We start from the raw sequence: 72,089 nt of genomic DNA, 5'->3' as shown, positions 1-72,089 counted from the left end.
TAGAGGGAAATATCAAAACCAGAACCCTGCGTTATCATGTTACATCATGATTTTCAGTTAAAAGTGATTCAGCCTTCTTGAGTCTGTATATCTATTTACTCACTGTCTGACCATCTCATCAGTTAGTATCAGACTGCCAGTGCTTACTCATGGGGCCGGCTGGCACATGGATTTCTTCATGCAGTGGAGCGAGCACCAGAGACACACCATATAATGCCCTTGAGTATGGAAGGAGAGATTAGAACTTTTATTTATATTTATGTTTATTAAAACAAGGAAATAGAGCTTACTTAATATTTAATAAATGGTTAAGTATAGGACATACATAACATATGTATATTACAGTTTTGAAAAAAATCCTAATATATAAAACCCAGGGTCTGTAACAACCGATGGACGGATCGACCGAACACCAGAAGTCAGTCCTGCAGTCAGTGCTGGGTTGTGGTGGCGACCCAGCACTGACTGCCGAGGGGGCTGCGGATCAGGCCCTGAAAGAGAGGCAGGGTCTGATCCACAGCCTCCGTGGCAGCTGTTGATCAGCCATTGCCTGCTTCTTTCTCTCCGGGCTTCACCAGCAGCCACACTGTTTCTCTCCTGGCCTCCAGGGGGCTGCTGATAAGCCCTGCCTCTCTGATCAGACCCAGAGATAGGCCGGAGACGCTGACTGGCCTAGAAACCGACCAATCAGAACCAAATCTGGGTGAACTAAGTGGAGCCAATGGCTGCCTACGAGGCAGAGCTTTTGATGATGACTTGCATAGAAACTGACCAATCAGAACCAAATTGGCCTGCAGGGGAGAGCAGTTGGGGGTGATATCAGGCCACAGGGGAGGACAGTTGGGGGCAATCAGACTGGCAGGAGAGGGCAGTTGGGGGTGAGATCAGGCCAGAAGGGAGGGGCAGTTGGAGGCAATCAGGCAGGCAGGCAGAGAGGTTAGGGGCAATCAGGCAGGCAGGCAGAGGGGTTAGGGGCAATCAGGCAGGCAGGCAGAGGGGTTAGGGGCAATTAGGCAGGCAGGCAGAGGCAGTTAGGGGCAATCAGGCAGGGAGGCAGAGGCAATTAGGGGCAATCAGGCAGGCAGGCAGAGGCAGTTAGGGGCAATCAGGCAGGCAGGCAGAGGCAGTTAGGGGCAATCAGGCAGGCAGGCAGAGGCAGTTAGGGGCAATCAGGCAGGCAGGCAGGTGAGTGGTTAGGAGCCAGCAGTCCCAGATTGTGAGAGGGATGTCCCCGATTGGAGAGGGTGCAGGCTGAGCTAAGGAACCCCCCCCCCCCCCCCCCGCCCCGGGGCACAAATTTTGTGCATTTGGCCATTAGTTTTCATATAATACAAATGATAGATAACATTTATTGATGACTTGCAATGTGCCAGTGTTAGCTCTTTGATCCCTCACAACAGCCCATCCATACCAAAGCCCTTCAAGGAGTCAAAGGGCACTGTTAATAACTATACCATGGCAGCAGGTATAAATGTGGACCAGCCAAGAGAACGAACATAGAGAGCATACTACCCTTGGTAGCAATGTCCAAGCCCAAGAAATGATTAATGAAGTTCATGTGCACAGATCAATGGAGTCCCAGTCCTAGACTGGGCTCTCAACTGTACTGTCACACTGCATGATGAAAACTCAAATAAATCACTAAATGATTTTAGTGATAAGGAGCTACGATAAAAGTCATATGGAGGGATAGGATGTAATAGACACATCTCCTGCCCTCCCCCCCCGCAACTAAGCCCAGATATGAACCCCGGGATAGGGCACAAAGCAACATCAGGAAAACTCTGAAAAGAGGGTAAGTGGAGGAAGACAACCAGGTGTGGTGCTTCCCAACTTCCACCCCAAAACGGTAGGCACCCAAGTGAAACCGGATTCTTCCAACAACCTGCTGGTGAATCACCATCAGGTGTCCATGAGAGCCCCACCAAAAATCAGCGGCCACAGGCTCTCCTTTCTACAGGGCCTGAGAAGCCCTTTTCCTGCCAAGACACACCTGAGCAGGAGTGAAACCAGAGGAGGAACCCACCACAATAGGGGTTGGTTGGGAGCCCTGTACCCCAAAGGGTCTGAGCTCTCCTGCCTGTCCAGACACACCTGGGAAGCCTAGGGCACAGATACAAGGATCTCCCCACACTCCCCTCCCACCGATAGACACCTGGCTGCCAGCCTGAGGAAGCCCCTTCTGGTCTTCAGGAGGAACCAGTGGAAGCACCAAGGAACCAGAAAAACCAACCAGACCAAACAACATTGCAAAGATTCTGAATAGCAAACTGCCATTGGAACCACAGTCCACAAAAATAGTGCAAGACTCACATGCTTAATCTAAATAAGGTGACTATCTGCTAAAACATGAATTTAAATAGGGCCCAGAAGCCCCAGGCATCATAGAAAAAAAATGTCCAGGATACAAATGAATATCACCTGTTATACAAATAACTAGGAAAATCACAATTTGAGTGAAAAGGGACAATTAACTGATGCCAACAATTATATGAATATAATGTTGGAATTATCTGACAAGGATTTTAAAGTAGTAGTCCTAAGACTGCTCCAATAATAAATTACACATTTTCTTAAATAAATTAAATCACAGAAAATAAATTAAAAAAAGAAGCAAATGGAAACTATAGATATGAAAAACAAAATAATAGATATGAAAATTGGCTTCACAAGCTTAAAAGTAGAGCAGAGGTGAAGAAGATTGAATCAGAGAACTTTAGGGCAGTACAGTACAATAGATATTCACCCAATAAAACACTAGAGGGAAAAAATGACTTTGAAAAAATTAACAGAGTCCCAGGTCCCTGGGAAACAAAAGACTACATCATTGGAGACCTAAAAGGAAAAGAGATGGCAGGGGTGAGTGGCTTAAAGTGTATTTAAAGAAATAATAGCTGTAAGCTTTACAAATCTATCAAAAATAAACCTACAGATTCAAAAACTGAACAAACCTCAAATAATGTTTTCTAAGTGACGAAAGACAAAAAATGTGAGCAATGAATTCTAAACCCAGCAAAACTATCCTTCAGGAATAGAGGTGAAATGAAAACATTTTTAAATGAAGGAAAATGAAATAACTTGTTATTAGTAGGCTTACCCCTAAAGATTGGCTTAAAAATTACTTCAAATAGAAATGAAATAATAGAAGAAAAATAGAGTAAGAAGGAAGTATCAGGAAGGAAGAAGGAACAACAAAAAGAATAGACATGGTTACATTCAATAAACTATTCTTTTCCTTGTATTATGAATTATATTTGCTAATTGAAACAAAAATCATAACACCTTCTGATTCATAAGAAAATTATACTTAAAAGCAAGGAAGGTAAAAAGACTAAATGGAAGTAAGGTTTCAACACTTTACTGAAAATGGTAACATACAGATACCAGTCAACTGTTTTAAGTGACATATGTATATGTTAATACCCAGAGCAACCACTACCAAAACTATACGAAGAGACACACTAAAATACTAAAGACAAAACAAGTTGAAATCCTAAAATATATTCAAGTAACCCAGAAAAAAAAGAAGAAAGAAACAGAGGACAAATAACAAAAGGACACTTTTAAGCACTAACATAGTAATAATCACCTTTAATGTAAATTGTCTAAATATATTAATCAAAACAAAGAGATTAGCATAGTGGATAAATAAATATTCCAACTATATGCTGCCAACAAAGGCAGATTGAAGGCAAAAGTATGAAAATAGATTTATCAAAAATATTATTTTAAAATACATTAGTAGTTCTATCAATAACTGATAGACTTCAAAGCAAAGAAAATGACTAGCGACAAAGATATATATTGGGGAAAAATAATGATCCTAATTGTGTATGCAGCAAACAACAGAGCCTCAAAATATATGAAACAACTGATACAACTGAAAGGAGAAATCCACAAATCCACAAATACAGTCAGTGGTTTCAACATCCCACTCTCAGCAACTGATAGTACCTCTGGGCAGAAATTCAACAAGAATATACAGGATCTGAAAAATAAATTCCATCAAGGAGATCTAATTGACTATATTTAAACATACTATGTAACAACAGTAGCAAACAAATGTTGTCAGTGTACATAGAACATTCCCCAAGATAGCCCATGTTTAGGGAAATTAAAGAACACCAACAAATTTAGAAGAATTTAAATCACATAGAGTGTTCTCTTACCACAAGAGAATAAAACTAGAAATCTATAACGAAGTACAACAGGAAAATTTTCAAACAAACTTCTAAATAATCCATGGGTAAAAATAAAAATAAAATGAAATAAAAAGTCTCAAAAGAAATTATTTTTGAAAACATAGAACACAATAAAAACAAAAATGCAACATGTCAAAATAGTAGGACACAGTTAAAGTAGTGATGAGAGGGAAAGTTATAGCACTAAATGCCTACATTAGTGTATTCTTAATTAAAGACAAGGAAAGGTCTAAGTTCTTATCTCAAGGAACTAAGGAATGAAGAGCAAAATAATCTAAAATAACCAAGAAAAGAAATAATATAAAAGCAAAAATCAATGAAATGAAAATAAAAAAATAATAAAGTGAACAAAACACACAACTAGCTCAATGAAGAAACTTATAAAATTGACACACCCATAGCAAAAATGACAAAAAGAGAGAGAAGACGTAAATCACAAACAGGATTATTATCACAGATTCTACAGTCATTAAAAGATAAGGAAACTCCATAAACAAATCTATATTCATAATTGCAACAACTTAGAAGAAATAGGCCGATTGATTGAAAACTAAAAACTACCAAAACTCATCAAAGACAAAATAGACAATCTGAATAGTTCTATAATCATTAAAAGCTGCCAAGAAAAGCAATTTCCAGAACAGATGGTTTCACAAGACAGAAGAATTCTACCAAATATTTAAAGAAAAAGCTAATGTAAAGAAAAGGAACACTTCCCAACATAATTTATGATGCCAGTTTATCCTGAAATTAAAACTAGACAGAGACAGTGAACTTAGCTGTAAAAATCCTTAATAACAATGTCACAAGTTAAATCCAATAGATTTTTTAAATGATAGAAAGTGACCATCACATAGAATTATTCTAGGCATTCAGGGCTAGTTCAGTATTTGAAAATCAATCAACATACTCCACCATAACAACAAGCATCTGACCAAAAAAAGGACTATGCTCATTCATAACAAAAATAGAAGGAAATTAGAAATAAAGGGAATAACCTCAACTTTATAAAAAGCATCTGTCATCCACAAAAACCCCTACAATTAACATCATACTTAATGGTGAAAGACTGAATGCTTTCTCCCTAAGATCAGGGAAAAGGCAAGGCTCTCCCACTCTTATTCAACACTAGAGGCCTGGTGCATGAATTTGTGCACAGGTGGGGTCCCTCGGCCTGACTGGCAGTTGGAGCAGATTGGGGGCTGCCTCACCCAGGGCCAATTGGAGCCGATCAGGGTGGCCAGGGGGAGGGACTGTGGGAAGATGGCTGGCTGCGGGAGGTTGGCTGTGGGAGCACACTGACCACCAGGGGGCAACTCCTGCATTGAGTGTCTGCCCCCTGGTGGTCAGTGCGCATCATAGTGACCGGTCAACCGGTCGTTTGGTCATTTGGTTGTTCAGTTGCTTAGGCTTTTACATATAGAGATAGTGTAAGAAGTTCTAGCAACTACAATAGCAAGAAGAACAAAAAAAGACAGATTGGAAAGGAAGAGATAAAATGTATTTGTAAATGGCATGATTGTCTACATAGAAATTCCAAAGTATTTACAAAAAAATTCCTAGAAGAAAAAAGTTAATTATATACTAAAAAATGAACACTTAAAACTGAAATTAAAAAATTAGCATTTATAATCACACCAAAGAAAATGAAATATTTAGACATACACTTTAAGTATGTACAGGAACTATGTGTTACATATTGAAAAATATTAATGAAAGAAAAAAAAGAAGACATAAATAAGTGAAGAGACATACCATATTCATGGACTGGAAAATTCAATATAGTAAAGATGTCAAATTTCTCCAAGTGGGTCGATAGGTTTAATGCAATTCCTACCCAAATCTAACAAAGTTTTTTGTAGACAAGTTTATTCTAAAAAATTTTATAGAAAGGCACAGGCAGAAATAAAATAATATTAAAAATAAAAAATAAAGTGAGAGGAAGTACTCTATCCAGTAACAAGTTTTTGTTTTTTTTTTAACTGTAGATGTTTTTGTTATTTTTAAATTTATTTTTTATTGAATTTCTGGGGGTGGCATTGGTTAGTAAAATTATATAAGTTTCAGATATACAATTCCACACTACATCATCTGTATATTATAATGTGTGTTTACTACCCCAAGTCAAGTCTCCTTCCATCCCCATTTATCACCCCTTTACCCTCTCCTACCTCCACCCACCCCCCTTCCCTCTGGCAATCACCATATAGATGTCTGTGTCCATTAGTCATTCTTTATTTTTCTTTGCTTAATCCCTTCACTCTTCTCACCCAGCCCCCAAACCTTCTCCTCTGACAGCTGTCAGTCTATTCTCTGTATCCATGAGTCTGTCTCTACTTTGTTAGTTTATTTAGTTCACTAGATTCCACAATTAAGTGAAATCATTTGGTATTTGCCTTTCTCTAATTGGCTTATTTCATTTAGCATAATACTCTCCAGGTCCATCCATGCTGTCACAAAACGTAAGATTTCCTTCTTTTTCACAGCGTAGTAGTAGTCCATTGTGTAAATGTACCACAGCTGTTTTATCTACTCATCTACTGATGGGCACTTGGGCTGCTTTCAAATCTTGGATATCCTATCTAATAAAAGGCTAATATGCAAATATAACGGCAAAAAAACGAACAACCGAACAACCGGTCGCTATGACGTGCACTGACCACCAGGGGGCATGTGCAGAACATGATGGGCATTGGCTATGGCAGGATGGTGGAGCAGGTGAGCGGGGGCACCAGATCAAGGCAGGGTGCCAGTTGCTGTCATTGGGGCGAGTCTCTGGTGGTTACTGAAAATTCTTTGCTCCTGCACACCATGGTTCCACCCGGTGCTTGCACACACTGCCAGCGCCAGAGCCTCCACTCGCACCTGCTGCCGGTGCCCGACGCTGGTCCTAATTTCTCTATTTTAATCCTGTTTGAGTTCATCAGCAGGTGCGAGCAGGGCTGGCACCGTCAATGCGTGGGAGTGGCTGCAGGAGTGGAGCTGCCAGCAGACAGGGGACCGGAGGCCACGGAGGGAGGGGCCAGGCAGGAGCACGGAGGATGGGCCAAGACCTGTCCCTGTGCCTACCACAGCCTCTTGGCCCACAGTTCCTTTCAAGGTGCACGAGTTTGTGCACTGGGCCCCTAGTTGTAAATAACACTGCAATGAACATAGGGGTGCACATATTCTTTCAAATTAGTGTTTCAGGTTTCTTTGGATATATTCCCAGAAGTGGCATTGTGGGGTCTTAAGGAAGTTCCTTTTTTAATTTTTTGAGGTAACTCCATACTGCTTTCCATAGTGGCTATACCAGTCTGCATACCCACCAACAGTGTATGCAGGTTCCCTTTTCTCCACATCCTCACCAGCACTTGTTTGTTGATTTATTGACGATGGCCATTCTGACAGGTGTGAGGTGATATCTCATTATAGTATTGTAGTTTTCGTTTTCATTTCTCTGATGAATAGAGATGATGAACATCCTTTTATATGTCTATTGGCCATCTATATGAACTCTTTTGAGAGGTGAATATTCAGGTCCTTTACTCATTTCTTAGTGGAATTGTTTGTTTTGGGGTGTTGAGTTTTATAAGTTCCTTATAAATTTTGGATACTAAGACCTTATCAGATGTATCAGCGAATATGTTTTCCCATTCAGTGGGTTGCCTTTTCATTTTGTTAATGGTTTCCTTTGCTTTGCAAAAACTCTTTAATTTGATGTAGTCCCATTTGTTTATTTTCTCTCTCATTTCCCTCGCCCTGAGGAGAGAAATCAGAAAAAAAATATTGCTACAGGAAATGCCTGAGATTTTACTGCCTATGTTTTCTTCTAGGATTTTTATGGTTTTGAGTCTAACTTGTAAGATTTTAATCCTTTTTTAGTTCATTGTAGCTACAGTAATCAAGAGAATGTGGTATTGGCAGAGGGACAAACATTAGATCAATGGAACAGAGCAGAGAACATAGAAATAGACCTAGATAAATATTGTCAACTGATTTTTGACAAAGCTGCAAAAGTAATGTGATGATGGAAAGCAAACTTTCTCAAGAAATTGTACTGGTGAAACTATATTGGAGCAGGGGAAGGGAATGAACTTCAGACTACCTCTTATACAAAAATTAATTCAAACTGGATCATAGACTTAAGTATAAAATGCACAACTATGAACCTTTTAGAAAAAGACATAGGAGAGAAGTCTTCAGGATCTAAGGTTAGGCAAATAGACATGACACTGAAAGCACATCCATGAAAAGAAAAATTGATAAGTTGGACCTCATCGAAATTAAACGCTTTTGCTCTGTGACAGTTCCGGTGAAGGGAATGCAAAGACAAGCTACAGACAGGGAGGACATGTTGGCAAACCATGCGTCTGACAAAACACTAGTCTCCAGAATATATAAAAATCTCTCCAAACTCAACAGTACTAACAACAGTGATAACAACAACAATTCAATTAGAAAATCAGCAAAAAGCCCAAAGAGGATATTCACATAGCAAATAAGCACATGAAAAGATAGTCAACATCATTAACGAAATGAAAATTTAAACTACATTGAGATCACTATACACTTATCAGAATGGCTAAAATGAAGAAAAAGTAACAACCAAATGTTGGTGAGAATGTAGAGAAACTAGGTCATTCATACATTGCTGTGGGAATGTAAAATGATACAGCCATTTTTGAAAATAATTTGGCAGTTTTTCAATAAAATTACACATTAAACTGCCATATGACCTAGAAATGGTACTTTTGGACATTTATCCCAGAAAAATAAAAACTTATTTTCACACAAAAATATATACACAAACGTCATGGCATATTTATTTGTAATAGCCAAAAACTAGAGTCAGCACAAATGTCCTTTGGCAGATAAACAAAATAAACTGACAAATAAAATAGATCCAGAGACATAGAAGCATGGAACAGAATGAAAAATTCTAGGGGAGGGGGGCGGGGATTGGGAGAAGAGGGATAATTGGGGAACTTACATGCATTTATGCATAACCCATGGACACAGACAATAGAGTGGTGAAGGCCTGGTAAGTGAGGATACAAGGTGGAGGGGGTCAATGGAAAAACTGAGGCTAGAATTGTTAAGTAACCAAGTAACCATGCTTGTCTCTCCTGCAGAAAATTAAGAATTATATATTTAGAACCTGTTACCTGTTCACATGGCACTTACGTAAAAATCCAATAACGTGAAAAAGTAAATTGTTTTGAACTAATAACCCCTGCATGCCTTACCAGTTCCCTGTGAGCTAGGGCACTACAGTGATCACAGAAAGTCATGGAATATTTTTATTTCTTAGCATGTAAAGGGAGCACAGGGGTGGGGCAATGCTCTATTTGCCTTTAAAGATACAGGGGATTCCTCTAAACCTCATTTAAAGTATGGGTTGAAGCCTCATCTCTCTATCAAACCAGGGGCAGAGCTGCTAAGAGCCAATTTGCTGAATTAGACCTTGGTTCTATCCCTAAGTCTCTGCCCAACTTCTGACAAATTCATCCAAATAAAGTCTGGGGGGCCGGGGGGGGGGGGGGGGGTTCCTCCATTAACCTGTATACACGATACAGTGATGTGTGTATCCAAGGTTCTTTCAACATACAAGTGCTCCTGATGGCCAAGCAATGTTTAGGTCAGATGACTCCCACATTCTGACAAATCTTCACATGAAGCTGCGTTCTGAGATCTTACCCCAACCGCCCAGAGCTGCCCCCCAGGCCTACTCACAGCCTGCACATGGGCCAAATCCTGCCCTGGGACATGCACCCAGGGCTCCTCCTGATTTCCATTTAGAGACTTTGCAAAGCTGGTCCCTCCTTGAGGGCTAGGGAAGCTCTGCCAGGATCGGAGGGTTACTCTGGCCGGTTGAAATTCTCTAGACCCTACTGTTTAAATAAATGGCTTGTGACTGCACTGGAAATACATCTTCATTTCATTTTAATTATCGGTGATGACAACACCAGCTCCGCCATCATTTTGTGTTTTCCCTCTACCACGTATTTCAAAATGGCTTTGTCATCGTTTACAGTTGGCTGAGTTTTCCTTCATCAAAGTTCAGAATCCCAAACCCTTATTGTCTCATCCCCAGCCAGAGGCGAGCAGTGAAGCAATACAGTGAAAGGGGGAAAGGCAACAGCCCCGCCAGGCACACTGGAGCGGCCCGCTGGGGAGGAATAGTTGCCATTCCTCGGGAAATGGGAGGGAAGCGCGTCCCACTGGGCAGGGTAGATAACCTGTCCTGGGAGCCGCGGGAGCGGAGCCTCTCGGGGAACCCAGGAAGGAAATGCATTCCTGGCTGCCACTCAGTGACCGAGAGCAACACAATCCTCCCCGAAACAGGGCGGTGGGCTGTCCGCGGGGAAAACCAGGGTCTCAACACTTTTTCCTGCCCCGCGAGGGGCTGCAGGGCAGCGGGCTCTGGAGCGAGGCTGCAACTTGCAAAACCTCCAGCAAGAAATTCACACACGCCTTTAGCAACCCTGACAGAAACAACACCTTGTTTCCAATTTGGCTGCAGATAACGCCATTCGCCCCCGAATTACCATAAAGTGGAACAAGTAAGCACAGAGCAGCTCAGTCTGCAGGCATCCCTCCCTCCCCCACCCAGATCGGCCAGGTCCAGGGCTCGGAGCTGCTGGAATTCAAAGCCACGCTTCTGTTTTCCTAAGTCGCCGTTTTGACCCCGAGCAGATAAAGCACCGCTCAATGACACATTCGGCCGAGGGGCTGTGTTCTCGCAGGGCCGCTCTGTTTACATCAGGAAATCCAGCGGGGCGCGGGCCGGGGGGCGGCGGGCGGAGGCGGCCGGGCGCCGGCCTCCCTCGCGCTCGCCGCCGCGCTGGGCTGGCTCCGCCGCGCTGGCCCCTGGCGCTGGGCGGCTGACTCCATCCAGATGTGCCGCGGCTCCAGAGTGGCTGCCGCGCGCCGTAAATGGGCATCAGAGGCTCGTCAATCTGGGCCAGAGCAATTGCGGTCCCGCGGGCGGCCCCACTGGCACGCGGAAGCGGGCCGCGGGAGGGGACCGGGCCGGGCGCTCCCTGGGTGCGGGGAGGCCAGCACTAATGACCGACCCGGGAAATGTTCCTGATCCATTAGTACATTTCCTTGTAAATGTTTTATGCTTTAAAAGAACGGGGGGATGCTGTATATCACTGGGAAATGTTGGCTGTCTATGGGTCCCTCTGGATATGACTGGGTTAGTACGACTTGTAACCAGAGTAAGAGGAACATAAAAAAGCTGGGAAAGACTGCCAATTAGTCATTACAGGGAGACTGTAAAAACAAGAGAAAGAGGAGGGAACAGGAGGAATAAAAGAAGAATAAAATGCCCCAGGAAATAAAAATTAAAGAAACTCGATGCGGGTTTGTGTGTGTGTGTGTGTGTGTGTGTGTGTGTGGTGTTCCCGGAATAGAAAGGGGAAGCCGGACAGCTGGCAGCCTTCTAATCAGGGGTGACCTGCAGACCAGCAAACTCCCAGTGCAGCCCCAGAAGGGTACCTTGTTGCTGTCCCTGTAAAAACTCAATCTGGGTCAGTGGGCAAGGTAGTGTGCTTTGGAGCAAGACCCAGTTTTGCAAAATCAAAGTTAGACATTTATTTCTGATCGCCTGCTGTCTACTTGGTCGTTGCTAGCTGAGTTATAATAATAATTTAAAAAAGAACAAGAACCACTTCTTTAACAAACATCAGCCACAGACTTCAAGCAGACGGAGGCCATGGTGGCTGAAAACTGTTTTTAACATGATGGGAATTCTGACTGAAATCTGTTTGAGTGGGTGTGTTTGTTTTTTATCCCTGCTTTTTTGACAAATTCAAGGATATAAGGACTTGTAACATCATAAACTGAAATGAATCTGGGTGAAACTCCCAGTCCTTCTGCAGTAACTGTATTGCCCTTGATCAGCACTTGGTAACTAAGAGAAGAGGTATGGCCCAGCCCAATGTTAAGGTTGCAGGCAAAAGCCGAGAACTCCCAATGCTTCTTCCAGGGAAAGGCTGTGATAGCTCATGAGCCTCCAGGAAGTGGGGGAGGGGTGCTGGAGAGGAAGCCTATTCCCCAGGGAACAAATATTGCTGGTGAGAGAGGAACTGCTTATCTCAGCAGTATGAGGAGCCCACCCCCCGCCAGATTTCAGCCCACAGGATTCTAGTCCCCACCTCCTCTGAGTCATAGGGACAGCCACATGTGCCTCAGATCCAACCCCTGGCGAGGGTACAACTCTGCTCATCAGCTAGGGTCCTCCTTGGTGTCTGGCCACAGATCCGCAGATGCACACAGCTCAGCTTCACCAGGACACAATATCTTGCATCAGATCTATTTGAAAAACAATTACATGAGCAAATTAATTTGGCTTCTAGCCACAGGTTTTTTTAATCTAGGAGCAAGATCTCAAGAAATGATTAAACCACAAACACTATTTTAAAATAACAGTAACCCAGACAAGAGATGAAGAATTCTTATAGACTCATCAAACATCCTCACATGTGTGCATTCAGGAGTTCCTAGCCACTGTCCCTGAAGTGAAAGGGAGTGAGTTAATTATATCTGAGCCTTCTTCAGAGACAGAAACGAAAGTAGTAAAAGTTCTTCCTTTCAAAGGATTTTACCTTCACAACATACAGTTTTGAAGTCATTCAGTGGAAATGTTATAATCAGGAACGAATTGGAAGAGCCTGGTGAACTGGGCCCCCTCACATTGAGGCCAGCTTTACAGATGGGAGGGCCAGCAGCAGATTAATTATGTCTCCTAGGAACTGGGCCCTCAGAAATAATATCACGGTTTTGCCGGCCAGCCTGCTCCAGCTAATATTATTTCTCTGCAGCTTCTCTCTGAACAAAGCTCCCCACCTGCCCCCATCTCTGTCTCTGCCCAATGTCCCCCTCACTCCTTGGCTCATCTCCCTCCTTGAATAGTTCCATTTCACCTTTTACCCGATTGCAGTTGAACCTTCTGGCTGAGATCTTGGCCTTCTGTGATTCTCTGTACATACTGTTTTCTCCCACAACTACCTCCTACTAACAGTTTACACTATTGACTTTGAAAATTAAAGCTGCCATCTTGACATCTTCCTCTGATTCTAGGTGCATTCTTCTAGCTGCAACTAGACATTTCATTGGTTGAACTTCACATCATCATTCGAAATTCAGTACCTTGAAGAGCAAACACATTATTTTCCTTCCAGAATTCAACTACCTCAGTCCTCCTGACTCTCCAATTTCTACCAAAGATAATACTACTCTCCCCGTAAACAGGCCCCCATCGCCTCAGTTTCTCCTTACTTCATCCCTCTCTTTCTTATTGCACCATTCTAATTTCTATGAGACCTCGGGATATTGGGCCCTGCTCCATTCTTGGAGATACAAAAGTGAGCAAGACATCCTGTAGCTCCCCACTCATAGCCCACTAAACACAGGGAAGTCATGTCATTCATACCAGCACCACCCTGTAGCATAATTTCTCTGCCTAAATGCTTGTAATCCTCACCCTTTCTTTACATGATAAAGCTCTTATTCATTGAATTTTAAAATCTCAACCAGAGTTAGCTCTTCCTCCACTGTGACCTTCAGTTTCCCGGGACCTCCCCTAGGAAGAGATTCTTAGCCTCCTGTCCCCTGCCTGCTGAAGCTGCCCTACTGTCCGCCTTCTGGAGATCTCTTCCTTGAGAGCCATCCTGCTACGGATCTTGAGTTCTTGAAGGAGGCGGACACTCCTCCCCGCTTTCTAGTAGGGTAAATTCTAGGCAAACCTTAAAAGCAAAATCAAGCCTGCAGTTCTCCACAGGGATCCCACATCCCTAGTGAGACATTATCCACTACCTACAGTACTCCCTCTTTGTTTCCCAGTGTTGGTTTTTGTTTGTTTGTTTTTAATATATTTCAGAGAAAAAGGGAGATAAACATCAATGATGAGAGAGAATCATTGATCGGCTGCCCCCTGCATGCCCCCTACTGGAGATCAAGTTCACAACCTGGGCATGTGCCCTTGATCGGAATTGAACCCGGGACCCTTCATTCTGCAGGCCGATGCTCAGATCCACTGAGCCAAACCAGCTAGGGCTGTTTCCAAGTGTTATGTACTATTTCCAGGTCTGTCTAGAATCTCCACTACATGTCTCATAGGCACTTGAAACTCAAAAGCACTAAAATCAACTGACCCATCTTTACTTTCATATTTTTGTATCCCCCATTAATTTTGGTAATGGTAGATTTATCTCTTCTTATTAAAAAGAAAAAGAAAAAAACTTGAGAACACCTCCAGATTTCTCTCCTTCCTCTACTCTGAAGTCCAGTCAGCCAAGCTTCACCTCCTATGGTTCGGGATAGCATTGGAGGGCGACATTGGCAAGTGTATGTTTCCAGGGCAGTCACCTCTACTGCCTTGACCAAAGTGCCCTTCTGAACTACTCCTCGGCCTTCTCCACTGTGCACACGCAAGTTCCTGTCCCCCCGCTTCCAGTAAGAAGTGCAGCTACAAGTTGAGGGGCAAAGCAAATGTCCTATCCCCACTCATCCCAGACCCCATGCCATTCTTTGCTGCTTTTCCTAAACCTACCCACAACTCTGTACATGGTCCCTTCATTATACTCTCCTCAAACTACCCAATTTGAGAATGCTTTCTGCCAGGAAAAGTTAAATACTGGGAACTCTGTATATCATATAGCTTTAGGACCTCAGGCCTAGCCCAACTCCTGACACATAGCAAGAAACTGATAACAGTTTACCAAGTGAATGAGTGAATTAATTAGTGAACACACACTGTTTGATATGTAAGTCTCTAGTGTGACTTTCATAACCATTAGATTGTAAATTTAGGGGCATCTCACAGGGCATTTAGCCTATGCTTACATATAATAAGTGCAATTATTTATTAAATAAAACTGAGTTATTGAAAGATTGAATATAGTCTCTAGCAGAAAGGGGCTAGAAAACAGGAATAAAGTTTTTAAAAAAGGGGAGGAGGAGGAGGAGGAGGAAGGGGAAGAGAAGTAGAAAATTTCATTCTAGCTAAATAATATCATAATCATTTCATTTTTATTATTTAAAAGAACAGATGCCTCTCATATCTTCTGTGTGGGTGTTTCTGACCTGTCTCTGGTTTATCGCACCATAACATTTTCAAACTGAGAATCTAACAAAGGCAATCAGGAGGGCTTCTCACTTATACTCATTTATTCTGTACTTATTTTCTCAACAAACCTTTATTGGCACGTTTATTAAACCAATCATCAATCAGTGTGCTGAGTGTAGGAGCCATTCCCAAGAATTTATATCTTATCTAGAGAAACTGAAATGGGACACTGGGTTTACCATACAGAAACACAAAATGGTAAGCACTGCAGTAAGAGTTAACACACTGCCACGGTAGCACAGAAGAAGGTGTATGCAACTCCCCAAAAGCCAAGGAAGACCTCATGCAGCTGGTGCCATCTGAGCAGTGAGCTGCCCCTGGCAATTCAGGGAGTGAATGCAGCCTTCACAGGCCTAGGAATTCAGCTCATCAGATGTCTACACTGAGAGAGGAAAAAAAAAAATCAGGAAGTAGTTCTGACTCCTAATGTGAGGTAAGAAGTTACACTGAGAGGCTGGGGTGGGGCCTGCCCTGGGGTCCTTACAGGGGTGGGACCAACACTGCCTTCAGACCACCTCTCTCAGGGCAGCCCAGCAGCCAGCAGTTCCTGAAGCACACCACCAGGGAGCAGGTTCAGAAGGAGGCAGTTCTCTTGAAAGCAAAGAGGAAGAGGAGATGACCTCAAGGCAACCTTACTAGGGCCCCGAATAATTATAATAAAATTTGCATTGCAGTTTTGACCATCCCATCTCCCCCCACCCCAACCTCATGGGTTTTTCTATATGCTCTATGGGTAAGAAGAAATATACTTATATAACCCTTTTCTGTCAATCATCCCTGGATGCAAATGAAAGTCTACATCCCGGAAATCTCTCATTTAAACCATATAACCCAGGGAGTTCGGGATCATTGTCTCTCTGGACTGGCCTGCTCCTCACTTGGGGTGTTGAGAAGAACTGAGGTCCCAGCCAGTAACCCAGTCAGTAACACTAAGCCACTTCTCTATTCATTAATTGGGTCACTACTATTCCACTCCCCAGGTCTGATAGTTTGAACTAACACACACACGTTGGTGTCATTCAGGAGTTACATCAGGAGGAGGTGGATTTTGGTTTTCTCTAGCTAGAAAGCACTCAGCACAGGAAATAAGAGTGACCCTAATTCTAATGCAACCCTGAGAAAATGAGTATAGTTCCTACCAGGATGGCAATGTGGGCACTAGGCTGGGATGGATAGACAGTGCTGGGGTGCCCACACCGTATTCCTAGTTCCATGGATACAGGGGGGTGAAAGACACATACATGCCCTAGTGTTCTGTCCTTCTGTGTCCTTGGGTTCAATCCCCCTCTTCCTTTAGCACAATTGCCTAAGGCTTGGCGTACACCCCTTCTCTTAAACATACTTCAAGTGTATCCCTTTCTTAAGTTATCCTCGATGACAATGCTGGTTTACTGAAACCCAGTTCCACCACACAGTGATGAAAGAGTGAAATGTCCAGTCGGCCACGAGGTCAGGGGACATTAGTGTCACATCACAGGGATTGCACAACAGGAAGGGCCACCACAATGGAACTTGCCTGTGGGTTGAGAAAGCCTTCCCAATTCAATTAGCTTCCCAATTCAGTTTCGCCCTAGACAAAATCAGAGTCTATACAATTGGAAAGATCTATTCCCTTTTTAATGTGAACATAAATTAGTAATATAAGTGTAAAGAAATAGTAAAATAGCAGCACAAATAGCATGCCTTAGAACAAGGGATGTTTAAAAAAAAAAGAAAGAAAAGTCTGCAAATGAAAGCGAAGATTAGTCGAGCACAACCCTGAAGTCTTGGCTCACAAAGAAAAAAAAAGTAGACGAAAGAAGAAGAAAGAAAAAGAAGAAAGGAGGAGGAGGAGGAGGAGGAAGAGGAGGAGGAGGAAGATGGCTGGTGAGTGAGGGAGTTTCCTAAAGCCATGAGTAAATTCTGGCAGAAATACAGCCCTTTTTTGGTTTCAATCCACATGACATCACAATCTATGAATTTTGCTTCATATTGGATTTGAATGAACTTGAAGATTCAAAACAAAACCCATTTGAAACAAGCTCCACAAAGCAGCTCTATCTTCCCAGCAGCAGTTAAGTACGTTTCTGTTCTAGATTGCAAAAGGGATTGGAAGGCCGGCCTGGGACTAACAGACCAAAGTCCAAACCACGTACATACACATATATGCATACAAGCACACACACAGAGAGACACAAAGAGACAAGCACACACATGCACACACTCAGAAACACATACCCTAAGACCCAGCAACAGTGCCTGGAAAAGACACAGGTACACTGGGTAGCACTTTGATTCTGCCATGGAGAACCTGCTCTTCTCTTTTTCTTCCTTCTTCTTATTCCTACTGTCTTAACTCTGTCCAATAGGAGTAAAGAAAAAGACTTGGACCAGCCTGCAGACATGCTCTGAGCTTTGAAGAAACCAGGACAGAAGAAATGAAAACCATACAACAGTCCTGGTGTGGCAGTTAACAAATTCGATCTATTCTAACATTTCCCCTTCTTTTGTGGAATTTATTTTCTGAAGAGGTAGGGGTGATATGTATAAGGATTTACACCTAACAGGTTTTTGTAAACAGTGTAAAACAAAACCCAACATGCTTATGGATATACAAGATCATTGCAAAACAACTAAATTAACCATTAAAAAGGCAAGTTAAATAAAGGCAAGTTTCCAGATATGCCTCAGAGTGAATAACTATACCGTCAATATAGCCATCATATTTGTTTAGTATGTGTTTTAATGTGTTTCAATATCCATATAATCCTATTAGTGAATGCCTGTCTCCTTCCCTACTGCATGCATATGTAGGCTGGTTGCTAAAATCCTCTCTCTTTGATCACCCTAGCAAAGCCAAGAATGCAAGAAATGCCACACTTTTAACACAGTGAGTGATTTTGCCCTCACCCCTGTCCATGGGACGTTCAGTAATGTTTGTTGATATTATTAGTTGTCATGACTGGGGGATGAGGGTGCTGCTGGCATCTATTGGGCCGAGACCAAAGATGCTGCTAAACATTCTACAGTGCACAGGACAGTTCCCTCTCCCTAAATACAAAACAATCCAGTTCAAAATGCCAATAGTGCCGAAGGAGAGAAATCCTGATTTAACACATAAGCCTACCTTCTTCCCCTGTCAAGAGAGCTTCTCCACACCGCTCTCCCCTCATGTTCTCTTCTCTCCCTTCTTGTCCTCTTACATCATGTTCTCCTGGCTACCAAGGCAAGAGCCAGCATGGAACCCACAACTGCTTGGCTAAAATACCTAATAATTTGGTCTGCTAACCAGAACTAGAAGTTCGTGTAGTGTGGACTATGTATGCAAGCAAGAGTGATGGCCCAAACCCCTTGCAAAGATAAGTTGAAATAACAGTGTTACCTCAGACCACGGCCACCTTCTGCCAAGCAGTTAGTGAGAATCACAAGCATATGATTTCAAGGAAAATATTTTATCTTGGTGAGTTTTATAAGGAAAAAATAAAAAGGAAACCATTTTACCCAGTTAGCACTATTCATTTGAGGTCTGTATTTGATTTCTTTGAGTAGGATGCAAGGACTTCCAAACTGATGTCAGAATAAATGACAGCTTTGGAAAATGGCAACCATCAGGATTTTCTTCACAAAATCCAAGTCTTCCCCTGGACATAAGCGTGCAGGAGCCTTGGTGAAAAGGGAGGTCCCACACAGCAAGAGAGGGCGAAATGCCATCCTCGGCAGAAGACACGGGCTTTTTGTACTTTTCTCCTCTGTTACTGATTTTGTTGTGAGAGTATGTGTTTAAGAAACTAGCTGTTTAGCTGCTTAATCGTAATTTTGAGTAAGTTATTTTATTTCCTATACCTCGGTTTCCTCACCTGTAAAATAGGATTTAGTGTCAATGCAACAGTTAACAGTGAATAAGTAATTGCTAGGTACTGAGCATTGTCTACTGGTAGGTGGCTTTCAGGCATCAATCTAACTTAAATGTCACTACAGCCCTATGATGACCGGGCATTTACAAATGAAGACACTTAGGCTCACAATGGTTAAATAACTACCCTGATTACAGAGGTGAAGGGAGAGAAGATTATAATGCAGGCAGGCCATTGTCCTTTAGCAATCACACTCTACTATCAAGTAGGTCCCTAGGAGGAAGAAATGAGATGATGCTTACCGTATTCCCTGGTGTCGCTTTTAATGAATTAAAGTTATACTATAATTAAATCAATAAATGTACCTTTCTGTTTCCCCTCTCTGTAAATACTGCTGAAAGAGTCAACTAAGAGGGAAGCCGGGCCTATTTTCATATAGTAGAAACTGGTGGTATCCACTCTTAAGTCTGCTGTCTAATCAGGATTCCAAGCTCCATGAAACTTCCCATTAGGCTTTGGGTTTATGAGATCCTGATAAAACCCTAACAAGGAGAGGTTATTAAAGTTCAGTCTTTTTTTGTAGAAGAAGCCCTCAGTCTCATTCTCCCTAGAAAAGTGGTGAGAGTTCTTCAACATTGCTATTATGTGAGAGAGAAAAGACTTACATTTTGTCATTCTCAGATGAAGGGCACATTTATATTTTTCTGAAGGAATCATTTTATACCTTACAACCTATGTTGTTTTGAGTAACGGACAAAGATTCAAATAGGACCTGGGAGATACAAGTTTCAAATTCACCTTCCCACTAAATTGACCTTGGAAGTGAAATTCCTCATCTGTATAACATTGGTACCTCCTGGTGTTGGGACAGTTAAATCAGAGGTGAGGAAATACTTTGAGTAAAGTTTCAAAGAACAAAATATGAATACTTCTAATCCAAGCCCTATGCTGACTTCTGACTTTTTTGATATCCTATTCTAACAGAAAGTTATCCTGTTGGTATCTCCCTCCAACATCATTCATGTTTACTCCTAATCTGGTAGAGATTGGAAAATGAGATAAGACTTTTATGCTCCAAGACGTCAGTGCAGCTAACTGTCAAGGTTGAAAGAATCATTTCTAGGTTCAAAGACATTTTCCAGAGGATTCATGTTGCCCAAACTTAGACTTCTAGATAATTAAAGTATTGATGGCAAATATTTATTGAGTGGCTACTTTGGGCAAGATACATTTCTAAGCATTGAGCAAGACAGAAAATGTCCCATATTATGGAACAAAGCTTGTATCCTATGGGGAGGGGGAGATAGACAATAAACAAAGAAGTACATTCATAATAGATTGTATGGGTAGGAGAAGAGCTAAAAGGGACATAATGAGAAGATATGATGGAGTCTTTAGTGCAGCAGGAGTGGAGCTTCTGATATGTGAGCTAAGACCTAAATAATGTAGAAGCAGCACAACGAGACGAGGTTTTGCAGGTCCCACGGGTGAACCCAAGCCTTTTATTCAGTGAAAGTTTTGTGAGCACCAATTCTGTGCCTAGCACTGTGCTGAATGCTAGGGTGCAAAAGCAAGCACCTGTGCGTCAGTCTTTCCGTTTTGAGTGGAGCAAAAGAACAGCGAGCCTCCCCTTCCTCTTCTCCACTCCCTGGGCTGGGGTCGAGGGAGACAGTGGTGCAACTGAAACCACATCTTGGGAGTGAGCCACACCCTCGGGAAGGAGTTCTGCACACAAGGGTTTGCTATCTGGTCACTGCAAAATATCTCCACAACTGAGATAAAATCTTCATGCAATGTGATGGCATTGGCAACCTCTTCATTCGTTGAAAAGAACATTACTCAAGCCATCTCTGAACAAACTGCTCCTGCCACATTTAAAAGGGAAGCATGCTTCCAGGAGGAGTCTGCAAACCAAGAGCTGTGTCTGCATTTAAGTATCAAGGTTACAAACCAAGAGGGGAGCCTCCTCTTAGAATATCTGAAGAAAAGCTGAAAAAACACGAGCAGCATAGTGTACCCACCTCTTCCCCTCCTGGATCCTTGGGTCTTCACTTAGCTTCCTAAGGAAGGTCCCGGCTACACTTACAGCATTAACTGCACTATACCCCAGGGCTTAACACACAGGGCAGATCTAGAAGGGCCACCAGCTGGCCATGTGGGTGCTGCCTTACCAACAATGCTGGACAATGGTCGCCAAGTCGCTAAGACACCCACCAGCCACTTGGTAGACCAAATTCCCAAGCACTGGGAAGGAACCAATATTGACAAGACACTTGTACGTGCTAAAAAGGCTTTCCCCATATCGATTTCATTTTCAAAGCAATCGTTGTGGGGTCAGCATCATTATCCCCATTTACAGATGAGAACACTGAGAGGTTGAATCACTGTGACAGATACTAGATTTAAAGTAGAATTTATTCCTTGCCAAAGTCCAAAGCCCAAGCTCTTTCCAAAATGCCACACTGCCTCCTGTCAGCCCCCCATCTACACACACCCCACCACCACCAGCAGCTAGAACTTGAACTGCAAATTAGAGATTTAGGGCCAATCTCAGTGTGTGGGGTAACCCCTGGCTTCTCAAGCAATCCTCCTTGTGGCCGTATTTACCTATCCACCATGCTGCCCACTCCACGGACAGGCTGGTTGGGAGCCTGCTGAAACCTGACCCACGGGGTCTCAAGCTTCCCCAGACACCAGCCTGCCTAGCCTCCCCAGCTCTGGTAATGAGCTCTTTGAGATAAAGGGGGTTTGGCATTAGACCCAGTGTCACCAAGTATGCTAGCAGCAGAGGTGCCCTGGGACCAAGTCTATATTCCCAAGCATTCTGCACAATGTGCCTGATGCCCTTGACCTTGTGGAGATTGTCCCAGAATTTCATTTATGATGTCATAGCCTCCTAGGGCTATCCCGATGACACACTGTGTTTCCATAAATGTCAAAAGGACCACTTCCTGAAAACACTAACCATCTTAACCTTGGAGATATGGATGTGTGTGTATATGTATATGTATATGTATATGTATATGTATATGTATATATCTATATCTATATCTATATCTATATAGATGATGTCAACTGAGCCTATAGAGGGTGTAAAGCCTTATGTCATGGAATACATGTGGAGCTGTGTCACTGTAAATAATTCGGTATAAAGGATATCATGAAGTCAAAATCAGGCTTCTTGTCACCAATACTTTGTTTTGTTTTGTTTTCAAATATAAGCAAAAGTTTATTTAGAAAGTCAGAGGTAGAAGAAGTGACCTGTAGAAGAAATGGACTCAGAGGCAAAAGAAGGTCCCTTGGAGCTTAGGAGAGAGAGAGAGAGAGAGAGAGAGAGAGAGGCCAGGAAGCAAAACTGGGGGGGGGGGGGGGGGGGGGAGGGAGGGAGGGGAGGAGAAGGCAGGGCATGTCCAGAGACAGAGCCGCCACCATCAGTACTTTTAAAAACAAATACAGTCCACTGATCTTTAGTTTATATCATGTGGCAACAAAAATACAGAAATCAAAAACTTAAATTAAAATTCTAAAGTATTTCACTTATAGACAAATCTTATTTTACACATATCATCTGTATGAGGAACAAACAAAGATGGGGGAATTTTGGCTTTCTTTCGGCTTGCTGCAATATGTAAACTAAAACAGGATATTCTAGTGGCACAGCTCCATTCTCAAGTCAGATTATGTGACTACAAGTGAATTCTTTCAGCCTTTCTCTAACTTACCACCACATTTGTAATAAAATCATAATAACGCTGCTTGCCACCTGCATTTCAGGAAGTTTGAGATGATCAGTTGAAATGAGGTTGAGCAGCATATTAAAACTTTCCAGCCCTGGCCAGTTTTGCTCAGTGATTAGAGTGTCAGCCTGCGGACCAAAGGATCTCAGATTCAATTCCTGGTCAAGGCATGTAGTACCTTGGCTACAGGTTTAATCCCATGCCCTGGGCTAGGCACAAGTGGGAGGCAACCAATCTATGTGTCTCTCTTCACCACCACCCCCCCCCCCCGCCCCTTCTCCTCCTCCTCCTCCTTGCCCCTCCCTTCCACTCTCTCTAAAAAAATCAGTAGAAAAAATATCCTAACTTCTTGGGTGAGGATTAAAAAAATAAACAAATGAAACAAAAACTTTCCAAAGGTATAATATTGTTGTTATTTATTTATTTATTTATTTATTTTGATTCAACATGGCACTTCTGAGCACTTTACAATTGCGGTTAAACCAAGACAAACTAAGTGAATTCCTGTGCATTAATCACCATCCTTTGGGAAAAAGAAGTCATATTTTAAAAGGTGCAATAGAGAACTTGCTTGTTTACAACCAGCTTCGTGGAGAATCCAATCATTGGGTTGTTAATTGAGAACATACACTGAGTGGCCAGATTATTATGACCACCCCATCAGTACTTAGCTGGGCCACCTTTTGCCTTCAATACTGCGATTCTTCTAGGCATTGACTCCACAAGATGTTGAAACGTGATGCGAGGAATCTGACACCATGCCTGAGAAATAGCATGTCCAGTTCTGTGAGATTTGATGGTTGTGGAACCAGCTGCCTGATGGCTCTTTTAACTTTGCCCCACAAATGCTCAATTGGATTGAGATCTGGTGATTGTGGGGCCACCTAAGCAAGGTAAAGTCTCCCTCATATTCTTGAAACCACTCCTGCACAATACGAGCACTGTGGCATGGTGCATTGTCTTGTTGGAAGAAGCCATCTCCATTGGGATACGCCATCAACATGATAGGATGAACTTGATCAGCAATGATACTTAGGTATGTTTTGCTATTTGGACGTTGTTCCACACGAATTAAAGGGCTCAAATCATGCCAGGAAAACATGCCCCGAACCATAACTCTGCCCCCACCAGCTTGAAGGGTTGTGCTCATGCATGTGGGGTGCATGCTTTCATGCTGTTTCTGCCAAATTCTCACTATACCATCTGCATGATGCAACTGGAAATGTGATTCATCGGACCACATGACTTTTTTCCAATGCTCGACTGTCCAATCCTTGTGTTCCTGTGCGAATTGGAGACATTTTATCTTGGTAACTGCAGACAGCAAAGGTGTTCTAACAGGCCTTCGGCTTCCATATCCCATACGATGCAGTGTACGGCTAATTTGCCTACAAACGTCAGGTGGTCATAATAATCTGGCCACTCAGTGTATGTGTTAAATTTGAGGCTTAGAATTATATTAAAACCTACTTCATTTTCAAGGACCACAAAATGAAAATATTTAATGTGGAAGAAATTGCTTTATGAGCTCTTAACAAAAGCTCTTACACTCTTCACATGTTACAGATTGGCGGCCATCGGATTGCGGGAGCCCTGCAGCTTTGTAACTGCAGCTCCCTCTGTTCCTGCAATCTTCCTAGAGAAAGCTGCTGTCTGGCCAAAGTAAATACGGGATAAAGTGGGCTCAGCACTCTCATTAACTCTGGTGTTTTCCTTTAATGGGACTTGAGAATGGAGCTTTTGCACTAGAATTTCCTGTTTCACTTTCCTTTCATCTCTATCTCCCTTCTATTCTGTTTTTCATTTCTACTATTCTGTTATTCTCCCATAAAGTTCAGTTTTTACATGTTCCATGAGGGCCATGGAATTGAGAGTCTGAATTTTTTCAATCTCTGAGCAGACTATACAGTTCGAGTTTCCTTATCACTTACTAAACCCATCACGGATAGCGTACATCTGAGAAAGTTCTGAACCCTGGGCCCCAGGACGGGTGACAGGCACATTCTTCGGCAGGATACAAAGTAAAAACTTTCCTGCATGCTTTCATAAAATCCCTCCTCAAAAAATAATTGGATTGTTTAACAAGTGGGGAGGAGATGAAGAGAAGAAATTGCTCTGAAATCTGTCTTCATACATTTTAATTAAGAAAAACAACTCCGCTCTGCGACATTAACACAACTTTTAAATCTTAGTCAGCTGGTGCTTTTGCTCTCCCAACAGCAACTAAAAAGGTCCAACTGTTCTCAGCATTTAAAATGCCTACAAATGCATCTGCCTATGGATGATCTCGGGCGGGGGAGGGGAGGACAACAGAAAATTAAAAAAGTAATGTGTTGATATTTTTCCCCAAGAAGCAAAGAACATGGATAGTTTTGCTGCTGTCCTTTCTGGGCTTTTGTACTCTTCAAGCACCAAATGATTTGAAGTGTGTGTTGTTGGGTTTTGTTTTGTTTTTCCTGTTTGTGTGTGTGCTTTTTTAATCAGGCAGAAGGATTCATGGAGCCTTATTAGCCTGCACAAACGAATAACAAACTCCACCAGATTTCTTAAGGAATCAGAGAGCTCCGTGTGCAAACCCCTTTCACAGAACATGTGATCCTCTCTAAATCAAGTAGCATGCGCCTCACAGACAAGCGCTGTTTGCTGTCCTGGAAGCCTGGACAGCTTTCATGTTTCACCTGGGACCCGCTCTCTGAAACCAGGTCACTCTGAGAAGCCACAGGATATCTTGTAAACAGTGCGCCCAGCACTTGTGGCCTGATATAGAACAGAAGCACAATTCAAGGGGACTCCTGAGGAATTTCTCCTGCTCTGGAGGAGGCTGACTGTACATGTGACCTTCTGGAAAGAGAACAAAAAGACGCTCCCTCTGAAGACAGCGGAAATATCTGTGTGTGTGTGTGTGTGTGTGTGTGTATGAATTCTCACCCGAAGATATTTTTTTCCATTGATTTTTTTAAAGAGAGTTGGAGGGGGGGAGTGAGGGAGGGAAAGAGGGAGGGAAAAAGAAACATCAATGTGAGAGAGACACATGGATTGGTTGCCTCCCACGTGTGCCTTGACTGAGGCCGGGGATCAAACCTGCAATCCAGGTATGTGCCCTTGACCCGGAATCAAACCTGTGACCCTTAATACATGGCCAACGCTGTAACCAATAAGCCATGCCGACCAGGGCAGAAATATGTCTCTTCGAAAGGCTTTCTTCGGGTGCTGCCGGGCCACAGTCGGCCTGCTCTGCTGCACTCATTTTACAGCGCAGTCAGCCTGGCCGGCTGCCTTCACGCGGCGCTGCCCCCAGTGCTTTCTCAGGGGCAGAAGGGAACCATTAAGAAGCTGGGAAGCTCGTTAAAGACACTACCCACTTTGAAATACTGTTAAGTTTCTTGGAGTCTCATTTACATTTTCTAATACAAACCTCTCTCTCCCACTCTCGGGTAAATTTAGCAGCTCTTGAAGAGTGCACATAGAGAAAACAGGAAGGCCACGTGCTGCCTTCCTCAGTCCTGCACGTGGTCTGCATCAGCGAGAGTCAGGACCCCGGCTGCGGAGACATGTGGGGACACGGCTGTGTGAACCTCAGGCTAAACCTGCCGGCCCTGCACCCTGCTAATTGCTCCTATTGGGGTGAAGAGAGACCTTAAGAGTGATATAGCCACTTTGTTTTCCAAAGAATTTATGATAAATTATAAGCATTACCTTATTTCTTACAGTTACTTGATGAATTCACAGGAACCAGAGGAAGATGAAAGTTTGGGCTGTTTTGAATTTGGAATGCTTTTTCTTCTTTCTTTCTTCGTTTCTTTTTTCTTTCATCTCTTAACTTTAAGATGATTCCACATCTGCATAATACAAAGTAAAAAGGACACAATCTGATTGACATAGATGACGCAAACCAGATTTGATAACACAACCCAGAAAGGCATGAGGGAACAGCTGCTTAGCTACTTTACTTTTTGAGTCATTCAAGATAGTTATGAAAAATAAATCCTGTAGATATTTGGGTGAAAATTAAAAGAAAAGAATGTTTATCTCCCTTATGTAAAAAATAAATACAAATTAAAAAATGGGGGGTGGGAGTGGGGTGGATAAAAAGAATCCTGGCTGGCATGATGGCAAAGTTGAAGACTGGGAGGGGCTGGTGTCGGGGCTGAGGAAAAAGCAGTGAGGGAGCGGTGTGCTCCTGGGAGCAGAGCCGGACAGACAGCCATATGCCACTCCTGTGCCCCTGGGCATTCCCAGATGGGAGCCCAGTGGGGGTTCACTCATATTGGGAATCCGAGCATGCCATTTCACTCACACAATTACTATTGTCATGTGCTAAGTATTTCTCTCTGTTCTGTGCATACTACAGTAACTTGGACTAAAAAAAAATGTTTCTACTTTTATGAGCCTTACAGTCTTATGGGAGAATGGACATAGAAAATAAGTTAATAAACAAACAAGAAATATCAGAAAGAAGCGTTAGAAAGTGAACTAAACAGACTGTTGTGATAGGGAGTGATGGGAGAACTGCCAGGCCGTGCAAACGCCCTGAGGCGGGAAGGAGCAGAAAGCAGTTCAGCAGTGGCCAGATGTTTGTAGAGTGGGAAAGCACAGCAAGATGGAATGCACAGGGAGGTGGGATGGAGATGGGGGAGGGATGACTGTCCAGGAGACCAGCTTTGTGGGAAGTGCTGTCCCTGGTTTCCTTATTCTTAGTCACTTGAGCAACTGTCATACCCTAATCACTTAACAGAAGACAGTAGGGGAATGGTCTTGGCCAAGATAATGGCAAGGTCAACCTGGACAATTCCAGGGTCACAACTCCCCTCTTCGATGGCACTCTTGATATCTCCCAAAAATGCTTACAGTGCCCCATGGCGGTCCTCTCCTCTCCTCCTCAGAGTGCAGTCCTCCCCGCATGTACACCCAGTTCCCATGGTGCTCCAGGTCAGGAGGGTCACCTGGAGCACCACAGCCATCCTTGGGGGTCTGAGTCCTCTCTCACTCCTTACTGTGTAGAGGGAGACGTACCTGATTCTTCCTTCCAAGCTAATCCTTTTTCTCCTTACTCTGACCTTCTGCCTTCAATACAAACACAGGTGAACGAGATCAAACATTGTGGGGAAATTTCCACATTTCCTGCAGTTTGCTCTTCCTATATCCTTTAAAGGATGACAGGCAAGCCCAGAGAGAGTAAACTGCTCCAAGCGCTGAGCCCTTCCACCTCAGAGCCTGCACACAGACACCCCAGGGTCAGCACTCCCAGCCCTGAGCTCTGCTGCTCCTCAAAGCAAGCAAGCTCTCTTATTTTCCTTGTGGTGCTCCTGGAAACTACTAAGAAATGTTTGCAATTACTTGTGTTCTTACTAAGGCTTCCAGAAATTGCCCCTTCAGTAGAATCTTTTGGTTTTCTTCCTATTTGATTTCTTTGCAGCATCTAATATTGATAGCCAATCTGTCTATTCACAATACTCCTATCCCATTGTAGAGCAACACGGGTCCTTGTTCTCCCGCTGTCTCTCCTTATCTAGCTCTCAGTAACCTGTGTGTTTGACCTCCTGTCCCCTTCTCTCTTCTCTCCCTCTCTCTCTTCATCACTCTCCTCCCCCTCTCTTCACTCAGTGCTCCCATCGCTATCCCAATTTCAAGTCCCATCAGTTCACTCACTACACCAATGCCTCCCAGACAGATCCTCTAATTCCCATCCTTTTGATTTCTGGAATTGTAAACTCCAACTGTCTGTCGGATGTTCTATAAGCACTCAAACTGACCATATTTAAAACTAAAACCATTATTACAAGAAACTTGTTAACTGGCTTTCATGCCTTTTCGCCAATCAAAATTCGGCTTATCTTTCAAGACCTAGCCCAAGCACTACTTCCTCATGAAGTGTTCTCTCAAAACTAAGCAACCTCTTCTCTGTGTCCCTTAGCCTTGTAGTGATTATACTAATTGGTTTGTGTATTTTCCTCAGCACTTAAGAACAAAAACTCTGTCTTATTAATTTCTGCCGACGAGGACAGAAGACTGCATCACACTTTTGAAAGGCCACAGACAATGATATTAATGAAACATTGAATCACTTTAATTTTCTCCACATTAATTCTTACCTGTGCTTCCCAACTGACAAATCTCCAAGACTAGCACAAGAAGCTGTCACAGATGGTTTAGAGACCAGCAGTCCTGAGTGTAAGAACTAAACAAGGTAATGTCTTGAAGTACCTATTGGTTTGTAGCTTTTTGTTTCCTATTTGTGCTTTAGTCTTCAGAATGTTTTACCGGATTAATGTTGTTGTGACACTTATTTCTCTCAGAGCCTCCCAGTCTCTGTGCAGAGCTGTGCACTGTGCATAAAATAGCTTAGAGCTCTGCTGTATTGCCACTTCCTCCCAGCCCTTGGGGCAGCATCGCAAGCCAGACACTGAAGGGACAGAGACGAGTGGGAGCCGGAGTCCCCAAAACAGGTGGGACCACAACAAACCGCAAATCAGCCCTAACATCCACTGCTTAGACTTTGGTTATACAAAGAGGCACATATGAGAAACAGACACTCGGGACAGTGCCTTGCATGGTTTGATATTCTCAGGGCTCAGGAACCCCGAGGGCCTGGAAAAGCAAGCACAAGGCTGCTCGGAGAGACACGTTCTTTCAATCAAGACCACACAGGATTGCAGGAGAAAAAAATTCCTCGCAAGAGCACATCATAATCAAAAATTTTATAACACACAAGACAGTATTCATTACAAACGAATCAGCAGACATAGCAAAGCAAGTAATTTCAATAATAGAACAACATGGTCAAGTGAATTATAAAATAAATAACTTTAAATTATTAAAAAGATAAATGAAACAATAAAACCCCTACAGAAATTAAATAATGAATAGACATTGATAAAGATGTAAATCTAAATAATACAGTCTGAGCTACATAATGGTATTTTAGTCAGTGACTGACCGCATACAAAAGGTTGTTCATGAAAGATTAAAATAGAACTGAAGAATTCCTATCATGTACTCTTTCTACTTACAAAAAAGAGCTTGCAGTAAAATAGTATGCCATGTTATGCCAGAAGCAGCCGCATACATGCCGTGTTTACTGGATCTCTTGGTTGCATCATTTTCTGTTATGCTTGATTTCATCTCATGTTGTTTGATTCATCGTGGCCCCAAGTTTGAAAAATCCCCTGCTAATATTGCCAGTAAGAGGCCACGTCTAATGACTGACCTGGATGCAGAATTAAAAGTGATTAAGGACTATGGAAGTGGAAAATCAGCGATGGCTATTGCTTGACAGTGAGGCTTGAAGAACAATAAGCTATTAAAGGATCTGCCTCAACGAAGGCAACAAGACGACCAAAGCTTCAAGAAGGACCTCAATCAGACATGGAGAGAATTCTGATAACCTGGTTTGAAGACCAGACACAAAAGTGTGTCCTTCTCAGCAACGTGATGATTATGGCCGGAGCAAAACATTTGCTTGCCATCTTGAAAGAAAAGACTGAACCCAACGACAATGTTGAATTTTTTGCTAGTTCTGGGTGATTTAAACAATTCAAGAATCATTACTCATTAAATAATGTAAATGTGAGTAGTAAGTCTGCTGATGCTGAAGAATTTTGGGAAACTCTAGATAAGCTGATTGAGGAGGAAAATTACTTGACAGAACAAATATTCAGTATAAATTAAAGCTCCCAATTGTGGAAACAGATGCCTAAAGGGACTTTCATATGTAAGAAGTCCAAGTCAATGTCAGGTTTCAAGGCTTTTAAGGACAGGATAGCAGTCTTATTTGGAGCAATGCTGCAGGCTTCAAATTGAAACCCTTTGTGACTGGCGCAGTGAGAACCCCAGGGCCTTCAAGCGTATCAATCAGCGCTCACTGTCAGTGTACTAGCCAAGAAATCATGGTGTCCCGGCTTCTCTTCCAGGACGCCCTCCTGAATCACCATGCCACCAAAATGGAAAAGTACTGCTTGGAGAATAACATACTTTTCAAGATTTTTATTGCTGATAACATTCCCAGACATCCTCCTTTTATTGGTGAGCTTCACCCCAATATCAAAGTGGTGTTTCTCTCTCTAAACACAATCTCTTTGACCCAACCAATGAATCAAGGAGTTCTAAATGCTTTCAAGGCCTACTATGTGAGGAAGACCTTTTCGGAGGCTGTTGCTACAACTGAGAACACACTGATGTCCCTCTGGAAGGATCACCACATCTATGACTGCATCAAGAACCTTGCTTGGGCTTGAGGTAATGTCACCAAGTGTATGAATGGCATGTGGTAGAAGACACTCAAAAGATTTGTCTGTGATTTCAAAGGACTTTCCAAGGATGGGGAGGTTTCAAAAATCAACAAGGCAGTGGTTGAGATGGCAAACAATCGTAACATGGGTGTGGGTGGTGATGACATTGAGAAACTCCGAAGGAGGTTCCTGTGGGATTGACTAATAAGGAGTTGTGGGAACTCAAATAGGAAAGCTTAACTGAAAAAAAGAAACTGCAGGAGAAGAAAAAGGAGAACCTCCAGTAAAAATCATGGTGAAGGGCTTTCAGATTTCAACAAGCTCCTTAAAAAATTTAAAAACATGGACCCCGACAACAAAAGGTTTTCATTAATAGAGAGAAATGTTCATGGTGAATTATCTACTTACAACCTATGATGAAAAAAAGAAGATACAAACCAAGAAAACCACTGTGGACATATTTCTGAAAAAAAGTGACACCTCCTCAACCAGAGCCTGAGGCAGGCCCTGTGGGAGGTTTTCCAGAGGAAGGCATCGTTATCACAGGAGACGACAAATGTCATTACTCCTAACGCCTTCCCCTGGGACCAGATGTGGAAGTGGAAGGCAGTGATATTTATGAGCCAGACCCTGCATAGGCCTAGGTTAGTGTGTATGTTTATATATTAGTTTCTTTTTTTTAAAAAAAAAAAGTTTAAGATATATAGGAAAAAGCATATAGAGTAAGGATATAAAGAAAGGAAATATTTTTGTAAAGCTCTACAATGTATTTGGGTTTTAAGCTAAGTGTTATGACAAAAGAGTCAAAAAGTTAAAAAACGTTTAAAGTTTATAAAGTGAAAAAGTTACATAAGCTAAGATTAAGTTATTATTAGAGAAAGAAAAATGTTAATAAACCATGTAGTCTAAGTGTACAGTGTTTATAAAGTCCACAGCAGTGCACAGTAACATCCCACCCCTTCACAGTCACTCACCACTCACTCACTGACTCACCCACAGCACCTTCCAGGTCTGCCAGCTCCATTCATGATCAGTGCTCTAGACAGAGGCACCATTTTTAATCTTTTATACCATCATTTTACTGTACCTTTTCTGTTTTGATGTGATTAGATACACAAATACTTACCATAGTGTTACAATTGCCCACAGTGTTAAGTACAGTTCGATACTGTACAGGTTTGTAGCTGAGGGGCAATAGGCTATACCAGTGGTCGGCAAACCGTGGCTCATGAGCTACGTTCAGCTCTTTGGCCCCTTGAGTGTGGCTCTTCCACAAAATACCACATGCGGGTGCCCACGTACAGTGCGAAGTTGACTTAAAACTTTAAGTAAAGTTTATTAAGTTAATTTTAGGGAACGTTGTGGAGTGAAAGAAGATGTAGTGTCGAGGATTGAGAAAGGTATGTTGAGATGGTTTGGACAAATAGAGAGGATGAATGAAAGGAGATAGATGAAACAAGTATACATACAAGACGAGTGTGGATGGGAGAGTTGGAAGGGGTCAACCTCAGCGAACGTACCTCAATCAGATTGAGGACGTTTTTAGCAAAGGCCAGCTTAGGAGTACCCTAATTAAGTTAATAACAATGTACCTACCTATATAGTTTAAGTTTAAAAAATTTGGCTCTCAAAAGAAATTTCAATCATTGTACTGTTGATATTTGGCTCTGTTGACTAATGAGTTTGCCGACCACTGGGCTATACCATATAACCTAGGTGTATAGTACGCTATATATACTATCTATGTTTATGTAAGTGCACTCTATGATATTCCTACAATGCATTTCTCAGAATGTATCCCTGTCATTAAGTGACACATGACTGTAATAAACTCTAAAAAGTATACATGAAAGCCTATATGGAACTTAACAAAGCTTATGATTACAGAATGTGTTGAGGTAAGAACAAGCAATTACCTGTCTGCTATAGTCTTTTTAGCAAATAATGGATTCAGTTACTCTACAGATTTCCTTGTCGGTCTCCAGTTATTTCTCTAAGAAGCGGATCGTAAAGTCAAAAGGTCTACCATAGGGAGTACTTTAGATTCCAGAGGGACTTTCTCCATATTTCCTGGTGCTACATAGAAATCTTTGACAACTAATATGAGGTCAGTTTACATATTTAGTCATGAAGGAAATGAGTTTTAATTGCATACTATATAGAATAATTAGTTGCATCAAATAAACATCTAAAAAATAAAACCTATGCTATAGCTGACCATTGATTATTGCTGCCCTTTGAATATTATTACTCCCATCATCTAAGTTTCCATTTTTATCAACCCCACCACATATATGTATGCAATAAAATAAAAAATGACACAAAATCAAAGGGTCAAACCACTAAGACTGTTCTGCTTATGATAAGAAACTTCCTTATGGCCTAACATTTTCATGGTATCATCTGCTAGTGACATGAGATGGTATGTAATAATTTGTTGGATAGCCTTGCCTTTGTATTGGTATTTGCTTAATTTTTTAAAATAAAGTAAATCATTCATTCAAAATCATATGCTATTTAAAATTCATACTTTATTTTCAAAAATCTAGTTGTTCTTTTTTTTTAGTCCCTTCCTTGTTTTAATTGAATTTTAAAACAAGAGACTGCCATCTCACTATTCTTACAGTTAAATTCTTTGGTCTTATTATTTCCAAAAGAAGTAACAGAAAATTACCTGTTAGATTTCTATGGATTTTTCTGAGACTTGTCAAATGTCTCTTGACCTAAAGTCCAGGCCAACTCTAGCCACTTCGAGACAGAATTTGATATCATTGTCATATTAAGTTCCATTTCCACTCAATCCCCAGATTACAGACTTTGAATCCTTTGATTTATTAGAGACTTTGAATCCTTTGAAATAATATGCTGGGGGTTGACTAAATATTCTCAGGAGGAAAAAAAATCATTGCTTGTCTCTCTTACTCACAAACACAACATGGAAACAAGACCTAAACCCCAACGTGTTAGCCCCTCATGGTCACATTCCATTCCCAGGCCTGACTGATGAGGTGGTCTGGGAAGCATTCTGGCTGGGAGAGATCACATTGCTAAATGGGGATGTGAAAAGTAATGTGGTTTCCTGAAAGTTTCCAGCAAGTACATGGGAATGGAGCTCTTGAAAGAGCCATGGAGCTGGAAGCACTTCCCTTCTGAGAAACACTTCCAATTCCCCCACAGAGCCAAGTGTAATAACAGTCCTGACATTATTATTACAAAGGGGAAAAAATCATTCATGCAGACTTGCTGCTGTAATTTGGGTATTTATAAGCTACACCCACTTCACAACCTTAAAGCCATGTGGTTTAAAATGGAGCCCACACAAAAGAGGGGGTTGTTAGTCAAAGCCATGGGGCAATTTCAGCCCAGTCTTTCTGAAAGTGACAGGGATTGCTGTTTTTTAAGTTATTTGAGACACTTTTAAAAAATTGGTCTCTTTCTTTCTATATGCAATATATATCCTTAAAGCTTTAACAAAATTTTCCCTTTTTCAACCACAAGATAGAGTTCCAGACATGGGCAAAGGATTCATGTAATAAGAGCTCATGGTTCAGGGGAACTTAATACAATAATCATGTGTTCAGGAATATTTTCCGCAGTTGCAGCTCATTTTTTTCCCTTTACTGAATCTGCTTTATTTAGAATGAACCAATGGCTCCCAGAAGTCACTGTGGCCTCCCACCATGCACATGTGTCATCAGTTACATTTGGACCAACTCCCCCAGTGGTCATGAGCAGAACACTGCTTTAAGAGATGTAGCATTACACATTGATTTTGTGGTTCCTGTGCAGTAACAAGATGATTCCTTTCTTTTTAAATTAAATTTATTGGGGTGACATTTGTTAATAACATTATATTAGTTTCAAGTGTAGAATTCTATAATACATCATGTGTATATTGTATTGTGTGCTCACCACCCATAGGCAGGTTTTCACCATATATTTGACCCTCTTTACCCCTTACTACCTACCCTGACCCCTTTCCCCTCTGGTAACCACCATACTATTGTCTGTGTCTATGAGTTTGTTTCTTGACTTAAGGTCCAGGCCATTTGTTGCATTCTATTTTACATCTCACAATGAGTGAAATCAGGTTCTTGTCCTTTTTCATCTGACATTTCATTTAAAATGATGCTCTCAAAATCCATTCATGTCACAAATCCAGTATTTCATCATTTCTTATGGCTGAGTAGTATTCCATTTTATGTGTACCACATCTTTATCCAATCATCCATCAAAGAATACTTTGGTTGTTTTCACATCTTGGCTACTGTGAATAATGTTGCAATGAACATAGAGGTACATATGTCTTTGCAAATAAATGTTTTCCATTTGTTTTGTGTAGATACCAATAAGAGGGATTGCTGGGTCACACGGCAGTTTTATTCTTATATTTTTGAGGGAACTCCATACTGTTTTCCCTGGCAGCTGTACCAGTTTACATACCCACCAGCATATAAGGGCTCCCTTTTCTCCACAACCTCTCCAACACTTACTATTACTTGCCTTGCTGATAATAGCCATTCTAACTATTGTGACGTGGTATCTCCTTGTGGTTTTGATTTGCATTTCTCTTATAGCTAGTGCAGTTAAACATTTTTTCATATATATGCTGGCCATTTGTATGTCTTCCTGATAAAAGTACCTGTTCAGATTCTCTGTACAATTGTAATAGGATTGTTTGCATTTGTGTTGTTGAGTTGTATGAATTTTTTACGTATTCTGGATACTAGCCCCTTATGGGAGGTACTTTTTGCAAATTTATTTTTCCTTTCGGTTGATTGCCTTTTTGATTTGGTGATGGCTTCTTTGCTGTGCAGAACCTTTTTAATATGATATTTTTTATTTTGGCTTTTATTTCACTTGCCTTTGGGGTTAAGTTTATAAAAGCCTCTGTGAGACTAAGATCCATAGGTTTAGTACCTGTTTTCTTCTATGTATTTTTTATTGTTTCAAGTCTTGATTTAAGTCTTTAATCCATTTTGAGTTAAGAATTTTTGTATGATGTCAAATAGCAGTCTAGTATTAATCTTTTGCATGTGGCTTTCCAATTTTTTCCCAGTACCATTCATTGAAGAGGCTTTCCTTTCTTCATTGTATGTTCTTGGCTCCTTTGTCAGAAATTAGTTCCCCATAGTTATTTCTGGGCTCTCAAATATGTTCCATTGGTCTTTGTGTCTCTTTTTCTGCAAAGACCATACTATTTTGATTATTGTAGCTTTGTAGTATAATTTGAAGCTAGGGGGGTCTGACACCTTTGGATTAGTTCTTATATCTCAGAATTGCTTTCACTATTCAGAGTCTTTCATGGTCCCTTACAAACTTGAGAATTTTTTGTTCTATTTCTTTAAGAAATGCTAATGGGACTTTGATGGGGATTGCCTTTAACCTGTATTTTGCTTTGGGTAATATGGCCATTTTAACTATGTTTATTCTTCTAATCTGTTAACACAATATCCTTTCATTTCTTTTAAGAATATTTGTAGTTTTCAGTGCACAAATCTTTCACCTATTCAAGTTTTTCCAAACTAATTTTATTCTTTTCAATGTTATTATAAATGGAATTATGTTTTTATTTCATTTTTTAGATTGTTTATTGCTAGTGTATAAAGACACAAATGATGTGTTGTGTTGGAGGTGATTTTTTTTTTAGATGATTTTTAACAAGTGTTAAAAAGTTAAGTATCACCAGGAACTAAAAGAAACAAAGTTACAAAACATTATTTGACTTCACTTATATATGGAATTAAAAAACAAAACAGCCGAAACCGGTTTGGCTCAGTGGATAGAGCATCGGCCTGCGGACTGAAAGGTCCCAGGTTTGATTCCGGTCAAGGGCATGTACCTGGGTTGCGGGCACATCCCCAGTAGGAGATGTGCAGGAGGCAGCTGATCGATGTTTCTCTCATCGATGTTTCTAACTCTCTATCTCTCTCCCTTCCTCTCTGTAAAAAATCAATAAAATATATTTAAAAAAAAAAAAACAAAAACAAATGAACCAATAAAACAAAACAGAAACAAACTCATAGATACAGAGAACAACTGATGGTTGCCAGAGGTGAGAGGAGGGTAGGGTAGGAGAAGAGGATGCAGAGGCACAAACATCCAATTATAAAATAAGCCATAAGGATATAATGCATAGTATAGGGAATATTGTCAATAATATAATAATAACTATGTACATTGACAGATGGTTACTAGACTTGTGGTGATCACTTTGTAAGGTATATAAATATTGAATCACTCTGTTGTACATCTGAAACTAATATAACATTGTGTCAACTACAGTATTCCAGAAAACTATAGTAATCATGTTGTAATTTACTATATGTCCATATAACTTATCTTATAACTGGAAGTTTGTGCCTTTGATTACCTTTCTCCATTTCCTCCTCCCCCCACTTCTGGTCTCTGGTAAATGCAAATATAATCTCTTTTTCCCATTAGTTTGGTTTTGTTGGTGCTGCTATTTTCAGATTCTGCATATAAGTGAGATCATGCAGCATTTTTCTTTTTCTGTCTGACATATTTAATTTAGCAGAACGTCCTTAAGATCTATCCATGTTGTCACAGTTGGAAGAATTCCCTTCTTTTTGTGACTGAACAATATTCCATTGTACATACAGACCAAGTCTTCTTTATACATCATCCACTGATAAACTGAAAGGTTATATCTTTATAATCATGACTCTGTGTTCTTTGTCTGATAAATTGCTTACATCCATTTCATTTAGCTCTTCTTCTGGAGAATTTTCTTGTTTCTTCATTTGGGGCCTGTTTCTTTGTCTCCTCATTTTGGCTGCTTCTTTATATTTGTGTCTATGTATTAGGTAAAGCTACTATGACTCTTAGTCTTTATCAGTAGCCTTATGTAGTAGGTGACCTGTGGGACCCAGTGGCACAGTCTCCCTCATCACCTGAGCTGGATGCTCTAAGAATGTCCCTTGTGTGTGTTAATTCTGTCATTGAGCCTTGACTGTTACTGGCCCTCTAACTTGCTGACAGTGATGCCTCACTTGCAGCACAGTGTGCAAGTTTCTATGCACGTGCTGATCACATGAAGCAGAATTCGCCTCAGCTGAGTTTGGTGTCTGTGGACATGCTGCTTGTGAAGCTTATTGGATCCTCCTCTGTTCTTGTCTGGAGCCAGCCACTGGGTGTATTGGTTATGGGCCTCTTCAGATGGTCTCTGGTGCACTGTGACGGCCCCTGGGCAACATGTTTGTAGCTACCAGCAATCCATAGTTTATGATTCCCTCTGCTGGGCTTAGGTCTGCACCAAGGCCTGCTTTAACTAGCACTTGGCCCAGGGGCAGGTCAGTCAAATTCTTGAAGCACTCTGAGATCTGCCTCTGCCTGCAGGCTGTCTATTATTCTCAGTCACTTAAAGAGTTCTACTCCTCAGCAGGGTTATGTTCCACAGGGTGGGGTAAGCAGGATTCCAATGGTGGGGCTATTGCTTCCCCTCACCCACAAAACACACACACACTAATTCAGTCCTGATATGGTCTACTCTGTAAATCCTTGGTTATAATGCTTTTCTCCAGCTACTCTTGGTCATTCAGGAAGATTTTCCACACTTTAGTTGTATTTTCAGTTTGGTCCTGGGGGGAGGTGAGTGTAGCTTCCACCTGAGAGGGAGATTTATTATAAGGAATTGACTCCCTTTTGGGGAAGGCTGGGGAAATGTTAACAGAATAAAATTTTTGCAGTGTACTCTGGTCCTTCCTGGAGAGGACCCTGCCTCCTCTTCATTCAGGGGGTTGTGGATCTCTAAACTGGCTTTAGCCTGGGGATCAATTGAGGTGCTATAACTCTCTGATTTTAGGATTCAGATTAGACTTTTGTTCTCTTGGCCTAGAACTTTTTTGCCTGAACAGATCAAGTAAAAATTTAATAGGCTTCCTATATATTTCACTTCTAGAAATACCATGATCAACTAGTCAATGCCATAGGTCTGCATAAGTCAAAGTTTTCTGGTTGCTTGTTTAATTCTACTGTCCATTATGAAACCACATCCCCCTTGCCTTTGGCAGTTGAGTGCCATCTCTTTGCCCCTGCTGTCCAGGATCCAATTACTCTCATAGATTCAGAGAATAAACCGATGATTGCCATTGCTTTTAGGTTTTCCAATAGAGGGTTGCAGTTCTCACTGAGGACTAGCCTATAGTAAAGAGCAAACACAGAGCTCTTCAACAGTGTTGGGCTCCCCTCATAAATTATTTCTCATAGTCGTGAAAAGCCTGTCTTCTGGACCTCCCCACAGGTGAGTAGATCTTAAATGACAATTCCACTCAAACATCCAAATCTCCCTAAGCCTTTGAATTCCTTATTCTACATTATATTAAGATTGTCCAGCATTTTCAATTTGTTCACTGTGTGCCATCTTTTGGTCCATGTTTCAGTCAACAAACCAAACCGTTAGGACCTTCTCTTATTCACCAAGCTGCAGCATTACACACACAATCTTTGTTTAATGATCCTACATCAATACATTTGGCTTGAACCAACTTTTCTTCTGTCATTACTCTGTCGTAATGTCCAACATGTCCTGATTCTCCCATTCTTTTTTTTTTTTTTTTAAATATATATTTTATTGATTTTTTTACAGAGAGGAAGGGAGAGAGATAGAGAGTTAGAAACATCGATGAGAGAGAAACATCGACCAGCTGCCTCCTGCACACCTCCTATTGGGGATGTGCCCGCAACCAAGGTACATGCCCTTGACCGGAATCGAACCTGGGACCTTTCAGTCCGCAGGCCGACACTCTATCCACTGAGCCAAACCGGTTTGGCTCCCATTCTTTATTAGGAGAAAAACACCCACTTAGTGTGAACACATTGGAATTTATATTTATATATATGTAAGATTTCTTAAATTTGGTACATCACATGGAGGGAACACAGGAACAGAGCAAAAAATGGTACAACTAGCCATATTTAACTTCACTGAGTACTCACTGTGGGCCAAGTGCTGGTGCTGTAGACACAGTTCTGTGAGGTAAGTGCCCATTTTGCTTAATGTTACCAATGAGGACACTAGGATAAGAAAGGAACATGAGTAGAAGGTGGCAATAGTGCGATTCAAGTCCAAGTCTGCCTGGCTTCAAATCTTTTAAAAATAATATGTTGGATTAAATTATGGAACCTTTAGATGCTAAATGATTCATAATGCCTCCAGGGTTTCCCTTGTGTCAGAAAAGTTTCACATTTTGGCACATTCTCCTTTGTGTCAAATCTGAGTCTAAAATGTTATGGAAATAAGATTAAGAGGAAATAGCCTCTAATTTTATTTTAGAGCTCAGAAAATGTTCATTATGTCCATTAAATCATGACTTTTGCAGAATTACTGATTCACATAGATACCACGTGTCTTCAGAGAGAACATGTGAATATTAGGGGAATCAGTCTGCCCCTAAAAGGGAGAAATTCTTCTGTACAAATTCTGGTTCAGAAACTAGGAGATGAAAGTAGCCATTGCACCCAACCCTTTTTCAGAAAGTGTGAGGTATTATGTTTGAAAAGCTAATAAAAGCTCCAAATCAGAGACTCAATGGACAGCGAGTTTCAAAAAGATTTACAATTCAGGTTCTCTAGGAGAAAATTATTGATAGCTTTAGGATTTAGTAAGGTCCCTTTGGCTTTTTAATTCAGGTTACATATTCAAATGGTTGTCGTACAAGTTCATTTTGAACCAAAAAGAAAGAATATTCTGTAACTGAACCCAAAGCGGACATCATTGCCCTTTGTCTTGACCAGAGTCACATCCCAGCCCCTTCTTCAGTGTGTAGTAGGCACACAGTGGGGCTCAGCAAAGGTTTTATCCCCACATGGAAGGGAATTTTCTCAGCACTATGTATGAGATTAGGTCACGAGTTTAGGACCAGATACCAAGCCCACTAACTGCATCAGTCATGTTATTAACATTAAATAAGGAAATTTATTCATAAAAAAAGACATAGTGGCTCATGTTAAAGACAATTATTGCCATGTTGTGAAATGTCTGAACTTGGTCCCCTGAGAATAAGCCATCTTGATGTATCTCTTTAGCTTAGCTGAGAAAACTTCAACAACAATAAACACAAAATGTCTGCACTTTTCACACACCAAGAGCAAAAATGTAGGAGCCCCACTCTGGCTGCCTCAGCAGCAGACCCATGTGTGAAGCATAAATAAACTAAAGCTTTCGAAAGCATGTGAAGGATGAGGGCCTTCCACAGATCTCAGGGGCTGCCCTCCCATTCATGTAAACCTACAACAGTGTGGGAATTAAAGGGCAGTGGACAAAGTCTGGGTCCATTTTTTTTTTATCCAGAGACTCAAAATTTGAGAATGGTCAGGTGGAAAAGAGCTCAGGACACCATGGGCGCTATGACGCTCTCCAAAACAGGGCATGAACATGGCTGAGCACCTAGGAGGGGCTTAGAAAGCCAGGATTATGGCTCTCTCTCACACCTTCTGCATGAATGCCCTAGCATGCTGCAATCTGGTTAGTAGGGTTAACCTAGCTTCCCCAGACTTCTTGGAAGAAAAGGAGACTAGCTAAATTAAAAATAAATGCGAACTTCTGAAATGCAACTTAGGAAAATAACACGGTGTTCAAAAATAACTCACAGTTTAAAGCAAGGACGCCAGAGGACAGATCGGGATTTCTGGGGGACCTGCTCTCAGGGCTGCTGCCTGTGTTTAGTTGATAGTGACCTAGAATATATTTCATGAGGAGAATTTTTTAAGAGACATACAGAAAAATAAAACCAGCACATAGGACCAACGCCAGAGACTGGAGTTGCCAGAAACCAGGACTCACCTAGTGGGTATTTACTACCTTCAAACCTCCAAGAAGCACCAACGCCCACGGAGAAGACAGACATGAGGACACCGCAGACACATTGACAGAGAGGTTCAAGATGTGTGACCATTTCAAAATCTGTGGAATCATTGTGTCCCTGCTAACAAAAAACAACTTTTATTCTAATAGTCAATAAGCAAAAATATGAAATAATTGTTCTGGGATAGTCTTTCTGCTCATCAAAGTGCTCCGCAGAGCTTGAGGATCAAACCCAACAGAATCACGCCACACAATCTGAACGTATTTCTCTCACGCCATTGGATGAAGGATACGCTTTATTCAGATCATTCACAAAGCACTTGGGGTTGACCTCATGGGCCAGCAGAGGCCCCGCTGCCTGCCAACCTCCCAGGAACATTTTCTCTGCTCTGACCTGAGTGGCCAGCACCTCCACAGAGCAAAAAGGTCCAAAATGACTCCCTGAGTCCAGTCACAAAGCAGGGATAACACTCCCACATCCCCCACCCTGGGCCAAGCCTGGATGCCAGCCACTTCTGGTCACTGCCACCTAGAATCCTGATTTCCCCACCTACCCAGTCCAGGCTCCACCAAATTCTAGTAAAAAAATATTCTTTACTGGAGGTTGTTCACCATGACACCTCTGCAGTGTGTTCACTAGACAGTATCCAGTGGTCCATTGGTGTCGAAGAATTCTGAAAAACCACAACTTTTGCTCGTAAGTGCTCACAAACCCAGAGCATGTTAGAGAGTCTCCGTATCTAACTCATGCCTCTGTCCCAACACCTCTTGTCCCTTCCTGTCCTCCTTGGTCATTCAGTCCCGAACTTCTTCACTGCAAACTGCCATTGATTTTCATGTGCAAACACCTATCAAACTACCACCCTGGGTGCAGCCAGGCCAGAGGAAGGGAGTGCAGAGGGTGGTGAGCCACCAGTAATAGTCACCCTGGCATACTGAGCCACCAGGTGGCAGCGAATCAGGTGGAGGCTGGGAAACTAAATGTGCAGGCTTTGATCTTCTTTTCTGGCTTTGATAAATTTTCAGGCTTTGATAAATTTTTTAAAAGTTATCCTTATTGTTACAAGTATTATAAATGTCCCCATTGACCCCCATTGCCCCCTCCACCCTAACCCCACACGCCCCCAGGCTTTGATCCTTTTTTCAAATCTTTCTAAATGCTCCATATCACACTTCTCCACAATGAACAGATGCATCTCTGCCTGACCTCTCATAGCCAAGGGACCCAGGACTGCAGAAAAGCAAGTGTCCCCCGAGGATGGGGGGGAGCCTCTTGTACCTGAATGGAAGCACTATCCTCCAGGTTCCCCCAGACAGAGCGGCTCTTGCAGCAGAGGGAGCAGGTTTCCCTACGTGCCAGGAAAGGCGTGGGCCGAGCCACCCGCCCTTCACAGCAATGCCTTCTGGCACCAGAACAGGGTGCATGCCAAGCGAAAAGCTCACCTCAGGAGCTGCAGCGGCAGGCCCACATCAGCAGCTCCCTTCAGGGCACCTTGCTCTGCGTCTGCACGATTTCCTGTCCCTCAGAAGGACTGCGCAGGACAGGAAAGCCCAGAGGGTGGGGTTTTGTGGTCCAACATGGCATCCGTGGAAAAACTTTTCCAAATTGCTTTTGTGTTACATGAAAATGAATAATAGGAGGGGAAGAGTGAGAAAACACTGGGAACAGCTGGAGGATGGGCTTGCCGGTCCTCCATCTTGAAAATCAGATGGATGGTCAGGTGCAGGAACTAATAAGGAAGCAATTCTGCAACAGTGTTTTAGATCCATCGCCAAGGAACAAACTGCCATACTTCTCACCAGAAGGAAGCACACGGACAGCATACTCAGACTCGGCACTGCCATTCGGGGCGCCTTGCGGCCTCCCCCAGAGAGGCTGCTCCGTGGAGACCATCTTAGGGAACACACATCCCAAACATACAGGGGTCTCTCTTCCCAGTGAGGAAAACCATTCCGTTTTGCTGCCAATTGTAAGTAGTTGTTCACTCACTTCTGCTGCCAGGGAAGGCCTGATCCAGTCCCTTCTATGATACTCAAGGACGGTGTGTGACTTGGGAAAATCCGGGGATCCTGCTGGGCCCCGCGTGTAACACCCACCCAGCGTCACCGTGGCTCTAAGAGCCGAAGCACCTGTAGTGCAGATTCGCCGGGAAATCAACACCGAGTCAGATTCGCTGATCAGTTTGGCCATTCCATCAGCTCCTGGAAATGCAGGGTTCCAGCGCAAATCTAGTTCCGCTACAGTCCTGCCACTGTTTCTCATCCTCAGAATGAAAATTCCCACGTACAGGGAAAAGGCTGGATATAGGCAAACCTCCTGAATAAAATGAGAATCCTCTCCCAGCTGGGTTTCTGCAGACTCCCCCTACCAAACAGGAGCCTCAACGGCTGAACTTTTCTGTGGCTTCATGTTTAAAGCACTCACAACCATCAAATACGCATACTGTTTTAACATAAAACAATAGAAAGTGAGAAGGCTGTTTCATTGCTTTTCCATCTTTGACTCAGACATGCAAAGGCTATTCTGGGCTGACTTTTACAGGAAGTATCCGAAACCCTAGGAGAAATGAAGTTCCTGTAAGATTTCCAGCCCAACTTACTGTTTGCGACTATTTGAGACATTTCAGACGGGTTGCTACGGAAGACCCAAACATGTGGATGCTAACCTGACCTGAACCAACAGCTTTGGAATTTTACACCTCACTCCTGGAAATATCTCTGCGTGCTGCAGCTTGCAGCTCCCCAAGGCGCTGTCTGCTGGGAGTAAGTCACCTTTACATACACCTGTTCTGCCCAGCACGGCTGGGAAGCCAATAGCAGCCCTGTGGTGCTCCTTCCAACTTTATAATTCTCAGATTCCTTCTCTATGGTCTGTGCAACCACCGAGTTTTAAAAACAAGCCCACTGGAAGGCTCCATCGTTGGATGATCATAAGAAGGCTTTATAATAAATCCACTTGAAGCAACTCAGAACAGGTATCAGCTAGAGGGACAATTATACCATACGTGATGCCAAGAAATTGTGCCAGTTTTTACCTGTTAAAGTAATTGGGAAATAGACCTGTGCTTGCTGAAAATTTTACTTGTACATGCATGCACCATGAGGGAGGGTGAGCAGGTGTTTGTAAACCACAGTTATATTCTTAACAATGATCCCTGACTCATTAAAAAAGAATGCTTTGTGCTCAAACTCTTACAACAGTGGGGAAAATGCCCTGTGGAGCTTGAAAGCCTGATCAGATGATCAGTATTTCGATGCAGAAGAAAGTGTCTACTATTGAGCACGAATTTTTACAACTGACATGCTTTGGGGTGCTCTTTATTTAAAAGAAAACAGTTTGAAATTTTTATTCTTCACTCTTCTCTGCTGACAAACAGTAGGAAAGGAAATAGGCCATGGCCCACGGACACCATCAGCCACTTCCTGGTCCTCAGGACTGTCATTTGCCTAGCAGCAGCATTTTCCCTGCGCTGGTTGGAAAAATACCACAGTAAGGGAACAAAGAGACAATCAAGTAATTTATTGAGCAATCCTGCTGAGAAATGAATCCTCGTGTTAAGCCAAATCTAACTGCACAGAGACACTAAACAAGTGCCTCCATGATAATCAATAAGGAATATTTTCATGATGCCATACTATGAGTGAGACTCTTCTCAAGAGTGTGCAAAGCACAGTGAATACATATGTACATAGGGAGTTGCATCTGTATTCTCCACACTAATTTATAATTAAAATGGAGTGTAAATAAGACAAGTTTTCAGGACAAAGGAAATATAATTTGAGGTTTCTTTCTATCTCCTCTGGCTGCCCACTTCTTTTCTGGGTTAGAACCTGTCCAGTGTGGACCCTCTTGTCTTCTTTCTGTCTTCTATGAGCAGCTGCTTCTAAGAGAAATCCGAAACCCAGGTGTTAGCAGACTCCAATCCTCAGCATCCTGTACAAGCACAAGCCCAGGTGAATCCTGCACTTTTGTTTCTAGCTGCTTCCTCCATGGCCTCCGCAAACAAAGCTATTGTATTCAGGAAGCAGTTGCCTGTCTATTCTTGGTCTGTGGTCTGTGGTCAACCCATTGTGGTCAATATTGTGGTTTCCTCCTAGCTGTTTATTCCATGTTTAATGTTGCCAACTTATTGCCATCTTATCTCTTTCCCCAAAAGACCTTTCTATAGTGCACTCCTAACCATTAACTACTTACAAACAGAGATCAGTGAACATTTTTCCTTTTAGCATGGGCATTCAGAGGCCCAAAGTCCACTTCTTCTTGTATTCACAATGCAAAAATTAGTGAAAAATATTGGATCTAAGCCAACCTTGGAGGATTTCATTTGACAAGGCCCATAATGCTCAGAGTTATAGGAGCAAGTGGCGGGAAGATGTGAGACCCAGACTCTCAGACAGACCAAACCCAGGAGTCATCTACGAAAATGGATGGAGGTGAACCCTGTGCGCATGTAAGCCCAAGGTAGTGCAGGTGGGCTGCCCATTGGATTCACAGAATAGAAAATATCCAACATAGTCCACCAATTTCCACCTGCACTACATTGCAATTATCTATGCTATTGGTTGTGGGTCAAGCTGTATAACTGAGGCTCCCATCCATCCATCTACCTCTCTCAGCAGCTTTGACTGCAATGTAAAGTGCTTGCATATTTCAAAGGAGCCCCGGGGAGGGCCCTGCAGCTGAGAAATCCAAATCTGAGCACAGGGACCTCGGTTAACCAGCAGACAGCCACATTTTATCTTACAGCTTCAGAGTCAAATAAATTTGCTTATAAAACCTTAATTAGGTCTTAAAATTGTTACAGCACTGTTACAAGGGGGCATGGTGAGCACAGTAAAGTGTCCATTCCCTAATGGTGCATTTATCTTAATTTAACTCCATTTGGAAAAGCAATGTCCACCATACAACAGCCATCTCACTCTGTGAGAAGTTCTAAAGGCAGAACAAAGAATATCATTTTCTCTGTTTATTATCCCCATCCTCCACATCTACATGTTACAGCCAACGTACAGAAACCCCCTTCTCCAAGTAAACTAAAATGCTTAGGGTCATGCAAAACCACTAGAATTACTGGCTGGCTTTCGGGTGAGCACTGTCAGTAAATTCCTGCCCTGAGTGGAAAATGCTTCCAAAGTCAGCTTTTCGAACTCATCAAAGACAACCTGCAGACCTTTCTCATGATTGCCATTGTTTTTCCCCCAGATGCATCCTGAATCCTGAGCCTTCCACATTTGTGTCTCTAATAAGCCATTTGCAAATGATCTTCATATTTCAGTTCGTCTCAAATGGTTTTAAAGTTCTCAGGCTTTGACTCACACACAAACACACACACGTACACACACTCACACACCACACACACACAAACACACACACCACACACACACACACACACACACTCACAAACACAAAATGTTGTTTTATTTATCCGCACATTTCCTTTTGGCCTTTCCAGAGACGGAATCCAAAAGCACGTTGGTGTGTGTTTCTGGGAAGCTTCGTGACACTAGGAGAGTCGGCAAGTTCTACTTCATGCCAACATATCCTCTTTCTGACACTCTTCTTGACCAACTGGCTACCCTTACCACTCAACACTGACCCATGTGTTCCCAATGGCGATGATGAGAGACTTCCAAACTCATGTTCACAAACTAAGCAGGAACAGGGAACCCTCACCCTCTGTGTTCTAGAGCAATGATGAGTCAGATGGCAGTTCGAAGTCCACCAGGGAGAAGAGCCAGAGCAGTGTGTTCTGTAGCTCTGCGTGTCTCTCTCTATGCGTTTAGCAGCCATTTCACAAGGGCTGATAACGCGACCGACCGACCAACCGTGGAGTACCCAGTCCAAGGACAGCTGACTTGAATGACAGTGATGAGAGAAACAGAATCTCAAGGTTCAGTCCTCACTTGGGGATTCCTCTTCAGAAGGGGCAACTGCCGCCTTCTACTTTCCCAACTCCTCTCTTCCTCAAACGCACCCTCCAGATACCATATCCATTTGGCAGATGGAGAGGGGGTGGGTACGAGGGTCAGTGACAGGCCCTGTGGCCCCTCCTCCTCAAGGGTGTCCCAGGTTTCAAGGGACCTGGCGTATATGGCATACTGTTCTCAATATGTTTGCTCCCCTTCTTAGCACTATGTGTTTTAACCAAGGTCACCTCTCTGAGAAAGGTTGTTTCCCCAGGTGGGGATTTTTCCCTGGAGTTAGGGATTCACAAGCCTAAGGAAGGGAATAATCAGTAAAACCCCTTAACTAAGTGCCAGGCGGGTAGTTAATCATTTTAACTAGGAACAATCACCCTTAAGCTACATAAGCTTTACTTAGGATAATCTTCTTCAGTTACTCCCTTGTAGCTTAACAGAACAATAGAGTAGTGACCTTGGAATGGAGATAACAGACGCCCTAACATTTGGAATAGAATGGATAGGATTAAAATCAACTGGTATAAATACAGATGTAGCAGGAGAATCAAGACAGAACCTGGAGTTGCAGAGCCGCCTTCCTACAGTCACAGAGCCAACTCCGTGCAGGGAAGGTCCAAAACGACTTCGACCTCAACCAGGCACCTCACAGTTCAGCCAGCCCCGCCCGTACCACAGCGCCCACTCGCCACGCTGTTCCTGAAGCCAAGCGACCACCGCCCGCCTGGGACCCCGCAACCAAAGTGAGGGACCAACGTGCTGACACTCGGGTTCAAGCCAAGGCATATTCTGTGCCCGCCATGACCGACCAAGTGGACATGTCTCTGGACGACATCATTCAGCTGAACCGGAGCCAGCGGGGCGGCCGGGGCCGTGGCAGGGGCTGGGGCCCAGGCCGGGCCGGTTCCCAGGGAGGCCGTGGTGGTGGCAGAGCGCAGGCCGCAGCCCGAATGAGCCGGGGCGGCGGGCCCATCCGGAACCGAAACCGGGCGGCCCTCATCCAAGGCGGCGCTGCAGGCGGCCGAGGCAGGAACCGGCCTGCGCCCTACAGCCGGGCCCAGACAGCTTCCCGCCAGGTGCAGCACGACCTTTTCCATGGCGGCTTCCGCGCGGGCCCCGGCGTGGAGATGGGAGGCAAACTAGTGGTGTCCAACCTGGACTTCCGAGTGTCCGACGCGGACATCCAGGAGCTGTTTGCGGACTGCGGGACTCTGAAGAAGGCCGGCGTGCACTACGACCGCTCTGGCCGCAGCCTGGGAACGGCCCACGTGCACTTTGAGCGGAAGGCAGACGCCCTGACAGCCATGCAGCAGTACCACGGCGTCCCCTTGGACGGCCGCCCCATGAACATCCAGCTCGTCACCTCACAGGGAGACATGCAGAGCAGGCCGGGACCCAGTGTCAACAGAGGCTGGATGACTAGGAACCGAGGATCTGGAGGCTTCGGTGGAGGCGCCCGCGGAGGCAACCGGGGCAGAGGCAGGGGCACCGGCCGGAGTTCCAGGCAGCAGATCTCTGCGGAGGAGCTGGATGCCCAGCTGGATGCTTACAACGCGATGATGGACACCAGCTAAGGCACCAGCAAGTCCGTGCGTGCAGCTAGGCCTGGGCCACCTGGCCACACAACCTGGCCACAGAACCTGGCTGGAGAACCTGGCTACCCTGCTCATCACCTGAACCCTTTTTCCGTGTCATTCCTTCCTCGCTGACTCCGTCCACACCCTTGGGAACCCCTGGACCTGCTGGGGCTGGACCCCAACAGAGCAGAATGCGCTCATCGCCAGGGCCGGGCTGGCCAAGGTCTTCGTCGGGGAGGTGGTGGAAGAGGCCCTGGACGGACGTGTGCGTGAGCTGCGGGGGTGGGGCGGGGGGGGGGGGGGGGCGAACGCCGCCCCTGCAACCCCAGCATCGCAGGGAGGCGGTGCGCAGCTTGAGCGCCAAGGGCAAAGTGTCCAACGTCAAGCCCAGAGATGTCCTGTTCCCCTAGGACGCATGCCTGGGGCCCAGGGTGCGGCCTTCCTGGGGCCGGGACTGCGGGCGCTGCAGCGCCTCTGTCTCCCTTGCTCCGCGGACCATTCACCCAGGACGGATCCCGTTTTCCTCAAAATTGCCCCACCTGGGCCGCCACTCTTGCAAGGCACCTGGAGGCATGGAGCTGGCTGGGTGAGCCGAGGCGGGTGAAGAAGACCGCCTGCCAGGAAGGAGCCCGCACCCTCGGGTGGAGAGCTGCTGGGACAGAGGACCGGCTCTCCCTCCCGAGGCTGGACCCTGCTTTCCCAGGGAGCCTGGGGGTGGTGGCTGGGACATGGGCGGCTTCTTCCCGCTGCCCTTGGGGAGATGACACCACGCCAACCCTTTCATTGCCGACCCTCTTCCCCGAAGGACGCGGGGAGAGCAGGAGACCTGAGAAGGTGCGTGATTGTGAATCCTGACCTTGAGCCCGTGTTTTGTTTTGTTTTATTCCCCTGATCACGAACCTGTTTTACCTTGCACAAATAAAGATAAAATCCACAAAAAAAAATAAATAAATAAAGTTCTCAGGCTTTGAAGTGGGCAGATCCATTAATTTCAAGACAGACTACCTGAACTTAGTCCATCAACAAGCTCTTCCTGAGAGCACGTCTCTCGCGAGCTCGTTGATGGCAGGCCTTAGGGTGTCCTAGGCAGTTTGCAGGTGTCACCTCCCAAAGCTACCTTTACAGGATGTTATTAAGTAGATAGCATTATTACTCCCAACATTACAGATGAGGGAACTCACACGGAGCATTGAAGTCCCTTGCACAGGTCACATAGCAAAGAGATAACATCTGATGCTTTAACCAGACCATCCACCTCAAAAGTCAGAGCACTACACCACAGCGGGGCCAGAGGATACAGGTAAACAAAATGTCCCCAGATCCCGGCTGGTAGATCTGACAAGGGACAACACAGAGATTAAACAAATGCTCATCATGTATTCAATAATTGCAGGACAAATAGAAAGTACAGGTTACTATGGAAACATGCAATAGTGGCATCTTGCAAACTGTGTAGTTTCCTTATATAGAAACACATATTGCCTAATAGAGAAAAGGGAGAGTGCTCAGCACACCCATTTTCCCTCCTCTGGATCTGGATCCCTCACTATAACAGGTTGCATTTTTAATAGGATGCTGAAAAAATATATAAAATACCTATAATCTTTGTTAATTTGCTATCATTTAAAAACCTAAGAAAATTAACACACAAATATAACCTTATGAAAAATACTAGAGTGACATCATTTATGTTTTCCCCAAGACAGTGTACAGTCCTCTGAGTTAAAAGTAAGCATTTTCCCTCAAGATTTAGATATGAAAGTGGAAATAAGCAAATGTAGCTTTCTATGTATATTTTTTATTAGAATTTGATTTTCAGAGAAAACTCAGCTTTCAGCAAAAGTTTTCTCTCTTATGAAGTGGAGATGGCACAATATTGAAGTACAAACGTAAGCTAAGGAGAGGAAACTTGGCCAACTTTCTCTTTTATAGTGATTTTTTAAATGACTTATGAGGAAAGGCATAGAAGATGCTGATCAGACTAAAATATTTTAATTTATCCATTAATTTACTAATCTTTGCCATTCTCATAATAGTATCAGCTAGCATGTGTTGAGCATGTATTATTATGTCTCAAGTACTACACTTTGTCGTTGACATATTTATGCCTTTTTATGCAGATACTGTCACAACTGTTTCACAAAATCTGGGAAACAATTGTTACTGGTGGATGCGCAGTATCCTCTTCCCCAGTGCGTGCTGGATGTGGGGTCCTTATAATATCTCAAGAAAAATAATTTTCTGAGACTCACGTGGAAGAATGAGTTATTTGTATTTGTGTGGAATTACATCCCTGGGTTTCCAAAGTCCCATTTCCCTTAGTCTGGTCTTGGAAGAAATGCAGTTGGGGATTCAGTAGCGCTAAAAGCAAAGCCAGTGTCCAGACTTTCCATTTCATAGTGGCATTGGGTCCGGTACAGCACCAGGCTGGTTGCAGTCCATTAGTCCATTGTGTGGAGCCCACATGGCCCATAGCCATGCAAAAGAACAGGATCATCAGAGTGACCAAGAGAGTGCAAACCAAGAGGGCCAAACGCCAGGAGAGAAAACAGCTTTGTTTAGGGGATTAAATATTCCAAATCATCCCAGTGTTTAATCATCCCATGCCTACTCTGGCCAGTGACTCCCAGGTGTGACTGACAGACAAGTACCTTCCCTATTTCACCCAGACTTAGCTGGGCATGTGTCTATCTCCCTCTGTCCAGTCCCTTCCCCCAAAAGGTCTATGGGGAATGGACTAGTGGCTCCCTGGGGAGTGTTGACTGCAGCTTCCAGAGAGAGCTGCACAAGTGGCATGCCTATACTACTTGGGTTTCCCCTTTCTTCTCTCCTGCTATTAATAACTAGGTGAATTACAACTGTATCAGAATCATTGGAATAACCAGCTTCTATGGAGTGTGCTTGCTCCTTACAATACCAAGTGTTATTTAGTCTAACAAACTTTTCCTGTTGATTAGCAGTTTAACATCTGAATCCTCAGCCTATTTGAGGGAAGGAGACCCGTTTTTCCTCCATGGACACCCACGTGCCTTCATCCTGTCTTTCAGACGGGCCATTTAATCGAGAGAAAATGGTTCCCTCTCAGCAATACTTAGCAAGTCTCCCCACGGCACAGTGGAGCTGAGTCCTGAAGCAGCACAAGACTCTCAACCAGGCCTCAGGGCCACCAAGGTCCAGCCATTCTTGGTTCTTGATCATTTTCTAAACCTACTTCTGCAATTGTGCCATGGTAGCCTTCTCATAAGTTCTTTCCCTGCTTAAATTAACCAGAAGTCATCTATGTTGTTTGCAACCCAGCATTCTACCTAAAACACATGCATTTTCTTAATTGATCCTAATGCAAACAAAGGAAGTAGGCACTTTACTGTGCCCATTTTATAGACAAGAAGCCAAAGGACAGAAAGGTTAGACACTTTACTCAAGACTGCATACCTGGTGCTTGTGTTGAAACCTTGAGCAGTCTGCCTGAAAACCCAACTCGGAGAGATTTAATAACCTCCCCCAAGAAACTCTGTGTGGAGTCATTATCTGGTTCCACTGCAACAACTGCCTTTCTTTTATGATGAGTTCAACTGAGACACAGGGGAGACACCGAGTAGCAGAAGAGTGGGTCCCAGATATTGCTGCAATCCATAACGTAACACTTCATGGTTTGTCCCCCTGAGTCCGAGGACCTTTCTAATGCCCCATATCTCCACTATACTTCTGGACAGCAAGCCTGCCCTTTCCAAGTGGAGCTCTGACCTCTTCACTGTGACTTCATCCCAACACACTGAGGGTTGAATGAGGTCCTGCAGGAGGGAACATTATTTAACATTGACTTCTAGGAGGTAGTTCTCCTGGCCTCACAGGGGAGGAGAGACCCCTACTGTTCTTGCACCTGCAGCCAGGCAAAGGGAAGTTTCTTCTTCTTTTTTAAAATTCTTTTATTTCCATAAATCTCGGGCCTCTTAAACTCCCAAACTCTGCATAAAGGTACAGTGTTCCCCCTTCACAAACAGCACACTGTGCTCTCATTTCCCATCAAGGCAAGGGTCACCAACTGCCTGCTGAAAACAGTCTTTCCTTTGAGAAATGTTTGTGTTGCTTACTTTCCCAGTAGTCCCGAATCTTCTTTCCTTATCCACTCAAAGGTGCTGTATTGATAACAACTTCAGCCCCACCCTCCTGCCCCCGCCCCCAGGGTTCACAGCAAAGGGAAGACCCTGAAAGAGATGAACTCCATGCCCCTGAGGAACTGTGAAGATGCTGGGAATGGGCTGAGCCCCTGGGACCACTGTGGAAAGCAGTCATGGGGGGCTCCACAGACAGGCAGCCCTTGACCACATTAACTTCTCAGAGGCTTCTTCTTCAGATGAAAATGAAAGAAGAGACACTTCTGAAACGGTTCATTCTGCTTTTCTGCCAGGGACTCATCGCCAGAGTCAAGTTGCTGATTGTTTCAAATTATATTTTCAATACAATGGAGAAGGAAGAGAAAAAGAAGAGTGGGAATTGGAGGAAATTCTCACCTCTGATTTCCATTTCAGGGGGGCTACTGAGCATTTGGATTTGAAGAGTGGGCTAATCTAGCAAGTTCATGAGGGGTTGGTCAGATTGGTATCTTTTTGTGCTCCTGGGTACAGACTCTTTTAGATCAAACAACTTAGATCGGCGGTTCTCAACCTGTGGGTCGCGACCTTTTGGGAGACGAACGACCCTTTCACAGGGGTCGCCTAAGACCATCGGAAAACATATATAATTACATATTGTTTTTGTGATTAATCACTATGCTTTCATTATGTTCAATTTGTAACAATGAAAATACATCCTGCATATCAGATATTTACATTATGATTCATAACAGTAGCAAAATTACAGTTATGAAGTAGCAACGAAAATAATTTTATGGTTGGGGGTCACCACAACATGAGGAACTGTATTAAAGGGTCGCGGCATTAGGAAAGTTGAGAACCACTGACATTGATGAACAGAAAACTACTTTTTTAAATCCCTAAGGTGAAATAAGTCATTCCATGTGTTTTTCTTATCAAGACTTTCTATATTGTGTATGTTTTGTATAATGTCTATATACACTACAAAACGTATTAACTGTCAAAATAATCAGACTATTACATACAGACACATGCATATACACAAATTGAAAATTTTCACTTTTTTACTTTTTGCCACAGAAAAATTGTATTAGGTAATTTGCTCTAGGCAGTTTAGAATTTGTCTCATCAATTGAAACTTTGAAGAGTGTATTCGAGTGAAAATAACAAAAAAAAAAAATCCCTGTGTTCTTAACTTACTCTGACATCGACACCAATAATACTTGGGGTCCTTTTGAAGTACCATGTCCAAGGCATCACCTTGACTCTGAGGAGCGGATAAACTGCGTTCATGGACAACTCCAGGGAAAAACGCCCACCACACAGGCCACAGCACCTCCTCCTGGCTGCAGGCAAGTCTTAGCAAAGTGGTTACTTCCCCTCCCCACAGTGCGGTGAAAAGGAACCCCAAGCACACAGCACAAGTTCTCCTGCTGAGGTGGAAATCTTTGGGGAAGTGAGTTTTATGGGACAGCTGGGAGAGAGCGCTCTTCTCTATGGAGGCCTCTCTTGGAGTGGGAAGAATAGGGAGTCTCCCTGGTAGGATATGAGGGGATTTTCCAATCATTCTCACCTACACAAGTGACCCAATTTTAGCATTAATTTATATTTTTTAAAAATTTTTTAAAGCAACTGTCCTGAAACTGTAAAACTCTGTGACTGAGAGGCAACAGTCTCTGGAGGTGAGGGTCAGCCGCTGAGATGCGCCAGCCTGAAGCCTTCCTCCTCTAGCCCCCAGACACCGAGTTAAAGAGGGCAGTTGAAGAGTGGTGAGCAAATGCACTTCTTGCTACCCTCTCCTAGAAACTATACTGAGATGAGCTGGGTGCAGCAGCATATGGAGTGCATGGGTAAAGATCTAGATACTGAGGCAGAACCAGGTGGGATGAACTGTCTTACCATCCCACCGCTTATCAATACTTTTTTTTAAAAAGGAAAAATGGAACTACACCTGAGAAACTAGTCCATGTGTATCACATGTCATCGGTGAAGTTAATGGGGAAAAGTGATGGAACTTTTAGTTGGATTCTTAATCACAACTGACAGCACTTAATTTCCTCTGGCGACGGCTCGGGTCACAGTGTGCACTCGGCACCCCTGGTGTCCCCAGTCTCGGAGTGCCCCAGTCCCCCTTCAGGCCGCAGATAAAATCCATTTTCTGTCTTTCTTGGGAATGGTGGGAGGACACGGAGGTAGAGAGAGAATCAGGTTTAAATACCAAGAAAATGAAAACAGATGCGTGGAGAGGAGAGACTAGTGGGAGTGGCGGGACCAGAAGCAGTTCCCAGAGCGGGCAGCATCTGCGCCCCATTCCTCCGCCCCCCCACCCGACCCCCCACATCCCTAGGAGGGGCCGGCGCCAAGCGGGAATCGCTCCTCTGGGGAGAGAGCCCTCTCTTGGATGCCTCGGCGCGGACTTTTTCCATAAATGTTTTCAATTAACTGCGAGAGCCTGGGGCGGGGCGGGAGGGGTGGGGCGCGCTGCAGGAGGGAGAGGATGAGAAGGAGACCAGTCCTTCAAACCAGTGGGGAGACTGGTGCAAGCCTCGCTCCCTTGCGGGCACAGACAGCTCCCGATGGCCCCACGCGGCCGGGTGCGGGGGGAGCGCAGCGAGCCGGCCCTGGAGCCACCGCGGCCACCGCCTGCCTGGCGGGCGCAGCGCCATCCATCACTGCCGCCCGGAGCCAGACACTCGGGTCGGTGCCTCCCAGGACGCGGGGGCGGGGTCCGCCAGCCCCTCCCGCAGCCCCTCCCGCAGCCCTTCCCGCCCCGGCTGCTGCCTCACCAACAGGCTGATCACAGCTCCTCCTGGCCGCCGGGACCTGCTTCTGCAGCGGCTGCGGGTAGGGAGAGGAAGTCATCCTGCGACACGGGAGGCCACCTGACCGTGCTCCTGGAACTGTGTGGTCTCGGCCAAGGGAACCCCGACAAGGACCCGGGAGAAGCAGGAGGAGCGCTGGGGCGGGGGCTCGGTGCTTACGGTACACACCGGGCGCTGTGCGCCTGGCAGACTCGTTCACCATAAATAGCAATTCTGACAGGTGCATTTCAGACAACTCCCCACCAATTCATTCCAGGCCCTACCTGTGGGGACATGGGGTCAGACGCAGAGGAAGGGCCCGGTGAAGCCAGGGACGGTGCTGTGCTCGAGTGCACAACCCAGGAGCAGGCCCGGGAGCTTCAGCCTGTGCGAGGAGCCTGGCCGAACTGCGCAGAGACGCGGGGGGGACACCGTCCACAGTCAGGGCTCCCCAGCAGGTGCCCTGGGGCTGTGAGGAGAAGGAAGACTTGCAGCTCAAGAGAAGCCTGGATGTGGAGACAAAGAGGAGGCAGCACCACAGGCCCAGCTGCCTTGAGGTCCTGACAGGAATGCCTACAAAAATGGAGCAGACAGTGGGATGTCTGTTTTGCTTTTTAATCACTGCAATTGGGACTTTAAACATTCCTATAACTGCTTTAAAAAGTATAGCTATATTTTCGAATTCTGTCTTCACTGTACCTATATTGTTTCTTAGAACCCCCAAGAGGCCCACAGTGGTGCTTGCCATCTGACCACAAATGAGTTTTCACAACCATTCAAATGTGACGTGAGGGATGGTACCTGCCCGCTCTCCTCCCAGAGACCACCTGCTCCTGCCCAGGCACAGGAGTGTGTGTGCTGATTCCGTGGACTTAGTTTTAAAACCCCCGAACAAAGGAGTTCATTCATGCATGTTTACGGATGCATTAACTCAAAGTAAAAATCCCATTTTTATTTTATTCATAGTAGAATTTCTGGCATCCAGGAGAAATAAGATATTAGCTCTTGTGGGAAAAGGTTTATATGAAAAACTGAGTTAGCAAATCTGTTTTATTGAGGGTAACTAAATTTATAGGGCTGATTTCCTTCAAACTGTTCAAAATACTCAAAAAGGTCCCATGGTTATAACCAATGGTCTAGAAAAATCTTCATTTTGAGAACAAAAGGAATTCAGAGCTACAAGGATTTCAAGTAGTCTATCTGGCTTTTCCATACTTTGGTTTGGGTTCTTATCCATGAAAAGTTAAAAGGAAAAAATGAAATCTGAACAAGAAAATGTTTCAGTTGAGCCCTGAAGGATTGGCAAAACTATACTAAGTACTACCAAGTTATATTTGCGTATCCAGTTGTGATGAGTCTGTATTAAAAGTGGGAAGGTAAAGCAGGTAGGAATGTTTTCTTTCAACAATCTGTTCCTCTCCTGAAACTTCACCTAGATTTGGTTTGATTCTACCAAGATTGTTGTCCAGGTCTCATCTGGAGATCTTGATGATGGTTCTTTGGAAGTGAGGCCAGATTTGATTCAATAACAGTAATATTGCAACAATAATTACTCTATGCACTGGCAATTGCCACTTTCAAAATATTTCCATGCATTATGTTATTATGCCAACCCTCCTAGTAAGTATTTTATCCCCACTTAACATGTGAGGAAACATACGTTCAGGTAGATTAAATGTCTTGCCAAGAGTCATACAGCTAATGAATAAACCAGCCAAGTTTCAAGTATGGACTTTCTGATTACAGAAAGTTGAGGGCTCTTTCATGGTTAATTCTACAAGATTCATAGAGTAACCATGAATAAGAGCCTGTAAGCCAGCTCAGAAAGTGTATCCTATACCCATAGTCCCAGGCCACTGCTTTCAAAATTACCAATGAATATTTTATAGAGTACAGATTACCAGCATCTCTCCAGAGAATAGGATTGGGTGTTGGTGAGGACTGGAATTTGCATTTTAACATGCTGGAGATTGCCAACCTATGATCACTAGCACCAATTCAATGCCAACAGGAATCCCCAATTTGGGATATGGCAAAGGAGGAGACTTTATTCAGTGCAAACAGCTCAACTGTGATATAGCACAGCAGTGGAACAACTGGCTATGAAGGGATCCTCTCAGACTACACAGCTTTGCTCTACTCCAGTCCAGTCCACTTGGGTCCTGTCCCTTCTGATCACCAAAACAGCTCCACTGTGGTCTGCTGAGGTGGCCCCACTAGCTACATCAGCAGGACTGCTCAGCATCTGTGTTACAGCTCCAACCAGGGAAACAGGAAGTGCAGTCATCAATGGAAAGGGAAAGTACAATCTCTAAGCCAAGTGGAGCTGACTTATAAGAGAGAGAAGTCCCTGCCTCTGATCCCAGATTGGTCCACCCTCCTGTCAATGAGGACTCCAAATCCTTGCCGTTTGATTGGTAAAAAAACACTATACTGATTGGTTGAAATGGAGCTGCTTTAGTTGATCAATGAAGATGCTAATGAAGAGATAGTATTGCAACTTTGATTGGACAGGGAAGCATCTTTCCTATTGGTTAAAATATGATTCCAGGAATTCCTTGTAAGGAGTGGCTCAGGTGGCAGAAACAGTGCAGGCAGGCAGTTCAGTGCAGAGGCAGACAGTTCAGTGAGGGCTTCTCCCCAAAGCAGGGTTGGGTGAGAGGCACCTGTTGGTTTTTGTTGTTGTTGTTTTCTGAGCCCAATTAACCACCAGGAGTCCTTCTTGGCAGATTTTCTTTCTTGGGGTCAACAAGATGAATTCTGATGATCAGGAACCACTGTTGTAAATGAACTCTTTAGAAGCAGGGACAGTTTCTCTTTGTCTACCTAATACCTGGTATATCGCCTGGCATATGGTATGTGTTTAATAAATATTTGTGAAAATATATTAAACTGAAGCCCAAATCCTCAAAAAAGTCTTCTACTTATTAGCCTGAAGAGCAGTGGTTCTCAACCTTCCTAATGCCGTGACCCTTTAATACAGTTCCTCATGTTGTGGTGACCCCCAACCATAAAATTATTTTTGTTGCTACTTCATAACTGTAATTTTGCTACTGTTATGAATCATAATGTAAATATCTGATATGCAGGATGTATTTTCATTGTTACAAATTGAACATAATTAAAGCATAGTGATTAATCACAAAAACAATATGTAATTATATATGTGTTTTCCGATGGTCTTAGGCGACCCTGTGAAAGTGTCGTTCGACCCCCAAAGGGGTCGCAACCCACAGGTTGGCGACCCACAGGTTGAGAACCGCTGCTGTAGAGTATTGTTATGAACTTAAAGTTTGTGTCCCTCACCCTCAAATTCATATGTTAAAGCCTTATCCCAAGGATGGCTGTATTTGGAGATAGGGTCTTTAGGAGGTAAGTAAGGTTACATGAGATTATAAAAGTAAGGCCCTGATCTAATACAATTAATGTTCTTATAAGAAGAGACACCAAAGAGGTCACTCTCACCCTGGACTGTGTGGCTCAGTGGGTTGAGCATCATCTGGTGCACTGAAAGGTCACCAGTTTGATTCCCCATTAGAGCACATACCCAGGTTGCAGGTTTGATCTCTGGTTGGGGTGCATATGGGAGGCAACCAATTGATGTTTCTCTCTCACATCAATGTTTCTCTCCCCCTCTTCTCTCTCTAAAAGCAATAAAACAGGGTTTGTTTGTTTTTTCAGAAAAGAGTTCCCTGGCTCTCCCCCTCATGTGAGCTCACAGCGAGTGAGAAGGTGGCCATCTACAAGCCAGGAAGAGCGTCTTCACCAGGAACCTACCATGACAGACCTTCATCTGGAACCTCTAGCCTCCAGAATTGTGAGAAAATAAATTTCTGTTTTTAAAGCTACCAGTCTGTCGCATTTTGTTATAGCAACCTGAGCTGACTACTGTAAGTACTGATAACCTAGTCCAGAGGTCGGCAAACTATAATCCATGGGCCAAATCTGATTGTCTGTTCATTTATGTATCATCTATGTCTGCTTTCTTGTTGCAACATTGGAACTGAGTAATTATAACAGAAACTGTATGTCCTGCATAACTGAAAATACAGGGGGGGCAAAAGTAGGTTTACAGTTGTGAGTATATGAAACACAGAGTTTATTTATTAACGATTGTATTGTTTTCCATGGAATAGCTGTAAACCTACTTTTTCCTCATCCTGTATTTACTATCTGGTCCTTTATGGAAGACATTTGCCCACCCTGAACCTAGGTAAATGAGTTGTAAATCTGATTCATCCTTGCAATCACTTGGGAAGGTTTCTAAAAATACATATTTCCAGGGCCTACCAAAAGTAACTCCAATGTTAAATACCAGCATAAACCCAATAGTTACAAACCAGGGCTATCTTGAGTGGCCAGAATCACCTTTGGATCTTACAACAAAATACCATAGACTGGGTGGAATAAACAACAGTATTTATTTCTCTTAGTTGTGGAGGCTGGAAATCTCAGATCAAGGGGCTAACAGATCCAGTGTCTGGTGAGAAAACCCTTCTTAGCTTGCAGACAGCCACCTTCCCAACATGCCAGAGAGAGAGCTCTGGTCTCTTCCTCTTCTTGTAGTGACAACAATTCCATCATGGAGGCCTCACCCTCATGACCTCATCTAAACTAATTATCTCCAAATGCCGTCACACTGGGGTTAGGGCTTCAAGGCATGAATTTCATGGGGAGGGAAGGGAAGGGCAAGAACACAATCCAGTCCATAGCATTCACATCCAGATGAGGGTTTTGTTTCTGCACTTGTCCTTGGATTTGCTGTGCCCCTGATAGTAGGCCCTGCCTGAACCCCATAAGAATTCAGCTCTATGATTTCAGGATAAACTGCACAAGGCACACACTTCCTTCATGCCCTAAGGATGAACTTCCTTCATGATAGTCTCATGAATAAATAAAAGATAAACATGTACTAAACAGCTAGAACTTTCCAGGAACAAAAATATGTATCAAGTACACCCAAAATATATTTGCTTGAAAACTGACTAGAAAAAGAAGATGGGAGAAACTCACTTCCCAAGTAATTAGTGGGCTAGCCTTAAGCTCCTCCCTCATTAATTAGCCTACTATAATGTTCGCTTTGTGAGCATTATGAGCCAAGCTCAGAGGATAGGGAGCTAGACTCAGGGTCTAGGCCCTAGATGTGACAACTCTGTACCCTTGGGCAAGTTATTCTAAGTTCTTTAACCTTGGTTTCTTCATCAGTAGAATGGGAGTAAAAAGTACTTATTCTACAGGGTTCTTTATAATTTTTTAATAAGATAAATCATTTAGTAGTGCTTTGTAGAGGTCCAGGTTATCAGTAAATTTCAGCTTTTCTCATAAGGCCACGGCTATTAAAAACTAGAACACTGTGTAACTAGAATGAAATAAGATAAGGTCGCATGCCTGCTCATTTATTTAAGGAAGAACTCCACTTCAGATTATTTTTCAGCTAGCTTTTCGGGAACTGGCCGGTTTTCACAGACAATTCAGCCATCAGGGGAAACCTGGGAAATGAAGGAATTCACATTCTAGAAATAAAAAGGGTTTCAGCCAATGTTAACCTTAATAGGTATTATATTATTTCACGTAGGTCTCTTCCTTCAACACAAGTCCAAAATAAAAACAAAAAAAAAACACAAAAACCAAATGTGCTTAAAAGCCTGCGTGCCTGTGACCAGCTCTCTGAAGGCCCCTCTCCCCCACCCCCATCCCCACCCCCCAGCTCTGGTGCTATGTGTTGGGTTCAAAGATGGAAGCATTCAGCCGGCAGGCTGGAGCTTGCCTGTAACTCCCCTGCCTGCTAAATAATTGCTAGGGGTCAGCATAGGTGAGGGTAGGGAGGAAAACGAAGAGGAATCTGAAGCAGTCCTTCAACTGCTTAGTTTTTTGTTCCCATTTAACTAACATGAAGGCCAGCAAGATCCAAATTTATGTAGGACTACAAGACCCTGCTTGGACCTCAGCTTTGGACACTAAAGTGAAGCATGTTTTGCTTCCACAGAGGAAATGTCACCTCCCTGGAGAAGAGCAGTGTCTTCCCCATGACTCCGCAGACCTAGTCCATTTGTAAATAAAAGAGCTCTGAATAGTTCCAAATCAGAGTCATGCCTCAGCAGTGGCTTCGGACAGCCCTGTGAATCATGCTTTGTCACTGTCCTGAATGACAGTTATACAAGCAAAGCGGGGTGGGGAATCATGGCCATCTGTTTGGGCAGCAGTCTAACGTAAGAAGAATCTTGTAGACTCAGGGGTGATGAGGAGGGTGGTAAGAAACCAAAAGTATCCAAATTGATAATCCACACTGATTTAGTTTACACTGAAAGTGTTTGCACTCATCGCTTTTTACCCACATAGACCTACCCTTAATCTCTGAGTGGTCTGGTATTTATCATAAAAGACACAAAAATACTTGTTTATTTGAGTAAGAACTCTTTCAAACAATCTTACTTATTTTGTGTGAGATCCTTAGTGGAAAATGTAGGAATACAAAGCGAACAACATTTCTACATCTGGTTGTTAGCCAAAGTGATCCATATTCATGGCATGTGTATATAATCTGTTTGCCTATAAATTCCTTAAGTACATGAGCCATAACTTCTATTTCCTTTGTACCTGCCTCTACACTTAATACAATAGTGCGCATAAAATTAATACTCAGTGAACATTGTCATTTGTCTAATATTTAGACCTATGTTTTTAAGGGTCACATCTACTCCTCCCTAAAGGCCATATATATTATTATAATGTATTAAGACACATATACTGTGTTTTTGACGAGGGGGGTTGCTAGTCCTCCTCCCTATACACACAAACATCTTTATAGATTTTTTTTTTTACTGTGCAGGTAATCACTCCACCTTCACCAACAGAGGAAGACATGGAAATCTCTCGCTCTGGAGTAGTCAAGTGGGATTATTTCTTCCTCTCTCCAGCATCACCCTACCTCCAAGTCTCTCCAGGCTTTCTCACCATGATTAAACATGCTTCCACTATTGTTCCAACCATAAAGGATCCATTGTTCCATTTTTATTATTATATATCATACCAGCTTCTGCTGCTTTAGTTGATAATTACATTGTGAGAAGAAATTATGTGAAGAATAACATTTATGTTATATATGAACACACTCATACAAGCACATACACACAAAATATTTAAAATATATCAACCAAACATCAACTAAAATTTATTAGAAAATTTTCAACCAAGTATATTGAAATTTACAAGAAAAAATTATAAATATATTAAGATAGATATTATTTGCAGACAGTTGATACATTCACATAATACGTGTACTATTATTATTATAAGTTAAAATATTGTTTCTATATTGTAGGATTTTTCTGTGTGTGTTTTTCACAGCCTCACCATATTTCTGAACCTAGTTTGTGGGGTCATATAATTATCTGGTCAGTGGAATGTGGGTGGAAGGAACAGGTGATTTTGAGCCTGGCTCTCAAACCTTTCTTGTGATCCTACATGCTCTCTCTCTTCTCCTGCCTGCTGGTCAGGGAGCGATGCTGAGGTTCTCCACTAGGGGCAGGGTTGGTTGCTAAAACTGGGCAGGGTGCTACTGGTAACTAGTAGATAGAGGACAGGGTTGTTGCTAAACATCTTACAGTTCAGAAGACAACTCCCCCTCCCCACACTCCCATAGCAAACATGTATCAGGCCTAAAATATCAGTAGTAAAGAGATTGAGAAACCCTGCCCTAGACAATGGCTGACCTTCCAGTTGAAAAGAGTTTGGATCCCAGCGTGACTATGTGGAGCAAGCACTTCCCAACCCACATCTCCACTCCATTGCTACCACTTTCCTTTCTGATGCCCAAATCTATAAGGCTGTGGTAACCCCTGAGATACTAGAATTATTTGTTAAAACAATTGGCCTACCCTCAGCAATATACTAGAAGAGGCAAACAGTATAAAGGAAATGTAGAGTTGTTTCCACACAATTTAGTACAGGAAAATATAAGGCAAATGCTGAGTTTTATTTGTTTTTTAAGGCTGTATCATCATAGTAATTGAAGTTCTGGTGCTGTACCCAAGGGTAGACATTCTCCAGGCAGGCTCGCTGGGCAATTCTCATGCAATAAGAACACACAGGCCCGTCAGTCATCTGGGACAAGCTAGTAAGGAAGATTTAGCTATTCCCACACATCACGCCACTTCATGCCGTGTCCCCTCACCATTTTACCAGTGGTTGTTGCATGTTCCGATGATGCTAATTAGTCCAGAAGCAAACACAAGAGCAAGAGGAGGACGAATTTTCAGGAGTGCTGAGTGGGCTGTAGCTTCCACTGACTCATTTTAAAACCTTCATATGGAGTCACTTTCTTAATCACTGACACTAAGCTTCTCTGGTGATTTTCTATCTTGGCTTGAGAACTAAATTCTCACATATGTGTCACATTCCCAGAATGTTTTGTGGTAAATCAGGATTTAGGTGAAAAACAAAGCCACAATGAAAAGGAGAGGAACTACTAGCTGGATAGTTAACCAGTAAGCCAGTCAGAGTACCAAGAACTTAGAGTTAAACATAGCAATTAGATCAAATAATTGAAATAATAAATTATATATATATATATATAAACTCTGCAGTGAACAGTAGAGTCAAAAAAGCAAAACTAGTTTTCTATCTGGGGTCTTGAATGGCTAAGCCTCTTTTAATCTTTATAAGGCAAAGAGATAAGTACAAATCCACCTAAAAGTTGTCTTAATTCTAATCTGTATACTTGAGATTAAAAATGATACAAACATGACTATACCCCCTTTGATGCCTTCCACCGAGTTTGCATTCCTCTTGTTAGTTTTAGAAATCTCTAGCAGTTTCCCCAGCAGACCTACAGTTCACCGCTTGCCTGCAGGCTGCGTATGTGTGACAGGGTGCCTCACTCCATTCCACCATCACCCTTGTACTGACAATGCCCTGCACAAGCCCTCCAGCTGCCTCCCACTGTCTTCTTCAAAGGTTTCTCCAGCTAAAGGGGACTTAGAATCTGTAGGTCCTAAATGGGAATTGAGGAGCCGAGGCGATCATAGAATGGGAAGACATGCGAGTAAACAGAGGGTCACAATAAACCGTAGTCGATGTCCTAGAGAGGCCCAGCAATCAGTGTGAAGAGCTATGAAACACCAGGCACAGCAGCCAGCAGGAAGCACCATGAAAGCTGCCCACCGTGCTTTCACTTGAGGAAGCTGAGAAGCAGCTCTCCACGCTGCACATGAAGACCTGGCAAGACTCCCTGGAGAAGAGGACAGTTCAGCCAATCAAAGAAGAGTAAATGCCTGTGAAGTTGGAAAAGAATGGTCCAAACATGGAGAGCAGCATGAGCAAGCACACAGAAGCAAGGGTGAGAGTGGCACTTAAAACTCATAGTTCAAGACTGACTTTTCAATCCATTGACCATTCTTCAGACCAAAGTTGTTTAAATCTGTCTTATCTTAATTATTTTTCAGGAAAAACCATTTGAGTTAATCTACCCATTATCACTCATTTTAAAGGAAGTGCATGTTCTATTGTATTATTATATCATGTACATAAATAGTGTACATCCCACATAAAGGATAAGATATAAAATACACATTAACATAATATCTAGCATTGTCTGCCCACGTCTCAGATTAGCCTCTTTCTCACCAGAGTAAGGATGAGAGCGATTTTGTTCATCATCATGTTCCATTGCTTGATACCTAGCATGTCTTCAACAAATATTGAATGAACAACTGTGAATCCAACTCATAAGAGGTAGAGTCAAAAAAGCTAAACTAGCTCAAACTCTTTATAATAGCTTTGAAAGCAAAAACTCTTGGTAGAGAGTGTCCAACTTCTCCTGAAACAAGCATCAGGAGCTGTAAAATGTTGGAGACTTGCTATATATTACAATTTGCCTTATTCAGAAAACTGAATAGCCATAATGATCAATAAAATCAGTAGGAAGCAATAGGACAACGTGAGAAAACAGCATCTGATTCAATTTTCCTGAGTTTCCAGTACAGAGTGACTTTACTAAAAAAATAATATATATATATTACATCAGAGAAAAGAATAATCAATGAAGAACTAAAGGAGTGATTGATTGTACCTCCTGTATCTTGAGTTGAGCCGGCATCTGTGCACACTGCTTCAGCAGAACCATCCCCTGACTCTAAAAGTTTTCTGGGCAACTCCCTTTATCAAGAGCACCCCACAACGCAGAGGAAGTCAGGGGCCCGCATAACTGAATTGGAGTGTGTCTGAGATGGGAGTAAAATTACAGAAAGTACATTTTAGTTGATATCTTGTTTTATCTTTGAAACTGTTAGTATATCTGTTTTCTGGCTAGAAACATGGATTTCTTGAGGGTAGGGCAAAGTATAACTCTCAAACACTGGAAAGTTCAGAGAAGCTGGCTCTCTCTGGATTGCGTTAGTCTCCACATAACCTAGTGCTTATTGATCATCTCCACAACCTGTGAGTGCTGAGAGAGAAATAAATGTTCCCCAAATAGAGCTTTCCCCACAAATTCTTACACATGTGATAGGCCAAAGATTTCCACTCATGAACACCTGGCAAGAGTTCCCTCTTCTCTGAGCACTACAGAAAGGCCTGTAAGACAGACAAGGAGAGGGAGAGATCTCTGGGGAGAGCAAGTAGCATTGGTTTTATTCTTATTTTAGATCTTAAGTGGGTTGATCTTGTAAAGTGTAAAACACACTTGTTTAGATATATGAGTTTGTTAAATAAAGTCACACCAAATGAGTGCTAACAAGCTGCTTTTGATTCCCAAGAGGAGAAAAAAGGCCTTGGTTGTTGCATTAGAATCCTTAGGATGACCAGCAACACCCTTATAAAGAAAGAGCATTCAAAGTTTCGGCAGGTCAGGCCACATAGCAAAATTAAACTCTGTGAACGAATTGCCCATCCTCACAGAAAGGGCAGGGCTTGCTGGGAAATGCATAATACACAGATGGCTGTGAAACACATCCAATAAACAGGTTTCACAAGCTCCGGGAAGAATAATGTCAGGAGCCACATGTGGGAACGATGCCCTATGGGCCAGGACTCAGCAAGGTAAGCGGCAAGTGGTGCTGGGCTGCAAGGGATGGGCCCAGCTAATGGCCAGGTGACAAAGTCACACAACAGGTTTAAGCTCCCGGCAGGTTCCCAGCCTGTGGAACACCTGGGAAATTTTCTCATGCTATTGATAGGATGGGAACCTGGCACAGCCCCCATAGCCTAAAGCCATTCCAGAAAATGACAGTTATTGGGGTTCTTGCTGGATTAATTGCAATACATAAAAGCAATATACATTTAATATTGTTTTTAAAAAATGAAAAGTACACAGAAGCACAACAAAAACATGGCAGTTATAGCATTTTATTTTCTTTAGAACATTTTAATTGTTATTGAAAAGTAGGAGCATAAGGTTGTGAACCTAAGCTTTGGTAACAGACTTTAAAGTAACTAAATTATCCAGTCAGATTTTTTTTTAAAGTAAGTCCCAACCAAAAAATAGGAGGGCTGGAAGAAAGCAGGCAGTGGGACTACTTGGATATTGATGCCACTGTGATTTTTTTTTTTTTTTTATGCCTGTATGGTTTGCTTTTTTAAAGCAGGAAAATATATACATATTATTTCATTATATATAAGTACTATTTTATTATATATATTATACTAGAGGCCTGGTGCATGAAAATTCACACACACGGGGGTCCCTCAACCCAGCTTGCACCCTCTCACAGTCTGGGACCCTTGGGGGATGCCCACCTGCTGGCTCAGGCTTGCTCCCTGAGAACAGATGATATAAAAGAATTAATCATATCCTTGGGTAAGGATTTTTTAAAAAGGCAATGGTCACATGAAAATTCACTGCTGGCAGGGCTGAGGGGACTGGGCACCGTCATCTTGTGGCTGTGGGCGCTGCCATCTTGTAAGGGCGTGATGGTCAATTAGCATGTTACCTCTTTATTATATAGGATATTTGTATATGCATATACAGTATATGTTACTTAAAGAGAAAGAAATTTAGGTTGGTTTGAATAACACTTTTAAATATTTTTCTGAAGGAGAAAGAAGTACAAATTTGTACTTCTTTCAAAATAGTCATAGGAATATAAAGTAAAGCAGAGGGAATAGTCAACATTTACATATGTATTGTATACATATACAATAGCTATGTATAATGTCAGGTGGGTATCAGGAACACTTTGTAAAGTATCTGATTGTCTAACCATTATGCTTTACACCTGAAAGTAATACAAAATAATATTGAACGTACTCTGTAATTGAAAAATAAAATTTTTTAAATTACATGGTATTTAAGGATTTCAAAGGGAAGAATAGTTGCTTCTGACTGGTTCAGGAAACACTTCCTAGAGAGGTGACATTTTGGCTGTCGTACAGCATTTATAGAAAATGCTGTCCCACTGGCACACAAACGGCCTTTTATGTTCCCTGCATCTATTTGCAAAACAGTCTAATTGTAAAGCCAGTATCTTGTGCTCAGATTGAAAGCTTGCCTTAAATATATGATTTGTCCTTGGTTGCCTCATGCTTTTTCCTCCAGCAAAAGGGACATTATTTTCTTCAGGGAAGACAGGCCACTGCTTTCTCCTTAAGGCTCTGTTAGAGGTTCTGTAAGAGAGACTTTGGAGTACATTCCTAGGACAATGGAAACTAAGGAGAAAATAAACAAATGGGACTACATTAAAATAAAAAGATTCTGCACTGAAAAAGAATCCATCAACAAAATGAAAAGAGAGCCACTGTATGGGAGAACATATTTGCCAATGATATATCCAATAAGGTTTTAATGTCCAAAATATATAAGGAACTCATACAACTTAACAAAAGGAAGACAAACAATCAGATCAAAAAAATGGGCAAAGGACCTAAATAGACACTTCTCCAAAGTAGGCCTACAGAAAGCCAAGAGACATATGAAAAATGCTCAAAGTCATTAATCATCCAAGAGATGCAAATCAAAACGACCATGAGGTAACACCTCAGACATGTCAGAATAGCTATCATCAACAAATCAACAAATGACAAATGCTGGTGAAGATGTGGAGAAAAGGGAAACCTAGTGCACTGCTGTTGGGAATGCAAAGTTGTGCAGTCATTATGGAAAACAATATGGAGTTTCCTCAAAAAATTAAAAATGGAACTCCCATTTTACCCAGTGATCCCACTTCTAGGAACCTATCTTAAGAAACCAGAAACACTCATCAGAAAGAACATATGCACCCCTATGTTCATAGCAGTGCAATTTACAATAGCTAAGATTTAGAAATAGCCTAAGTGCCCATCAGTAGATGAGTGGATAAAAATACTATGGTACATTTACACAATAGAATACTATGCAACATAAAAAGAAAAGGAAGAACTCTTACCATTTGCAACAGTATGGATGGACCTGGAAAGTATTATGCTAAGCAAAAAAGCCACTCAGAGACAAATAAGTATCACATGATCTCACGCATATGTGGAATCTAATGAAACAAATAAACTGGTGAACAAAAATAGACCCAGAAACATAAAGCATGAACAGATTGTTGAACCTCAGAGGGAAGGCAGGGGAGGGTGGGTGGAAAGAGATCAACCAATGAACTTGTATGCATAACCCATGGACACAGACAATGGGTGGTGAGGGCCTGGGAGGAGACAGGAGCACGCTGGAAGAGGTTAATGGTGAAAAAGGGAGGACCTATGTAATACTTACAACAATACAGATTTTTTTAAAAAGAAAAAAACATCTTATTTAATCATTCTACAAATATTATTAAGTGCCTGCTGTGTAGCAAGAGCTGTGCCAGGCTCTAGGATCAATAGTGGGAAAAGAATGGCCCCTCTCTTCCCCTGCAGATATCCCCTGTGTATGTGAACCAAGAATGCATCAGTAGATGCCAGGTAGAAAAAACAGTAGATACATTCAAGTCCACACACAATACTCTGATTCCGTTCACATTCCCCACAGCGTTTGCATAATAAACACCTCTCGGCTTTACAAATATATATGAAGAGTCTGTTACAACAACAACAAAAAAGAATCTAGGGTAGACATCCTTGGATCTAGGTTAAGGTAAGAGATTTGAGATGTATTGGGATTGACCAACGAGTCAGTTTTGCTTATGGAGTTTCAGTAAAATGGATTCTGAACAGTAAATACAAAAAGTAATTGCTCTTTTCCACTTAGCTCTTAACTAAATAAAACAAAAGCCAGTAGTGTACTACAGATCAAAGAAGTGATCTCCACTAATAAACAATGGAAACAGAGTTCTGGTCAAAATGGCAAGATAGATCAATGCTGTACACACCTCTTCCCATGACTGCATCGAAATTATAACTATTATACAACAATCAACCTGGATAAACCTCTGAAAACTAGCTAAGCAGAAGTCCTATAACCAAGGGTATAAAGAAGAAGCCACATTGAGATTGGTAGGAGAATGAACATCCAAAACAGGCTGGCCTCACACCCACATGTGGTGGTTGAGAAGCGGGGGGGATATCTCCGCTGCAGATGTCCCCACTGAGGAGCCAGGCATCTCAGCCCCACACCAGGCTCCCAGCCCAGAACACCAGTGCCAGGAAGAGGAACCTCCACATCTAGCTGTGAAAATTAATGGGTATTTTGTCCATCTAGATGAGACAGAAAAGCAGCTGAAAACCTAGGCATCCTTTTAAAGGCCCCATGTACAGGCTCACTTGTTCACAAGGACTTTCCCTAGGCTCTGGCAGAGAGACAGAGGCTGAGGAGGTGCCAGAGACATACACGAAAAAATGTGTTGTGTGGCTTCAGAACAGGGACTGGAAGGACAGCTGCCATTGATCCTCCTCCACGAGGCTAAATCTAAATCTGCATTATCCTGGTGAACTTCACTCGCTCCATCCTGACAACTCTGTAGGGCACTACCTCATCCTAATTATGCACCACCCAAGGCTCTTTCATGGTAGGCAGACAGCCTTGACCTACACTGTAGTCTTTCTCACAAAACTCTCAGAGGTCCACAGGTCCCAGGTGGCAACTGGCCTTGATGGACCCTATGACTTTTGCAGAGTGCCCCAGGCTCAGCACTGGTGTAAAATCTGTATATGCAATAACCTGGGAAACATCACTTACCCCACTCTGGCAACCCCCTGAGACCTTGTCTCACCCACCTTGCATACCACCTAAGGCTCTTTCAGCAGCTGAGCCTTACAGGAAACGGACAGTGGGTGGCAGGCCTCAGTGTGCCTTCTTCTTGACCTGCTCCAGACCAGTACTAATGGCAGCTAACCTAGGTTCAAGGTGAGGTCTCTCCCATGTGCATCCAGGCCCAGCACCAACTGCAAATTGCTTTGTAGATTTTAATAGGTAGACCCTCGGGTCAGCCCCTAGACAGCAGCTCATAGGTTGTGGTCATGGCCAATCTTCAAAGCTAGTCAGCCTGAGGGTAAATGCCACCCACTGACGTGCAAACAGCAGTCAAGGCTCAACTACAACAGGAAGGCAGGCACAATCCACACAAGGGATACTCCTGGAGCACCTGATTCAGGTGATCAGGTAAACTGTGCTACTGGGCCTCACAGGACATGTACTACATAAGGCCATTCTGCCAGAACTGAGAGACGTAGCAGATCTACTTAATTCATAAAAGCAAATATAAAAAGGCAGCCAAAATTGAGAGACAAAGAAATATGTTCCAAGTGAAAACACAGGAGAAATCTCTAGAAAAATAACTGAAAGAAATGGAAGCAAGCAATCTTCCAAATATAGAGTTTAAAACACTGGTTACAAGGATTCTTAAGG

The 72,089-nt window shown here is 43.0% G+C and overlaps 1 long non-coding RNA gene and 1 pseudogene across 1 annotated transcript; one reads left to right on the top strand and one right to left on the bottom strand.

Annotated features, from left to right (window-relative positions):
- Window positions 1-12,352: 12,352 nt before the first annotated feature.
- LOC138993511 (uncharacterized) lies at window positions 12,353-56,351 on the bottom strand. The gene is made up of 3 exons (XR_011468273.1): window positions 56,318-56,351; window positions 26,585-26,727; window positions 12,353-12,503 (listed from the first exon to the last, which is right to left on the bottom strand). It is a non-coding gene; the product is annotated as an uncharacterized lncRNA (long non-coding RNA).
- Window positions 48,661-49,434, top strand: LOC138993374 (THO complex subunit 4 pseudogene; annotated as a pseudogene).
- Window positions 56,352-72,089: the final 15,738 nt, after the last annotated feature.

Source organism: Myotis yumanensis, unplaced genomic scaffold, assembly GCF_028538775.1.
Source record: "Myotis yumanensis isolate MYYU_CA2020_CCGP unplaced genomic scaffold, mMyoYum1.0.hap1 SCAF_15, whole genome shotgun sequence".
NCBI lineage: Eukaryota > Metazoa > Chordata > Mammalia > Chiroptera > Vespertilionidae > Myotis > Myotis yumanensis.
The sequence above is the reverse complement of the archived record's forward strand: the minus strand, read 5'-3'. Positions and strand labels throughout refer to the sequence as shown.